At 33.9% G+C, this 63,263-nt stretch overlaps 5 protein-coding genes across 12 annotated transcripts in view; 3 read left to right on the plus strand and 2 right to left on the minus strand.

The window, feature by feature from the left end:
* Window positions 1-1,225, plus strand: part of LOC112026617 (uncharacterized) — a 4,612-nt gene extending 3,387 nt beyond the window's left edge. For all 3 annotated transcript variants that reach the window (XM_024059307.2, XM_024059315.2, XM_065760357.1), the window contains one exon: window positions 504-1,225. In XM_024059307.2, the coding sequence (XP_023915075.1) occupies window positions 504-993 (490 nt within the window). In that variant the 3' untranslated portion in view covers window positions 994-1,225. The remainder of the gene's footprint in view (window positions 1-503) is intronic.
* Window positions 1,226-4,138: 2,913 nt separating this feature from the next.
* On the minus strand, window positions 4,139-17,039 carry LOC112026691 (MOB kinase activator-like 1B). Its single transcript, XM_024059384.2, has 7 exons — window positions 16,735-17,039; window positions 13,252-13,300; window positions 11,075-11,183; window positions 10,660-10,753; window positions 6,583-6,716; window positions 6,325-6,488; window positions 4,139-4,555 (listed from the first exon to the last, which is right to left on the minus strand). Exons 1-7 carry the CDS (start codon window positions 16,755-16,757, stop codon window positions 4,481-4,483), a joined length of 648 nt encoding a protein of 215 aa, XP_023915152.1. The 5' UTR covers window positions 16,758-17,039; the 3' UTR covers window positions 4,139-4,480.
* Window positions 17,040-27,030: 9,991 nt separating this feature from the next.
* LOC112026761 (NDR1/HIN1-like protein 2) lies at window positions 27,031-27,744 on the plus strand. Its single transcript, XM_024059439.1, has one exon. It carries the CDS (start codon window positions 27,031-27,033, stop codon window positions 27,742-27,744), a length of 714 nt encoding a protein of 237 aa, XP_023915207.1.
* Window positions 27,745-29,825: 2,081 nt separating this feature from the next.
* LOC112026633 (cadmium-induced protein AS8) lies at window positions 29,826-36,896 on the minus strand. 5 transcript variants are annotated; one of them, XR_010623768.1, is made up of 5 exons: window positions 36,784-36,896; window positions 35,922-36,168; window positions 35,397-35,669; window positions 34,692-34,752; window positions 29,826-30,077 (listed from the first exon to the last, which is right to left on the minus strand). XR_010623768.1 is itself a non-coding variant. In XM_024059325.2 (4 exons), exons 2-4 carry the CDS (start codon window positions 36,160-36,162, stop codon window positions 32,079-32,081), a joined length of 552 nt encoding a protein of 183 aa, XP_023915093.2. In that variant the 5' UTR covers window positions 36,163-36,168; window positions 36,784-36,896; the 3' UTR covers window positions 31,776-32,078. The 5 variants fall into 5 exon arrangements, 2 of the variants coding, with proteins under 2 accessions (XP_023915093.2, XP_065616432.1); XR_002884390.2 differs by lacking the exon at window positions 29,826-30,077 and adding an exon at window positions 31,776-32,116; XR_002884391.2 differs by lacking the exon at window positions 29,826-30,077 and adding an exon at window positions 32,196-32,350.
* A 12,934-nt stretch (window positions 36,897-49,830) lies between these two features.
* LOC112026679 (protein BREVIS RADIX) lies at window positions 49,831-59,122 on the plus strand. 2 transcript variants are annotated; one of them, XM_024059372.2, is made up of 6 exons: window positions 49,831-50,155; window positions 51,699-51,867; window positions 56,102-56,505; window positions 56,924-57,053; window positions 57,854-58,218; window positions 58,737-59,122. In XM_024059372.2, the coding sequence occupies exons 2-6, from the start codon at window positions 51,754-51,756 to the stop codon at window positions 58,813-58,815; spliced, it is 1,092 nt and encodes a 363-aa protein (XP_023915140.1). In that variant the 5' UTR covers window positions 49,831-50,155; window positions 51,699-51,753; the 3' UTR covers window positions 58,816-59,122. The 2 variants fall into 2 exon arrangements, with proteins under 2 accessions (XP_023915140.1, XP_023915147.1); XM_024059379.2 differs by having other exon boundaries at window positions 51,712-51,867.
* The last annotated feature ends 4,141 nt before the right edge of the window (window positions 59,123-63,263 follow it).

Consider the following 63,263-nt stretch of genomic DNA (forward strand, 5'->3'; position numbering starts at 1 on the left):
TTGTTTTGATGTGCTCCAAAACATTTTGGAAAATTAAATGTTTTTCTTAGCAATTCTTGCTAGATATTTATAGGAAACCTTTTTAATATTAGTGACTGAATGATTATTAAATTTGGCAATCCTTTGATTAATGAGCCCTGTAACATTATTGTTGCATGCTGTATGTTTGGTTAGAGTCGTTAGGTCAAGATAGTTTTGTCTGAAGCATTGCCTCAATAAGCTTGAAGATGATAATCACATCTTTTATTTTTCAATTTTCTGTAAGTTCAAATTGATTTTGATCAATATATTGCACACTTTGTCATTATAAAAATCCAGTGCTTCCTGTACTATTAACAGAATTCTGTCTGCTTGATAAAAAAAGGTTCACCACAGCATATCTTGTGTTTATTATGTAATTGCTAAATTTCACACAACAATCACTGTTCATAGTAAGATTTAAAACTGTAATTATGGATTTTTTTTCTTATTTCTCTTTTTTATTTCTACACTTCTTTGTTTAGGTTTCTTACCTTGCCAGAAGGAGCTCTTTGTTTGATTGTCTCCTCAGCATTCTGTGCTGAGTATCTCCTATTCTACTTTCACTCAACAACCCATAAAGGCCTTGAGGGGTACTACCACTTTCTCCTTGTTCTCCTGATAGGACTTTGTGTACTGTCCACTGTTGCTGGAACCCTCTTTCCAAGCAGCTTCCCAGTTGATTTATGCTGTGGCATTGCTATAACTCTCCAAGGTCTCTGGTTCTATCAGACTGCATTCACTCTCTATGGCCCCATGATGCCAGAAGGTTGCCAGCTAAAGAATAACCAGATCTCTTGTCACTTAAAAGACAGTGAGGTCCGAGGTGAGTTGCTTGCAAACTTCCAGCTCTTTGTACTGGTCCTTGGTGTCCTTGTTGCAGCTGTGGGATCATTTGGTTTTGTGGCTTCAAGATATGGGCATTCTGAACTAGGGAGTTTGCATGCAGTTCAGGGAGAAATTAATCAGGAATAGTGAGGTATTCAATATTGATTATTTTCCAGTCTTCTGAAGCGGGGTATATTTTTTATTTTTTTTTATAAGGAGGCATGTCGAGACATGAAATTGTTTTATTCTGTTAGCATACCATTTGAATGTACATCAACATCTTGTAGAATAGTTATAGTTAAAATAAGAACTTTTTGTAGGATGATCAAACTAAAACAGTAATTTTGTCAATGAAAATTACATGATACTTTTTGTACCATCTACCTCTATTATACAGTTTTACATTGCTTCTCTCGCTCTCTGTTTATATATATGTTGACAATTGAGTAAGCTTCATTCAAACTAACCAGAAACAATACAACTGTCCGCATCCTTCCTGATCACATGCTTAAACTAATCAGTTAAGGATAAAACATCAACAAAACCATTTCAGTTATTAAACAAACCCCACTTTGCTAAAACATGGGTAGGTCCATTAACCTCCCTTCTTGCTCACTTGAATCTAACTTGATCCAACTCCTTTGTCATTTCAAGCACATCTTCTAACACAGCTCTTAGCCTCCATGGTTTTGTATGATCATGCTCCTTGTCTGTGGCTTTGCTAAGTGAATCAAAACAAATCTGAGTCACCTTATACTTCCTCCTTTCTCAGATTTAGCAATTAAGCCATTAGCACTACCCCTCTTATACTTTTAGCCTCTGCCACACTTACTGAGTCTTTTAACTTCCGTTCTCATGCTTGCAGCAACAATGTTTCCTTCCCAATCTCTTGTAGCTACAGCAGCACAGAAGTGTATATTAGATATTTCAGAATCACAATTAATTCTAAAACAGCACAAGGGAGGTGCTTGCCAATGATTTATCTGCCTGACACTGCTATTTGTGTTCTGCTAATTTGAAACTGCTAGATGCTCCTGGAATTACTTGTCTGTAATTGCCAGCATGACATTAATATCGACTTCTGCCTTCTGAAAAAGAAAAGGAATTTTTTTGTTTTTGTTTTTATGCTCCATGTTTGCTTCCATATGATTGCTGCCATGGTTTGGATGAGCTTCAGGAATCTCCCTTGGAAGTAGAGCAGCAGGAGGATGCACCAGGTGGCAGGCCAGTTGCCTAGCCTCAAATTCCATTTTCCTCCAAACCAGAATGCTTTCACCACCATACAATCTTTAAAGATGTGTAGACACTTGTTCTCCTCCCATTTACATAGAAGCATCTGGCATCAAGCTATTATCCCAACTCTTGTAACCTGCATTTAGTAGGTTAAATTTTCTGTGCTATTCTCTATAGTATTTTCAAATTCCATAGCTTCTTCCAGACTGATCTCTCTGTTCTTGACATCACCCTCTGTTGCAAAAACTATGCTGACCTTACTGTAAACCTCCCTCGAGCATTTGTTATCCACATAATTTTATCTGGTGTATTCCTTTTTGAGAGAGGAATTATAACAATGGCACAGATTGAAGCTAACATCAAACAGGTCTTGTAACTTTGCCAAATCCCAGTCTCCTCTCACTGCATCAATTAGCTGACTAACCACCAGGGGCTGTTGAACCACTAAGCTGTCCTTAGCAATGGGTTTGAAATTATCTAACCATGGTAACCAGGAGTCTTCCCATATTCTAACTTCCTGCCCCATATATATATATATATATATTAAGAAGAAAGTTTTATTTCTGATCCCAGTTGAGCTCTTTAAGATACATGATGCACAAATTATTCTAAATAGTGTCTTATTTTGTCCAAATTGCTGTATTATGCAAGCCTAGATTGATAGTCAAAACAATTTTATGCAGCAGTGGCAGCCACTGCTGTTGTCTGGATTATATATTTTCTGTTTGGACAGAATAAATAATGGGCTTGTAACAAAGTTTTTCAAAGTGAACACGAATATAAAATGCAAAAACGGGTGCAATTTGTTTGAAACAATGGGCTTCACCACAATGATGTCATTAATCAAAGGAATACACACACTACCACATAAGTCACTAACACCGGTGGCAGTGGTCATGCCCCATTTAAAAAGAACCTAGATTTAAATGAACAATATTTTATTAAATTGTACACTTTGATTACAAATCCATAATAAGAAAAGTTCTATTGGAATATACAAATGAGTAACTTTTTCCACCGCATAATACATAATTCTCATAATACAAATAAGTAACTTCTTACACGTGCTTTGACAGTTTGACAAACTTAAGATACCGAACGCACTCGTCAATTTCGTATTTTGTATGTCTCCTACTTCTCGACCGCATACTCCATTTGAAGTCAGCAATTTTCAATCAACCCTACAAATAGTTATTATAACTAAGTTTTAAAAAATAAAATAAACCAGAATTTGTTTTGCACTTCCTTAATAATAACATTTAACATCAATCCAGGTTTAGGAAAATATCATAAAAAACATTTCTTTCTATTTGGAGTTTAAAAATAAGAAGAAAAAGTAAAATAGTTCAACTGTTTGGAGCTTCTTAAAAGTTAAAATTATTATCGAAAGTTCATGAACAAAAAAATGAATCTTAAAGTTGTTGAGAAGTGCCTTTTGCACCAAGAGAAAATTTTGCGTTTAAGTGAGATTTTATATATATATATATATATATTCGATTTTGTAAGTTAAAACAGAAAATAAGGCATTTGAGGATTTTGATTTCAATTTAGTGGGGGATTAACCGGCCTCCACAAGGCAACAAAATCTAAAGTTTAAAAAGAAATAAGGTTCTGGAATCTGGACGCAACACATATCCCAATCCCTTTTCTTCTCCTTCATACACAAAAGCTTCTGTCTTCCGAAGTTAGGGCTTTTGGACCGCACCAAAATATTCCAAAGCAATTTATATACATAATTTATGATATGATTTAAACTCTACAGGCATCATTTAGATTTTGGTACACACCTCTTGCCTAGGGCTTTCGTCTTTCGTCTAGGCATAGCCATGTCAAAAAGTCTGCTATAACAAGAAGCATTTTGAATTTGCTACTCTTTAAAGAAAATAGCAGACCAACAGCACTGAAGACGCGGAAGTTGAAACCAAGCCAACACTGAATAATGGATTCAAAACATGTTCTGCCATTTTTGCAAATAGTCACACCCCCCAATGGTTGCTCGGCTGCTTCACTTTCTTGGTCCACAAGGTGAAAAGAAGGCAGAGAAAATTTGAGAAATCAATGAATATAGCAAACGCACAGGATTTCAACTTAAAATGTTTTTCAAGCTACGCACACATCAGCTGATGGCCTTCAGCCATTTTCACAACCGCAGTCTTGACACCAATGACTGCTCATGCGCTCTTAGCATTTTCTTGATCCACAAAGAGAAAAAATAAAATTAAAAAAGTGAGAATTGCTGGCATAGAAACACTTATACAGCACATTCACAGGAATTTGTAATATAAAGCAATTTAAGATAAACTCTACAGTCAGGACCAGTGTTTTTTTTTTTTTTTTTTTCCTTAATTTATTTATTTAACTGTGTTTCCCTTGTATACAATCTTCTGCCAGGTAGACCCCTTTAGTAAGGAACAATAATGGATTCTATAAGCTCTTGAAGTGGAGCCAGCTCCTTTCTGTCAATTAGCACAAATTCCTGCACAAAACCAGTGTGACAAGTTTAACTAAAAGCTTCATAATTAACTGATAAATTCTTACATGAAACAAAAGGTGCACTTTACATCAGGCATACTTGTAGTAGAAATGAAAATATTGGGATTGGACTTGTCAATCGATTTATAACATGTTTCAAAATTGCACATTTGGGATGTCAAAACACATTTTGACACCTAAATAGAGAAATCAATGGGACGGCTTTTCCACTATCTATGTCGAAGATTAATGAGGGCGTTAAGGTATTCCATGACCTAAGGTTCCAAACAAATTGCTCCACAGAACCATGATCCAAGGAAAAAAAGCTTTCAGTATCTTAAAAGAACTTAATGCTCGATTATTTTTAACTGTTCCCCAATTGCAAATCCTAGTGTAAAATGAACAAGCACAAAAATGGAAGAGATCCATTTTGACGTTGGTGCCAACCTTTGCAAATAATGCTAGCTTTGATTTGTTACAGTGGGATGTTACCCAATGCTAGCTTTGATTTGATCTTTTTGAACACTTGTGCAGACTATTACTAAATAGGAAGTTGCATCAATCAATGATAATGCAACAAATTGTTGACTTCTTAATTATTTACATCCCACTATGACAAATTTAGACTTCTGATGGTAGCAAGGCATCACCTAGGGTCAGTATTACTAGAATTTATCTCAAGACATAGTAATATTTGTTGTAGTGCCAACTACAGAGGTCCAAAACAAGCATAAAGGAATGAGAGGAGTGAATTTTTTTTTTTTTTAATAAATTTTTTTATAACTCGATAGTGATAATGTGAGGGAGAGATTTGAACCCTGGTTGTCTCTGTTGGAAACACCAGAATGTGCCAATTGAGCTACAAGGCTCTTGGCGAGAGAATTGATTTTTAAAACCAAATCCATCTCCTACAATTGAGTTGTTACAAAAGATTAAAGAATTGTTGCAAAATATTGAAATCACAACACCCAAGATTAAGAAATGTAATTCTCTCAACAAAAATAAAGAGTACAATATTTATGCATAACTTAAAATACACATATTATATACCATTTTATTTTAGGGCAAGACTTAGATACAGTACTTAGGTGATATTCCTTATATTCTTCTCTTAAGATTTTGTCCTGTGACTTTTTTCTCATAAGATGAAAATGTATTTTTTAGTTAAGTGGCCATATAGCAATATCTTAAGAAGAGAACCTAAGGAACAACACCTAAGGTACTGCATATAAATTTTGTCCTTTATTTTATTGGTAAGTTATGCACCAAGTCGGTCATGAACCCATGACCTCACATGCAATGCCAAACACAAAAGTACTGGTGATCCACAAGTATCATATGGTAAATTTAATCACATGTTTTAATAATGCTATATAATTTTTATAATTTAGCCTGGTCTTATCAAAATATATTATCTAAAAGATTCTGGTGTAACTTAGAAATATTGTCTTTCACAAACTTTTTTTTTTTTTGATAGGTTTCAAAAGCATGATTAGGGGAAGAAAAAGGCAGGCTTTTGGATCATCAAATGATCATGGATCAAGGTTCAATAGATAGATTAGTAGTGATGTCTTACGGTTAATTAGTTTCACTTCTTTGATATTACGCAGACTGAGTACAAATATTATATAGAGAATAAATTATGGTATCTCTTTCAAGATCATGCTGATGATCAATAGATACTAGTTCTGTAAATGAAACCACCATGGAACAGAGAACTCAAACAAAAGAATAGTAAAAAATCATTAAGTCATTGAGATATGGAAGACTTACACAAGTAAATAGTATAAAATGCTTGAAGCAAGTATTTAGATGGGCCTCCTCCTTGAGGCTTACAATTTTCTGAAAGTGTGAGTGATAGATGTGGGCGTATACACGGAACAATCTCTTGAATATTGTCTTCACAACATCCTTGAAGTTTGGAGGAAAGGGTGCCCCTATGAAAGTTTTACCAGACATATAAATATTTAAAAAAAAAAAAAATGATAGAGAAATAATTGAGATAAGGTACAAATAGTCAATGGATGTTACCAAGCTTTTGAGGAAAAATAGATTCATTATCAAGCTGGCCTTCAATCCAGTCCATTAAGAGTTCAACATATCTTGGAGCAGAGACCTCAATAGGTTTCTTGATTTTTTCACCATCTGCCCATCGATACTCATATCTGTAAAATTAATATGCATATCAGGAACAGTAAATCTATACTTACAATCATGCATCTATCGATCTAGAGTTAACACTTTTTTTTTTGCTTTCTTAGTTTATTTTATTTGTGGAGGAGATTAAAATACTACAGTCTCCCTTAAATTTAGGAGAAAAATCACAAACCTCCCATGAATTTTCAGAAATTAGCCAGTGTAACCTCCTCCCCTTGTAAGAGCAAGATGGAGAGTGAGATCATGAGTTCAAGACCCACTTAGTTAACTAATTATCAATAATAATAAAAATTCAGCAATTAGTGCATAAATTGAGAAATGGTCCAAATTTTTTACTTATCCAAAAAAACAAAATCAGTAATTAGTACAAAAGAGACAATTATTTCAACAGAAAATATAAATTGACAATCCTGCCCTCATCATTTTTTTTTTTAAATAAACAATAAAACTCAGGATTATGCTTCTTTTTTTAAAAAGCATAAATAAAAATGTATAACGTGTGCGTGGGGAATAGAGGTAGACATTAGAGATATTGGGTTAAAGAAAAAGGTCCCAAAAAAAAAAAAAAAAAAAGAGGAGGAACTGGACTAGAGTGTATGGAAAGCATAAATTATAGGGGAGGTTTGAGTATCCATGTATTTTAGATAAATTTAAGCTATTCCTTTTTTAACAAAGGATAGAATAACCCTTAACCCAACAACTCCTATAACCAAGGTGGGTTGAACCCCAAACCTACTTGAATGAGAGGAGAAGTACCACTAAGTAATAAGATTGTTGGTATGTATTTTAAGAATTGGGATTAACTGAAATGAATTAGATAAAGCTGAAAGGCTGATACATCCACCCAACCCTCATAATATGACTCTGAAAAATAAAATGCTTCATATGAAGACCATAACTAAGGCCAATTTTACAGCATCTCTAAGGGGAAAATGGTATAAATACATGAATAAAATCCCAAACCAGCACACTATAAAAGTATCTAGTTCAAAACTAACCTCCATTCTGTGCAAGGGCAGAAACTAAATACCATTGTTGACAATAATTATTCTTGTTAGTTGTCAATTATTAACAAAAATTATAAAAAGAATACCTGTCAAAATCAATTATTAAAAAAAAAAATCAATAACATGTTTAAAAGCAACATTGCATGAATCTATTCTACCCTGTGATTTGCAAAAATAGACATAAGGGTCTTGCTTCAATACAGGGACTAGAGTCAAACACAGCAACTCCCAAAAATATGGAGAGAGTCATATGACTACAAGTGTGCTATTTGAGTCCACATAAGATAAAACAAATATATTATTTATATTTAGGTGTTTGTATGCATAACAACTATAGATGGTAAAACAATAATGAAACTTGTTAGTTTTCCATAAGATGCACTATGCCCTCATAAGTCAGTTCTTTCAGTTCCTAAAGATCAAGTTTTTATACATGTCTAAACGAGTGTCATCTCCTCAAGTGTCCGATGTGACAAACTCTCAATAGGAGTAGTGTCATACAAATCATAGCTGTATGCTTTAATGTATCAGATACATTAAATATACTACTGCAAGATAAGTAGGTGTAGGAAGTCATGTTGCCTAAATCTATAAAGTTTTAAATATCCTTGAAATTCATCCACTTAAAATTAGATTTTAACCAGGGATAGGGGATTTCTTTTGGATTATTAAATGACACACAGTACAACAGAGTCAAAACATGATATTCTAGTAAGAAAAGAATAGATAGATACCCTGTAAACAAATAAGACCTATCAACAGACTCTTTAACCTCTCTTTTTCCATGTAAGGTAATTAGCTTATGTTCATTATTGTGTACGCCCACATTATCTCAAAATTTTAACAATAATTTATTTCAAGAGATTTATATAAACATTTCATTCCATATCACAATTTAATCAGTTTATGTCATTCTAGGAGGCAGGTTACTCAAAACATTGATTAGTTTGTAGTTTAAATCTATAGGCTTAAAATATGTCAGATTGGAAAAAGAAAAAAATTATTTAAAAAAAAAAAATTCCAATGTCAAATATTCTGGTAAATGAATATAGGTCAACTGGTCAAGTGCACTTCCCCTCTGAACTATGGTGCAATTGCAATCCTAAAACTAAGCAATGATTAAGCGGGGTGTAATTATTTTGGAATGGTGCTTCATGTGTAAAACTGCGTGTGAATCACCCATTTCTACACCGTGCCATGGCTAGGGAATTGTGGTCTATGATCTTTTTCTTGTTTGGTGTTTCCTGAGCCATGCCTCACTCTATGCAGGAGATGTCTTCTTTTGGGGGGGGGGGGGGGGGGGGGGGGGGGAACTTGGGAAGGAATCCCCTTCTGTCTCATGTGGTCTTTATGTAGTTATGGAGAGAAAGGAATGCTAATTGCTTTGACATGTAGGAGTTAAGAGTGGCAAAGTTGAAATATTATTAGTTGTACACTATATACAAATGGACTTCGATGTCTCCCATGTCCTCTATCACAAGGCTCCTAGAGTATCTGGATTCTCTCTTCTTTTTTTTTTTTTTAATTATAAGTCAGTGTCTGGATTCTCTTGAGTCTTCACTAATCCTTTGTAGTAGTTTCTATTTCTTATTTATTTTCACACTGTTTGTAGCTTTGCCCTATGTACACTTCTCATGTACTCGGGGGTAGTTTCACATTCATACTTTTTAATGAATTATTTTCTTAACCCAAAAAAAAAAAAAAAAAAAAAATCAGTTAAAGCACTTTGCCCCTAATGTTAGAGTTTCCATCAAATTTAACGGAAAATTCAAATTTTTGTTAGACATGATTTAGAAAATTTGACTTTTCTGTCAAAATTGACGGAAATTATAACTGCAAGGAGTAAAATGCTCATTACCAATAATCATGAGAGGGGAGGGGGGGCATTACTCACTTTTGAATTTTAAGGGGACACAGCAACTGCACATTAATGGGGGGTGGGAGGTACAATTAACTCAAAAATATATACACAACACATCTAGATATCACATCTTCTTTTTTTTTTTTTATAGGTAATCAGAGAACTGTTATTAATGAGAAAAATGAAAAGTACAAGTTGTTCATGATGATGAACAACAAGAAACAGATGAAACAAACAGCAAAAAAAAGATAGGGAAATCAGAAAGATAATCTAAGGGAAAACATAAACTCTGAAAGAGACGAAGAATCAGTAAAGCCCAACAACGAGACCACTCAAAAAGACTGCACTGGCATTGAACTAGATATCACATCTAGAACCACGTCGTCAACAAAATGATCAGAAAAATAATCCATACCCTTATTAGTTACAACAAGTTTTATAGTAGAGGTCATGTTAGATGAGGAAATCAGTAATGTGGTAATTTCCTGGGAAGCACAAGTAACATTGCTACACTGGTTGGAAACATGTGCAAGATGACTAAGGCAATGTGAGGTTGAAAGGACTTCAATTATATATATTTTTTGATAAGTAAAAGTTTATTGATATCAAAAAAGGGACACCCTAGTACACAGGGAGTGTACAGGGGTCAACAATCTAGTACAAAAATTACAAGAATCAAGAAAAACAAGAAGAGAAGAGAATGATTGGTTTCGCAAAGCAGACAACCAACCCAATAAAGTTCTAAAGAAAAATAGCTTGAGGTTGGGTATGGATATTTAAACCCGTGTAACTAACATGAAGACCAAAAGCTATTAATTTAGTTGGAATTTAAAACTTTTTGACACAAACAATTTAAGTGGGTGGGAGAGACCAATTTCTCTTTATGTTATATGTTACTGTAGATGGATATGAATCCACCAATGGAATTATCCCAATTACTAGATGGAAAAGCTCCCAAAAAAATATCCTAATTGGAGGCAAGCTGAAAAAATCAATGGAAATTCACATTATTGAATTTCTATAAACTAAATACCATTAAAGAAGATGGGGAAAAAAACTAAAAGGTTCAATATTATTACATACTTGGGGCCTGCAGTCATTGTTGGACAATTCTCATTAGTACAGAATTCTGTGAGGGTACCATAGAGCAAATTCACTTGGTTGAAGAAATCCACAGCTGAAATTGAAAAAAAAAAAAAAAAAAAAAAAAAAAAAAAAAAAAAAAAAAAAAAACGTTTCAGATTTGAATCTCATGCAAGAGCTGCAGTAAAGCAAAAATTGATTTGGAAATGTCTTTTTACATTTAAGCATCAGCTAAATTATTAAAAAAAAAAAAGCTACACAAATTAGAAAATACAGCAGAGTAACTCATGAATATACTAAACCTAACAGATTGACAGGCATAAAATGAAGGGAAAACTCAGATACATTAAACAGGCTACATATTCTGAAAATGTAAGTGCACACATGCATGCAGAGAGAGAGATAGAAAGAGTACTGTTGACAGCAAGCCACTCATTCAAGTCCTCCCCAGTAGGAAGTTTTACAGCCTCCCTTAGGTTTCCACTTCCTAGGGTGGCATCAATGTGCTTTCTAAGTTGTGCCCCCTGCATTAGAACAGGACAAGTATTGGTGCTTTCAGTTATACTAATAAAATAACAATCAGAGAATTGTTAATAAAGAGGCCATATATTACAATTAACAGCAATAAGACAGATCTAAAGAACTAGACCAGAAGCTCTGGAAATGGAAACTTGATTATCATAACAAAAAGAATATCAAATAAATGTTCTACATAGTCATCAATGCATTAAATATGCATTTATTCAATGCATTAAATATGCATTTGAAAAGGTACCATTGCATTGACTCAACCTTGCTTCTCTCTCCATTTTTTCCACTCAATTGTTTCTCAGCACATTTCCCAAAGTTAACTATTGGCAGCTGTATTTCAAGCACTTGATTTAGTCCAAAGAAGGCCCTGATGAACTGATATGGACCAAAGGGGCTTAGTAGGCAGAAGGATAGTCCTTAATGAAAAACATGCTCAAGCTGCAGGCCCAAGTGGCTGATATTCCCATAACAAAAGGACCTGATTTCAGCTAATTCCTGGGATGTTTCCAGCATAAAAATTGGGCCATGGTCCCCTAACTCTGGAAATTGATTTGGCAGCAGAGAGGACTCTTTTGTAAAGGTTTAGGTCTTAAAATTTTATTCAAATGGTAATGTGACTGCTGATAGAAGCAATATGATGCAGATGCATATGGATAAACCTGCTCTCCTACACCAAGAATGATTTTTCAGCCATTCAAAAAGAAAAATATGCTCTCTATGTAGATATATGTTCCCCAAGAATAAAACCCAGTGATGCATATCTGATTCGTCGAGGAGAGTTTTTTTTTTTTTTTTTTTTTTAATTTTTTAAGTAATAATGAATTTCATTAAAAGAACTCTGAAATGGTTTCCAAAAGAATTACAATCTAAGATTTACAAGATCCATGAAAACTACCAAAGAATTTACAAGATATCCCACCAATTATAATACAACATTCAAATCAAGAAGGAAAAAATATAGATTTCATCTAAACAATAGATCTCTCTACCCCTCAAGCATTCAAATATTCCTTTCTCTCCAAATTGTGTGCATAACTCACTCAGGATTAGCATTCAAAATATGAATATAAGTATGTCAACCATAAAGCCCTTTACAACAAGCATAGACATTTATCATATTCTCTAGCATCAACCAATAGATTTCTAATACAGAACATACAAAGAACCACATCTTATAGGAAAATGAACAGTGTGTAGCAACAAGCGATCCACAGACTCGCAGCTATATGATTAAGTTTTATGTATAATTTTCATTTATGAAATGAAAGATGTTTCTTTCATGCTTTATCATTATTGTTTGTGTAGCTGTAATTTTTATTTATTTTATTTTATTTTATATAAATACGATAGAATTTCAACCTACAGCGTCAGCTCTATAATGACCGCTCTTTATCATTAGGCCAAAACATTAATCGGTTTTTGGTGTAGGCGGGGTTCGAACCCCAGATCTCTTATTCAACAAAAGAATTTACCAATTAAACCAACAAAAACCCACTGTGTAGCTGTTTTTTCTTAATAATTGGAGATTTACTCTTTATTAGTTGTAAATAATTATTACACTTTTGCTTATTTGGAAACGAAGATCCAACAATTAAAACCTATTTCCAAAAGTGAATTTGTTCTTACATATTTTGAGCCTAAAATCAAGCAAAAGTATGGATCACCAATAACTCAGATGACCCACATAAGTCTCCCATATATATATCATGAAACTTTCCCCTGAATTAAGAAGCCCTAAACAACATGCAACAACAGCCCACATATAGGTATGAACACAAGAAACTCATTATCAAATTATATAGATGGAATCATGGAAGCGTCATTCATGTACATCACTAGTTTGTACATATATAACAGTGTAGTGTAAAAGATAATACATAAATACATACATACATACATGCGTGTGTGTGTGTGTGTGTGTGTGTGTCTGTTTGTATTAATTTTTTCCCCCTTGAATGGGAGGTGAACAAGGAATTCTGGATTTTCCAAAGGGGGTTTTTATTTCCTGTAAAACCATAACCAGCAAGAAAGAGATGTGACTAGACAACAAAGTGGCTTAACCTTACTCCCTGAGGGTGCACTCTTCTTTGGGCGGAATGTCCTTTGGTTTCTGTTTGCAGAAGAATTACAAATAGAATATATATCAGCAAAAGAGGTGAAACACTTGGTTTTATAAGGCATCAATAATAAAATTAAGTTTAATGTATTAAGCAACATTTATGAACAGCACAAAACCATGATCTTCACAACTACAAGAACACACACAGAGACTAGAGGAGCAAGAGAACTACATATGGAAACTTTGGCTGGCATCAAGTCAGGTAGAAATTTGAATAGATACTCATGCCCAGCAACAATAATAATTTCAAATTAAAAAAATAAATATGTACAAATAGTCTGAACAAAACTTCCCAATGCATTCTTGACACACTCTATCCTAAATTGACTAGCTTTGGGACAATACATTTGTATGCAACTTCACCATGCTTCTCATAATGAGAGGCCCCTGTTCTAGATTATACAAGGACCCACTACTAATTTATTAAATAGAAACCATTACACACACAGCTTACCTGTCCAAAGTGTACCATCTAATTATTATAAAGCAAAAGCCTACTTCCTTTTAGTTTAGAACCAATCATTGAACATATGTATATCTCCCCTATATGTCCAAGAAATACATAAAGTCATCCATATAACACTGCCGTCACTATGCAATCAAACTCTCTCCGAGGATCTCATAATAAATTCTTAAATAGTAGTGATGTCCTTCTCCCTTTACATTCATACCCAATCATTGATTTTAATTATTTTTAAATTTACACACACCCCCAGTGCGTTTTGAACCCAAAATCTTACCCTCCAACCTTTATTATGGGGAGAGAAGGTGCCCTCTGAGCTAAAGCTCATTGGCCGATCTTTTTTTTCTCTCTTTTTTTAATGATTACATTTAAACCTAACCGCAAAAGAGATTTTCTCTACCAGGGTGTGTTGCATTGTTGGATTTTGTAAGAAGTAACCACTAAAGCTTAGCAAAGGCGGATGAAGTGTTTCATGACAAAGTCACTATTCTTAAATTCCCCGGCATCCCTTTTCCATTGTAAAATAAATAATAAATAAAAAAAGGACGCATCCTACAATAGCTAGGCTATTACGTGGATCACAGAGAATCGTTCCTATACTAGAAAGGAGCAGCCAGAAGGGCTTCTTTATTAAAGACAAGGAACAGAAAGAGAAGCCAAATGAGAGGCCTAGCCAACTACACATGTTTATCTCTTCTAAGTAGGATATGTAAGCACAACATATTATCCAAAGACATTTAACTGACTAAAAATGGAACTTTTTTATGTGTCAATATCAGATAGTTTCCCATGACAGATTTGATGCAACTTACAATGCACAAGTTTTTCATTTGTACTATTATATTTAAACTTTACAGAGGTGCCGCCAGAGGAAGCAAGCCCTGTCCTTGGTGCCATATCTTTCAGGAAGTTACATTCTGAAAAAAGCAATAGCCAACTAGCTCACCAATTGAGCTGTCATTTATTTATATCTAGTGGAAATGCACCTACTGCGTATACTATTTATTTTTCTGCTAAGCAAGATTGTAATTGCACAACATAAAATTACTTTTAAAAGAAGTAATTGGGATATAAAAGAATGAGGCTACACATCTAGTTCACCAAGTCAAACTATCATTTACTACATCTAGTGCAAAATGCCCCTACAGCTTAAAAATAATCAGCATTATCTATTAAAAATACATCATTTAAAAATGCACTTTGAACAGTCAATTTTAAGATGCAGACAAGAGATGTCTACCAGCAGAATGGATCTTCATAAACAGCCAAATGCATCTGAATCCATAGATGTGAACAAGTAAATTAATTTTTGAAGGAGCATATCTACCAATTAGAAGATAGTTTTATTTGTTCCATGTTAAAAAACCAAGTCTGCATACATAGTAATCTAAAGGATCGAAACTTCTAGAAAGCGAATACTATTACCATAATCAGCGCTTTCTTTTTCAGTATTTGAAACTTTTGGTCATTGTGAAGACAACAAAAGATTCCAAACACACACTTTCCCTTTCTTCTATGTTAGAGTGAAACCATCACATCTGTTCCTTTCTAATAAAGGAAAGATTCTCCATCATACATGCAACATGTTGACATAACTATTATCAGGCATGTTTTTTTAGTTTTTATTAATGGAAAACGGGTGAATGGAAAGATTTTTCATGAAGAGCAAACCTATTATGCAACATTTTGTTCATTTTTTGCAAATATTCAGCATTGACTTCATATGAAATCCAACAGCACAATGCACTCATGACGTCAAGGGGAACTCCCCTCTTTAGTGTCGTCTTTGAATACCCAAAATAACCTTAGATAAAATTACCTATTTAATAGAAGATCAAAGACCAACAACTAAGACTGAAATAGTGAAAGAGAAATTCAAGAACCCCAATTTAAAAAACTACCATCACTCAAATTCTGACCCATATTCCGGTCAATGGCCACTTTCCCTTTGGTTTCTCTTTCCTCCTTTCTTTATTTCCAGTCTCTCTTTCTTTTTCTTTTTTTCTTTTTTAATAAGTATTTCCAGTCTCTTTCTTATAACTAACTAACTTCCCACATCTAGCAAGAGCCTTGTAACTCAACTGGTTGGAACCTCTTGGTGTATCCATGACATCCAAGGTTCAAATTCCTCCCCCGTTGCATCTATCGTATTACCCAAAAAAAAAAAAAAAAACTTCACACATCTATACACACAGCTTCTTTTATATCCCATGCATGTAAGTGCCAAAAGCCTTGTAACTCAATTGGCTGGCACCTATTGGTGTTTTCAACAAAGACATTTAGAGTTCAAATCCCCCCTCCTCTAACTATCAAATTATCACCCAAAAAAAAAAAAAACACCACAAGCATCTCATGCTCGATTTAATGCAAAAACAACTATATAATGCCAAAATGGAATGTTGATTTGGATTTTGGACTCATTCAAGAAACTATGTATGAAATCAATGCAAGTGAGCCTGCAAGAAATGTAACATAACCAATAGAAAAATGCCTAACAATTATTCAAATGGAAAACTAAGAAGCTTCTATTTTTTGTTAGTGTTTTTGCCACCCAAAAAAAAAAAAAAATCCATGTACACAATCTTGATGGTCGATACTAATAATTAAACTTTTTTTTTTTTTTTTTTTAAAAAGAATGCAAATCCAATGAAATATTGTAGATGTGCATATGGCATAATATGAACTAAGAAATTGACCAAACAATCAAAGATCATAGCTTTTTGAACCCATTTGCAATTGCATACACATACACATGCCTTATAAAAATAAAAGTAAATAAAAGCCGAAAGGGTATCTAAAAAAATCTTCAAATAAAGTAACCCAATAAAAAACAGATCTGCCATAGCTAAAAGCAAAATTAAATAAAAAAATAAAAAAAAAAGAATAATAATTTTGAGCAAAATAAACAGATAAGAATTAAAATATTATATTCTAAAAAGAAAAAGAAAATTAAATTATATACCTGCCCAGACCAAAGAGACTCATAGCTAGTGCGAGAGATTAGAGTTGTTGTTGAGGCTTGATTGAAAAACGAATATGATTGCACAGTCACTGACACTACCCTTCTTTCTGGTTTCTGCTCTGGTAAAATTTGGGTGATATTTCAAACTGGTCCCTCAATATATTCTTATTTTACGTGGAGGGCCCCAGAGCAGAGATTGTGACGCTGCGATATCATGCAATGGTTGACCACCTGACTCCTTGTACTGTTTGTCTTTGTCCTACTGTGCTGAAAGCAAAAGGATGTACACGTTCTGCAACAATGAAAAGAGTAAGCCCCGTTTTCCAAAAAAAAAAAAGAGTAAGCCCGTTTTGTAGAACATTTTAAATAAATATTTTCAGTTACATTACATATATTTTTATATATATTTTTACTCATATATTTTAAAAAATATAAATAATATTACTCAAACCCTTTTAATAGACGGGCCCCAAAAAAAAAAAATTTTGCACAAAAGTATTTGCATTTTTTTTTTTGGCCTTCAAAACTAAATAGGGAAATCATGGCAAGCAGGTTGGTTGAGTTCTAATCGGGTTTGGATAAAAAATTGGTGATCCTAAACGGGTGGGGCTACGACTTGACTAGTATTTTTCACATTCAAAAAAAAAAAAAAAATTAAGGGTCTTTTTAGATATTACTTATTGCTCAAAACTAAAAATACTATAACAAAATAATTTTTAAATATGTGAATAGTGCTGTGAAATTCAGTTTTAAAGTTGTTTTTACTAAAAAAAGTACTTGTAGGTTCTATGAATAGTGCACAAGACCCACAAACTAAAAATGTAACTGCTGGAAAACGCACAAAACACACTTCCCAAACAGTCTCTAATGTGGCATTTGGTACAGGGTAATGTTTTAGGATTCTTAGGAATATTTAAAGATTCTCATGTTTGGTTGTAAATCATGCTAGGGAATCAAATGCCAGGAGAATCTGGATTCCCCCCTTAAATCTCTCTCAGTAGGAATGTGAATTCTCTTTAAAACAGGTGGGAATCTAGATTCCCAAGCTTAAAGGAAAATGTATTTTTTATAAATTGACAATTTTAACCCTTTTTTTTAAATGACTTGGTAGTTCACATTCAAAGCTAATGATAGAATGGGAAAAATAAATAATTCATTTAAGATTCCTGAAAATAAACCAAATATAGGAATAACTACATTCTTAGGAATGTGATTCCTAGGAATCACATTCCTAGGAATTTGGATGTCATGAGTAATGTGGATTCCTCCATACCAAATGCCACATAAATATGCGTTTGGATAGTAAATGCGTCTAGTGTTTGTGTCTAAACTTCGGTCCCGTGCACTGTGACCCACAAACCTCTTTTTTCAGTAAAATTTTCATTAAAAATGGGTCCTATGGCTTATTCACACATTTAAAATTTATTTTGCTACAGTGTTTTCAGTAATAAACGGTATCCAAACAGACCTTAAAAGTGTCTGTTTAACATCAACTTATAAGTTTAGCTTTTAGTTTTTAGTTTTTATTTTTTATTTTTTATGTACAGTTTTTTAAAATCTCACTTTTTCCCACTTTTTCTCACTTAAAAAAAAAAAAAAAAAAAACATTTCAAGTTACAAATATACTTTACCACACTTTTGGCAAAATAACTAAATAAGATATTCCCAAAATATTGAAAATAACAACATGATAGATAATATATAGATTTTTAGCTTTACAAAATTCATCGAATGATATCATCATCGTAAAAGTTAGGTGATTTTCCATTAAATGCCTCAAAGAATGTAGTTTTGGGTTTTTTTTTTTTTAATACATTTGAAAAAAATTTGTGAATTTTTTATTATTAAAAATTAAATAAATAAATAAAACAAAATTTTTAAAGAAAATAATAAGTCTCCATAATTCTAGTATCATTATATGGCGACAACGGTGCATTCCTTCAACTCATATTCTCTTAGATATAGATTTTGTTCCTCTTTCAGACAATAAAAGAGATTAGCTCACTTGCAGTGAATGAGACTAACAATGGCAATTATCTTGTGATTTTAATTGCAAAAAAAAAAAAAAAAATTAAACCAATATTTTGAACCTTTTAGCACACCAAATGATATAAAGATGTTTCAACCTAAATTACTTGATGCAATCAAATTTATATTGCAAACTCAATTTCTATAATCTTATTACTTTGTGGTCAAAGTCAAACAATAAAGAAACTTTTTTGTGGCTACTATTTGGTTTGCCGTAGTCATTATCTTTGATGGATGACATTATATTATCTTTACATGATTTAGCATTTGTAGGTATTTGCTTGATTATATGATATGATTTTTTTTTTTTTTAATTTAAAGGGCCAGGTCATGGGTCACAAGGGTTGACCCAACTTGACTTGGAAAAAAAAAAAAAAAAACCTTGTCAAGATACTGGTCAACTCATTTTTACTCCAGGTTTAAACCAACCCGGCTAGTCAGATCAATAACTCAGTGAATTGGTACCTAAACTAGTCTAGTTATCTAATTGAACCACTTATACATTTGATTCGGTAAAACCCAATAAAAAGTGTAAAATTAAATGAGTTTTTCTAGGGATGGCAAAAAGTATCCGACCTACAGGTACTCGACCCTAATGGGACGAGTTTTACTCGATATGTGAAACAGTATAGTCAGGTTTGGGTTTTTAAAATCAAACCCAAAGTGGGTTCAGGTCGGGTGCGGGTTTTAGTAATACCCACTGCGAACCCAAACTTGACTCGAATACAATAAAATTACTAAAATACCCTAGCTATATATGTGTGTGCGCATGTGTGTATATACATATCACCAACTTCTTAGAGCAATTGCATCAGTTGATGCAAAATTGAGCAAAATAGAAAAATGTGCCTATTTTACACATTTTGAGTAAAAAAATACCCATATCAGTGAGTGTAAAATTGTGTATTTATGCCCAATTGCTACAATAACCGTGTATATATGCATGGTTACTGTAAGTGTGTATTTTATTTTTTTAATACTTTTTTCTGTCACTTCTCAAGTTACATTTTCTCTCTTCTTCATCAATTTCCTCTCTTCTCCACCAGACTCTCTTCCATCTCTATCTCCTCCATACAAATCATAAAATCCAAACAAATCATCAAAAAAATCCTAGATCTAGATCTTAACTCATCAAACCCATATAGTTTTCTTAAATCTAAATCTCAAACTCCTCAAACCCATTTACACAACCTTATCATCAAACCCATATACAAATCTATGTTAATCATCAAAGAAGAAGAAGAAGAAGCAGCGGCTATAGCAGTAGCAGAAAAGAAAAGAAAAAAAACAAAACAAAAAAGAAAACAAACAAACACAATGAAGCCTGGAACCTTGGAGGAACAGAGCAACACCAACGCTGCTCCAAATCCAGACCCAAACATGAGAGCCGTTGAGGAAGAAGAAGATGATGAGCTTGAAGAGGGAGAGATCGTTGTTGAGGAATTGTGTGTGTGTGTGTGTGTGTGTGTGTTGAGGAATTATGTGTTTGATAGGAATGAATTAGCTGAAGATTTATGGGATGATGATGGTGGTTGGGTGGGTTGTTGATGGTGGGTGTAGATGAATATTTTATTTGAATAAAAATGTATAATAGACAAACTGATCTGGGTGTTTTGTAAAAATAGAAGTGTAAATTAGAAAAAAGTATGTTTTAGATGTGTAAATTTCTAAAATTTTTGCATCCACTGATGCAGATGCTCTTACAAACCCTAAACCTGATAAATCTCAAATTCACAATTCTTAACTGCCGCCCCTCAAGATCTCACTCTCACCGACCAATCCCCACTCTTACTCTCTAAGTCCGCTACCAACCACCCCCCTCAAGCCCTCCCTCCACCTCGTTGTCAATGCCAACTCGACCAACTCACCTTTTACCCTCACCCTCACTCTCACTCTCATTATGTTTTAATTGATTTCTATTCCCCTGCCAACATGCTATCATCCCACCACATAACTCACTTAAATCACCATCGCCACAACTAAGCCCAGAAAACAAGATCCAAGAAAAAAAAAAATCTTCACCAATGGATCATCCCAAATCCTTGCCCTCGACAAGTCAAAACTTTCATCAATCACGAAAATCTCCATAACCACCATGAACAACCCCTTACCCGTTACAAACCCACAACTAGTTAACTAAAAATACTAACTGCCACCTAGGAACCAATCGTCAATCCCACACTACTTCGCCAACAACCACCGACAGAAGCTCGTGACATCCATTGCCAGTTGTGGACTCACATCACACAAAGCTGTTGTTACGCCAAAAGCTTTATTTTCTCTCTCTATAAAGTGAGGGGAATTTGTCATGTGGTTAGCTGGGTTTGCCATTATTGTGAGTAGGGTTGTTCACGGGTTGGTCTTGGTCAGGTTTGTGCCCAACCTGAAACCGACCAGACGGAATTAGGTTTTGGAAAAACTCACCTATCGCCGACCGTCAGAGTAAACAGGTAGGGTGGATCAGATTTCAACAGGTGGCGGACGGGTCGGTTGATGTCAAAGATCTGAGAAAACGGTGAGAAAAATTGCTAGAAAAGGTGAGAAAAACCCATATCCGGCGAAAATCTCATTAGAATCTATGAGATTTCGCTAGATCTGGCAGTAATCTCACCGAATTCAATGAGATTTCACTAGATTCTGTCAAAATCTCGTCGGATCTACGTGAAATAGCGCTTGAATCCGGATTTTTTCGTCGAGATTTGGGTTTTTTATCGCCAAAATCTGGGTTTTTATCGCCGGAATCTAGAATTTTCTCACTGAAATCTGGGTTTTTCGCCGGATTATGGGTTTTTCGCCAGTCAGTTCGGGGTTTTCGGGTTTTTGGGGGAGAGAAACCGAAATCGACCTGCCGAAGTCGGTTACTAGTGGAGAGAATCTACCGCTATCCACCAGAGTAGGTCGAGTCGGTCGGTTTCAAATTGGTTTCGGTCGAGTCTTTGGGTGGGTCAGGTTATTAGATATGTTTGGACAGCCCTAATTGTGAGCCAAATTTGTTGGGGTTTTTTTTTTTGTGTTTTGTTGGTGGGATTTTCAGATTTGCTAATTTTCCTTCTGGGTTTGTAAAATTTTTGGGATTTGTTGGATTTTTGGTATGGATTGGTTTGTTAGATCTTAGCATCCGTTTGGATGGCAAGAAAATAGCCAGGAAAATGCTGTGATTTTTTTAATTCATTTTTGGGTTCACTACATGTATATTCAATGATTTCTATGACTTTTGTGTTTATGATTTCTGTGTTTGTGATTTTGGGTCGAGCATGACTGGACAGGGCCTGCGGGGGCCTGATGGAGCAGGTGTTAGGGGTTAAAAAAAAAAAAAAAAACGACAAGTCAAAACTTTCATCAATCACGAAAATCTCCATAACCACCATGAACAACCCCTTACCCGTTACAAACCCACAACTAGTTAACTAAAAATACTAACTGCCACCTAGGAACCAATCGCCAATCCCACACTACTTCGCCAACAACCACCGACAGAAGCTCGTGACATCCATTGCCAGTTGTGGACTCACATCACACAAAGCTGTTGTTACGCCAAAAGCTTTATTTTCTCTCTCTATAAAGTGAGGGGAATTTGTCATGTGGTTAGCTGGGTTTGCCATTATTGTGAGTAGGGTTGTTCACGGGTTGGTCTGGGTCAGGTTTGTGCCCAACCTGAAACCGACCAGACGGAATTAGGTTTTGGAAAAACTCACCTATCGCCGACCGTCAGAGTAAACAGGTAGGGTGGATCAGATTTCAACAGGTGGCGGACGGGTCGGTTGATGTCAAAGATCTGAGAAAACGGTGAGAAAAATTGCTAGAAAAGGTGAGAAAAACCCATATCCGGAGAAAATCTCATTAGAATCTATGAGATTTCGCTAGATCTGGCGGTAATCTCACCGAATTCAATGAGATTTCACTAGATTCTGTCAAAATCTCGTCGGATCTACGTGAAATAGCACTTGAATCCGGATTTTTTCGTCGAGATTTGGGTTTTTTATCGCCAAAATCTGGGTTTTTATCGCCGGAATCTAGAATTTTCTCATTGAAATCTGGGTTTTTCGCCGGATTATGGGTTTTTCGCCAGTCAGTTCAGGTTTTTCGGGTTTTTGGGGGAGAGAAACCGAAATCGACCTGCCGAAGTCGGTTACTAGTGGAGAGAATCTACCGCTATCCACCAGAGTAGGTCGAGTCGGTCGGTTTCAAATTGGTTTCGGTCGAGTCTTTGGGTGGGTCAGGTTATTAGATATGTTTGGACAGCCCTAATTGTGAGCCAAATTTGTTGGGGTTTTTTTTTTTTGTGTTTTGTTGGTGGGATTTTCAGATTTGCTAATTTTCCTTCTGGGTTTGTAAAATTTTTGGGATTTGTTGGATTTTTGGTATGGATTGGTTTGTTAGATCTTAGCATCCGTTTGGATGGCAAGAAAATAGCCAGGAAAATGCTGTGATTTTTTTAATTCATTTTTGGGTTCACTACATGTATATTCAATGACCTAGTTCTCTCGTGACTCAATCAAAAAATCAAACAAATCCATATTTATTTTATTTACAGCCATGCTTAGGATATTAAGATGAGATGGGTTTTTTTTATAAATTTTTTTACACTTCGTTTTAGATCGGAAACAGGTCAAAAGTGTAATATTTTTCTTAATTTTGTCACATGTCTAATAAGTTTGATTACCACCTTATTGTTATACATATATTAATTTATAAAATACTTTATTTGCATGTTGAAAATGTTTATAATTTTTTACATTATATTATTATTATTATTATTATTATAATTATTATTTTCTTTTGTTAATGTCAGTGTCCAAAGCTATTTGAGGTTTTGACTATTTTCCAAAGAATGTGTAGTCCCCCTACTCCACACACATTTTATAATTATATAGAGTAATCATTTAGGAAAAAAAATGTTGGTTAGGCATTTTGAACTCTAAACCTCATGGATTTATGAGGTCTTGACTCTTGAAAACCACTAGACACACCTTCTTTTTTTTTTTTCTTTTTTTTTTTTTTTCCCACTACTATATATAACATAATATATGGTACATAAATGATTGAAAAAAGAGTCTCCCAAAAAAAAAAAAAAAAAAAGTCTCCCAATATAAATTCCTTACTCCACCATTGGTTCCCATCATATTCCAAGTCTAATAGATGATAGAAAAAAGAGTCCTAAATGACAATAAGAGGTTGTCCAGTTTCTCATTCGTTTGCTTGATAATCTACTTGTTGTGGAAGTAGTCATGTAAGGGACAAATGAGGTAATATTTCTTAAAACTTAAAAATAATTAAAAAAATAATAATTATGTGGTTTATTGGTCGATATGGTTCAATCATATAAATTATGTACATAGTATTAGTCAATTTACTTTCTTATGTATTATTACAACTTTAAAAGTGCTCTTTTTTCTTAAAAAATTATTGATAAAATTAAAAATATAGTATTTAAAGGACTATTTCGAAGTACTCCTATGTAAATATATATATATATATATAATTTATTTATGATAAAATGCAAATTTCACCCTCTAACTTTAGCTTAAATTTATTTTAGTCATTTAACTTTACTTTTGTTCAATTGAATCCTCTAATTTATTCAATTTAAGTCTTCTGTCAAATTTTGCTAAAAAAAATTCCATTTTAAAAATATTATTTTCACATAAAAAAATCTATAAAATTAGTAAAAATATTTTATAGATTTTTTTTGATAAAAATTTGTCAATTTTTATTATTATTTAATTACATAATGGCCTTTGAAAAGTAAATAAAATAATAATTTGTTGTTATACCTTTGAGCTACAATGCCCTGTAGCTCAAGTGGTAAAATTTTTACCAATAGCTCCACTGATGTAACCTTATTTTTGTTATATTGATTGTTAAAAATAGCAATTTGGCAATTTAGCACCACCAATACTAATCATCTAAGTCAAATTTAAAATTGAAATACAATTCTAGTTTAGAATTTAAAAATAAACAAAAGAAAATCTAAAATGATTTTGCTATTGTTTCTTGCATCAATAGCTTTGAAGCCACATAAATTGTATAAGAAAATATGGAGAGAGAATGTGGAATTAACGCGGTTTGACTTTAGAGAACTACCATGAGATGAATTATTATCTCTAAGTCAAATTTAAAATTGAAATACAATTCTAGTTTAGAATTTAAAAATAAACAAAAGAAAATCTAAAATGATTTTGCTATTGTTTCTTGCATCAATAGCTTTGAAGCCACATAAATTGTATAAGAAAATATGGAGAGAGAATGTGAAATTAACGCGGCTTGACTTTAGAGAACTACCATGAGATGGATTATTATCTCTATATATATTAAGAGGATTCAGAAATTTAGTTATGACTTCAAAAAATGTCAAAAAATACCTATAATCTAATTGGATAATCCTTATTCTTAAAAAATAAAAAATGAGGCTAAAATTATTGTAGGGACCGGGTTTGAGCATTTCTACTGTTGAGAGAGTAGGCTCAAGCCCAGTTAGCCCAGTACAATGAATTTGTAGAGAGCGAGTTCAAGAACTAGGCCCTAGCAAACGGACAACGCCCAACGTAGAATTCTTCTCCGTTAAAGGCTGGCGCACCAGGGTTACCCTCCAAGGTCGCTCCTTGGCACCAATCTGGGGAGCTTGACAGTGGTCTCTCTCCTTCTCCCTGCCCATCGTCCTCCTTCATGTTCATCTGTTTCTTCCCCTTATATAGCCCATTTTCTTACAATCTCTCTCTTCCACTTATTAATCATCCATGCCCCTCTCTTCTGATCGTCTGTCCCATCAACTACTTTACCAGTACTCATGTGAGTTGCAGCAACCAAGGCTGCCCTGTCCAAAAGTTACATCTTCATTAATGCGACCAGAGGGTTAGGTGAGCGTATTTAGTGTGGAGGTGACAACCTATCTTGGGCTTGCTCCTCCACTTAGTGTTGGTCTCGGTCCTCCGAGGACAGGGTCATCCTCGGCGAGGCTCCTAGCAACTCAGACTTTCATACTTCGTCCTCGGACGCTCCTTCCTCCTTGGCATGGGCCCTGGGCCGAATGTAAAGTGGGCCGAGGTTACCAAGTTCTCAGGCCCCACAATTATAATTCAACAAAATTCAAAAAAAAATAAAAACTACCAGAGAAACTTTTTTTCCTAAAAATTAGCACACTCTCTATTTAAACATGTTTAAATGTGAGAAATGCTACGTTCACAATAATTTTTCCACATTTTCACAACATTGCATTTCTCATTTAAATATATCTCAAGCGAGTTTGATAAAAATTTTTCCCTAAAAACTAGCACACACTAAATTTAGCAGTTTATTCACTTTCAAATCCTAAATTTTAGTTCCTTAAATATTCATTCCTATGTAACCTTAGTAACAAAAGATAAATTTAAATTGAAAAATTACATTAAACTAAAAAAAAAAAAAAAAAAAAAAAAAACTCAGGCCCCACAATTATAATTCAACAAAATTAAAAAAAAAAAAAAAAAAAAACTACCAGAGAAACTTTTTTTCCTAAAAATTAGCACACTCTCTATTTAAACATGTTTAAATGTGAGAAATGCTACGTTCACAATAATTTTTTCACATTTTCACAACATTGCATTTCTCATTTAAATATATCTCAAGCGAGTTTGATAAAAAATTTTCCCTAAAAACTAGCACACACTAAATTTAGCAGTTTATTCACTTTCAAATCCTAAATTTTAGTTCTTTAAATATTCATTCCTATGTAACCTTAGTAACAAAAGATAAATTTAAATTGAAAAATTACATTAAACTAAAAAAAAAAAAACTATCATTGCACATGCAAAGCGCGTGTGATTGCTTTCTTTATACTTTATACTCTTTACAAATTATAAGGTTATAACTACTTTCTTTGTACTCCAAGTAAGATTAGAAACAATGATCTCGGCTAAAGTTATATAACAGACTTAGACCTTAACTAAAAGATTAAACATTCAAATCTTTAACGCTCTTTCTAACAAAATGTAGTTGCTGTTGCAGCATTTTCTAGAACAAGAAATGCCCCCACAAGGCAAACGGACGTACGTGAATCTTGTTTGACCCTAATCATTTTGATATAATTCAAAACATTTGCTAACAAAAATTTTTAATCTCTAACAAATATATATATATATATATATGTACACACACACACACACGTAACAGTTGCATTGCATGAACAGCCTTTTGTTAAATGTTCAGAGATATTCATGGAATACCAATGGACAAGAACATATTTTGCAAAATCTCTCTATCTTTTGCTTCTCTCTGAGTGTTTTAAAAAAAATGGCAGCTTTGGGTCCCAGAAAAGTTACAGAAATAGCAAAAGTTCACCCTTACAACATTGATGATGATGACCCTCACCTCCATGAAACGCGACCAAACGAAGCTCCAGCTGGAAGGATATATAGAGTTGGTTTCATTTTAGCTGCCGTATTGGGTGTATTAACCAGTTTTGGCTGCTTGATCCTCACCATTATGTGGTTCGTGCTGAGACCACAAAGCCCTACGCTTTGGCTTAACTCTCTATCCATACCCACCTTCTTCGTCTCCTCCAACTCTACGTTAACAGCCAAATATGATGTGGGTTTCACCTTCAAGAACCCAAACCAGATTTGGACCATTGTGTTAGGAGGGATTGAGGTCATCATATTCTACAAAAAGCCATATACTCTTGCGACCACAACTGTTAATAAGGCCATCCATTTGGGGATGGAGAAAGAGAAATTGGTGGAAGCAAAGTTTGAGGAGGGAGAGCAATGGTACTGGGGAGAGTCGATACTTGAAGAGATAAGGAGGGATTTTAAGGATGGGAATGTGAGTTTCCATCTCAACATAAGAGCTTCGGTTGCATGCCATGGTTCAAGGTGGGCGTTGTCGTCGTGGAGAGAAAATGGAGCTGTTTTATACTCTTGTGTGCATCTCAAAGTTGCCTTCAATGCCACCACTGGTGATGGAAACTTACTAGGTTTTCTGCCTAGGCAATGCTATTTACGTTGATGGTAATCTTATATTACATTTTTTTTTTTTTTTTTTTTTTTTTTTTTCACGAAAAATCATGGAGAAACAAAAATTTGAAAATATCTTAATTTTCTATGTGTGGGATTTTTTTTTTCCATTTTTTTTGAGTATTAAGTCTTACACAATAAGGAAATTATGAAGGGAAATATTATTCTCTATTTTATTTTAGAAAAACATTTTACTATAGACATAAATAAGAACGGATTGAGTTTGTAGTTTGAGATTGCATTGATCGTATTCAACTCAACATAAGATTTCCGGCTTACTCTAGTACTCTACTCTCTTTTAATCCAAACTAACCATTACTTGTGCGGCACTTCACCCAACCAAGGTGTAATACAAAGAGTAATATTTATTTTACACTGGTTGTTTTTTGAATTGAAATCGTGACTTGAAATTACAATTTTAATGCAAAAAATATGTGTGTACGATTGTTTGCAACAACCGCTATGTACTAGTATTTACCCTTATATAAATATTTAGCTAGCTCTTGTGATAATTAGTGACAACCCTAAACTTTATATTTTTAAGAGAGAATTATTTTGGTGTATTTGCGGCTAAGGTTTTAGTAGTGTTTTTGTACTATTTTCGTAATCTCCCTAAATTCTTAGTGAAATTTTCTTTTCATTGTCACCTATGGACATAGATCCATGGCAAACCACATAAATCCTTAGATTTCTATCGTTTGTATGTGGTTGTGTCCATTTTACTTCTTAATTTTCTTCAATCATATTATTTGTTTGTGAGAACTTTCTTAAAAACCCGTAATAGTTTTTACGATTCAGCTTAAGTGGGGGAGTTTTTCTAGTGATCCTCTGGTGCAATAAAAGGAACTAAAAAAAATGTTGTATCTTTTTAATACAGTATTCTTTCTTAGAATGTTTACGTCCCATAAAGTGAAAATATATCTTGAAAGTAATTTTTTCATATATAGAGTGAACATGCATAGTTAGAGAAAACGTTTTTTATCCATGCTTTTATATCTGGGTCCATCCAAGAGTGAAGAAAACTTATTATCTTTTAAACTCCAATAAGTATATAATTGTTGTTTCATTTAATATTAAATAAAAAATATACTTGATAACAATATTTCATAAAATGAAATTCATCTATTATGATCTGCGTGGTAAAGATTTTTTAAAAATTCATTTGCAATATATCCAAATTATCTACCAACTTAAATAAGAAAATCTAATAGAACCAATAAAGTCTTCCTAGCCATAAATGATCCAAAAAATTTAACCAACACAACTACAAGAGCAATTTCTACTATAAAATATGAAATCAAATAAACAAAAAGGTACATTATCTTTATAACAATTGCCCTCAGCTAGCCAATTCAGGGGGGCGGGGTTGGCCGCTTGGGGGTACATGTCTATTCAATGAACGATTAAACTGTGTGAAAAGTTTTGTTTAGAAAATGCAAGTCTAAATCTCTAAGATCCTGTTTGAGACTCCACACCAAAGTTTGAGTAATTCCTCCTCCTCGAATATGAAAGTTTGTGAGTAATTCCCCCTCCTCGAATATGAATTTCACAATGATGTTTTGCTAATTAAAATGTGACATGGACAAGGATTAAAGAGCCATTGGGTAGGATGCAACTGCTCTTGTTGATGCTTAAGTACTCCCAAAGTACAATGGTGCTACCTCCTTTAACGTAAATGATAGGTTCTACTAATATAATTCATGATGGGATTCATAATGCATGTAAGAGGGGGAGACTACCACGTTAAGTACCGAGTAGAAAGCTGGGACATCTACAAAGCCATTGGAATTGGCTATATTTCCGCATCATGACTTACTCATCACAGTCCATTAGTCCTAACATACAGAGCTTCCCTAAATTTAAGGCCGCATGTCATATTTGTGGCTGGTTGTTGAATTCCTTGGAAGTCTCGTCTCAACACCACCTGAGTTATCCCCAGTATTGCCACCTAGAAACTAATGTTTTCCTGTTGTGGAAGCTGCAATATAAAACAGGGAGGGGAAAGAAAGGATGGGTAGGGAGTTTTAGATAATGCAACTAAAAATTGAACCAATGAACGTGAGGCCTTGAACATCACAGAATAATGAACCTGAGTGAGATTTTTACTCACATTTTATTATAGTTACAGGGTCATCCAACATACTAATATCACAATTATGAGACATTCTGCTGAATTGTCCACTTAGACTATATAAAGGGCCTTCATTCCTCCTTTTCTATAACAATTCCTGTACAGACTTCGTGTGAAGAATGCACAGCAATGGTATCCTTGACAATCAACTACCAAGCTTGCTCTTCACAATCAGCCACTTCCTGTCAAAAACCCTGTAACTTGGCTAGTTAACACATGTACGCTTAGGAGAATCTAATAAATCTTATTTGCCTTAAAATTTCTATCACTCTAGAGGGCATAAGCAGATTTGGAAGTTGTATTATCTGGACCACTAGTCATGATTACTCTGTTACTATTCTTGATGTGTGCCTGCCAATTGATAATAAGCAGTTGATCAGTTTGTTTTTTAAGTATGTGGTTACAGGTAAGCCTCTCTCTCACATATATAAAAGTAGTAAGGTCTATCGCCTATTGTTACTATCTTGTGTATTGAATTCATATTACTTCTACAGCATTTTGTATATTAATGGTGCTTCTTGGCTCTCGTTTAAATTTTTTTTTAAAAAATAGGACACAAGCATTTGAACTCATTTTATCACAGTAATTTATGTTCATTATCCAACCCTCTTAATCCTGCATTGGTTTTCAAAACAAACAAAATTTTCCACCAAACTAGGTTTGAGAAATTTCCTCCAAACTGTGGGTGGCATCCTCTAAAATAACCACGTGTCATTATGTGATTCTGACATGACTTTTTTATAACTCAAACAAAGTAGCCTTAGTTAACCTCCAAACTGTAGATGAGACAGCCTCCTCAACCCAGGGTGAAACCACCGTGCTTAAGTATCCATTTGCCTCAGCTTAATTTCTCCTACAAAGGGCATGTATAGCTTTTTAAAGCATCAACTTTCTCAAGGTACAACTGTAATTTATTAATTTTCAAGGTACAACTAAATAAGATGATGAAAATGAGCTCATCCAAGCACAAACTTAGAATAAATCCCACTACCCAAACCATCCTAAATGACATCTCATCATCATCACAACCATCACCTCAAAACCTCTGAGAGTCTTTCTTTTCCTCACATGTTTGATAGGAGAGATGAGACTTTCTTAACTCATGCCCAAATTGGTTTTCAGCTCTAATCCATTCCACACCAGCATCTGTTCTTACCAATACCATCACATTTCCTTTTTAAGTCTTGAGCACGTGCATTCCCCAATCAAACATTAAATAAAAACTTTCTTAACTCGTGCCCAAATCAGTTTTCAGCTCTAATCCAATCCACGCCAGCATCCATTCTTACCAATACCATCAGATTTCCTTTTTAAGTCTTGAGCACATGCATTCCCCAATCAAACATTAAATAAAGACTTTTGGTCTATTTGGGTTGAGGGGGAGAGAGGAGGAGTAGAGTAAAGTAGAGTTGGCCCAAAATTAGCCTATTTTCAGCCAACTCTACTCTACTCCCCCGCCACTCCCTCTCCCTCCCAACCACTGACACACCTTTTAGCAGAGGAAATTGGTTGAGGAGATAATCATCAAAATCAATGCATAAAGTTATCCATAGAAATGGAGAACATGAATCAAAGGTTTTCCCAAGAACATGGTAGGCATAGAAGGTCCGGGTTTAATGGAGCAAGTCTTGACCATGTCTTTTTAATTCTGGTTTATAACTTGCAGCGAAGAATGCAGCTCACACCCTGAAGATTCTAACTGGGTTTAATAGAGCCGTTGGGGGTCAGTTCCAGGCATCAGATAAAGCATTTTGTTGATAATCTACACGGTTACCTTGGAGAGAGAGAGGAGATCTTGTTTATGGGCAGATTGGTTAAATTTAAATTGTAATAATCTTATATTGTGACATTCAAAATGTGAATTGTGAATTGTTGGGTGAATGAATTAAGTCTGATCTGAATTTTGCTATGCTAGTTTACTGATTGAGAATTTACCTATGTGATATGTTTAAAATACAAATACAACTAAGAATATGAGTCACACAAATAAATAAATACAAAGGAATCCAATCCACAACTGGTGGCTGTAATCGATGTATGGATCTTTGTCATATCACTTTCACTTTCACTTGGTTCATAGAATCCAACATATAGTGAAAGAATTGATAGTAGGCATTAGATTTGGGGCGATAACAACTGATTTGTCAAACGTCCCTTTGACACCACCACACTGTCGTCACCTCTATCATAATTCATTAACCATCACCACCACCATTATGGTAATGACAACCACCTACAATCAGTTCCAACCCCAATCACATCATAGGAATAATAAATCACTATGAATACAATCTGATAAAAAGAAAAAGTCATCAAAATCAACCCATAACTTCTTTCAAAATGTCACCAACTGTAACTCATTCTTATTATCAAAATCACAAACCACTGCCTCCAAGAATTTTGAAGTTCAATTGGTCAGAGCACCGCCCTATCCAGGCATAAGCTGCGGGTTCGAGCCCCCTCAGTACTGACGGATCCAAATCCAATAAAAAAGAAAATACATCAATTCATTATCACCATAATTACCATCATCACCACCATGACTGCCACCTATTCATGTCATGTTCAGCGTGATCACTGTACAACAAAGCAGTGTTTGCATAAAGGGTGGAAATAAGATAAACCCATATATCAGCAGCTAGGTCTGCTTGGAATCGGTACCAAGCAGGCAACATAGAAAACCTAAGAATGAACACCTAGGGTCAACTGGAATCAGCACTAAGCTGTTGGAAATTTTTTTTTTTTTTATAAGTAAGCTGTTGGAAAATTTTCAACTGAAGTTTGATTCATCATACAGTCTCCATACAATTACAATAGCATGCTTATATAGACTACTAGGACTAAACTCTAATCCTAACTAACTTGGGTCAAAGCCAATTATTTACTAATGAAAACAACCTTAACTCTAGGAAATTAAATACAACAACCAAGCATAGTCCCAAAACTCTTAAGAAATTATATAAAATGCTAAAAACTTAATTAGATAAGAAGACCTAGAATAACCGTGAACAAACCAAGAGAAAAATATATTTGACTCTAAAATTATATAAACCAAATTAAAATAAAATTGTCTTTGCGCTCGAATCACTTCAAATCTAAAAGTAGATTATTTTGGCTAAGTAAGAAGTTTCCTACTTTTCTAATGCATTTTCCAGGTATAGTTGTACTCAATACTCAAAACCATTAGCTAAAAATGTCTTCGGTAAACTAATTGGTGGGACCAAATTATAAGAACCTTTTAACAAACAACCACACTGTTCTTAACTCATCAAGTCACTTTATTTTTAAAATTTTTTTCTCAAAGATATCAACTAAAAGAGGCCTAGTTTCAAACCAACTTAAGGAAGATCCTNAAACCTCTGAGAGTCTTTCTTTTCCTCACATGTTTGATAGGAGAGATGAGACTTTCTTAACTCATGCCCAAATTGGTTTTCAGCTCTAATCCATTCCACACCAGCATCTGTTCTTACCAATACCATCACATTTCCTTTTTAAGTCTTGAGCACGTGCATTCCCCAATCAAACATTAAATAAAAACTTTCTTAACTCGTGCCCAAATCAGTTTTCAGCTCTAATCCAATCCACGCCAGCATCCATTCTTACCAATACCATCAGATTTCCTTTTTAAGTCTTGAGCACATGCATTCCCCAATCAAACATTAAATAAAGACTTTTGGTCTATTTGGGTTGAGGGGGAGAGAGGAGGAGTAGAGTAAAGTAGAGTTGGCCCAAAATTAGCCTATTTTCAGCCAACTCTACTCTACTCCCCCGCCACTCCCTCTCCCTCCCCCCTCAATCCAAACGAGCCCTTTCTTAACAATTTCAAAAGATATCTATCCAGCACATCTTCTAAAAGTTTAAGTGGACTGATGGGTGGGTCATAGTAATGACTATAATGATCCTTTTTTTTCCTTTTTTTGGTAGTCTTTTCAATTCTTAGACGTTTGGAGGGTCTGAGACACCAAATTTGATTAACTCTAGGAAATTAAATACAACAACCAAGCATAGTCCCAAAACTCTTAAGAAATTATATAAAATGCTAAAAACTTAATTAGATAAGAAGACCTAGAATAACAGTGAACAAACCAAGAGAAAAATATATTTGACTCTAAAATTATATAAACCAAATTAAAATAAAATTGTCTTTGCGCTTGAATCACTTCAAATCTAAAAGTAGATTATTTTGGCTAAGTAAGAAGTTTCCTACTTTTCTAATGCATTTTCCAGGTATAGTTGTACTCAATACTCAAAACCATTAGCTAAAAATGTCTTCGGTAAACTAATTGGTGGGACCAAATTATAAGAACCTTTTAACAAACAACCACACTGTTCTTAACTCATCAAGTCACTTTATTTTTAAAATTTTTTTCTCAAAGATATCAACTAAAAGAGGCCTAGTTTCAAACCAACTTAAGGAAGATCCTGAAGGGAGTAAAAAATGATAACCATAGAATTTCATTTTCTTTTCATCTTAGCTTCTTCAAAACTATCATGGTAAAAATTATGGAAGTCAATATTGCCAAAAACTACAAGCAAGCGTATAAACACAAGAAACATTCACATCAATAGCACTGTAACAATATCTACAAAACAAGGAGGAATTAATAGTTGAAAAACTCTGAAACGAGTGTAAGACAGTTCCAAGACACCCCCACCCCTTCCCAACCAAAAAAAAGAAAGAAAAAAAAAAATATAAGAATCGTATGATAAATCAACCTAAACCACTTAGTAGCACCAATGCTATATTCAGAAGAAAATATTAATACTTTCAAAATTACAACAAACTCAATTTGCATTTGTTAGCTAACCTTTGCGAGGGTGGAAGAAGCGACCCCCAAATGTCTTTGCGCTCCTTGAATCACTTCAAATCTAAAAGAAGATTATTTTGGCTAAGTAAGTAAGAAGTTTCCTACTTTTCTAATGCATTTGCCAGGTATAGTTGTACTCAATACTCAAAACCATTAGCTAAAAATGTCTTCGGTAAACTAATTGGTGGGACCAAAATATAAGAACATTTTAACAAACAACCACACTGTTCTTAACTCATCAAATCACTTTATTTTTTAAATTTTTTTCTCAAAGATATCAACTAAAAGAGGCCTAGTTTCAAACCAACTTAAGGAAGATCCTGAAGGGAGTAAAAAATGACAACCATAGAATTTCATTTTCTTTTCATCTTAGCTTCTTCAAAACTATCAAGGTAAAAATTATGGAAGTCAATATTGCCAAAAACTACAAGCAAGCGTATAAACAAAAGAAACATTCACATCGATAGCACTGTAACAATATCTACAAAACAAGGAGGAATTAATAGTTGAAAAACTCTAAAAAGAGCGTAAGACAGTTCCAAGACACCCCCAACCCTCCCCAACCAAAAAAAGGAAAGAAAAAAATATATATAAGAATCGTACGATAAATCAACCTAAACCACTAAGTAGCACCAATGTTATATTCAGAAGAAAATATTAATATTTTCAAAATTACAACAAACTCAATTGCATTTGTTAGCTAACCTTTGCGAGGGTGGAAGAAGCGACCCCCAAATGTTCCTAAACTTTCTGAAATAGACCTAGTAAAGACTTGCAGCTTGCTCTTCCTGTCAAATAAATCAAACTCTTTGTCCGAGCAACATTTTTGCTTAAAGCTAGAGAATCTTCTATATGCTTCTGTTTGCAGACCAGAGATGCGAGGTGCAATGTTATTCCAGCCATCCCCTACAATATCTTTCGTGACAAGACCACTAGAACGGGCTAATTCCACTGCACCACTTCCTGTAGCCATAACAGCTAAGAAAAGAATGTATTGATCAAGCTTTTGCACTCAAGAATCAATACTACAATCCTTCACTCAGACAGACACATGCAAACATTAACATCAACAAGGTACACATTCACAACTGAAAGAATCCAGGCAGATTAAACATGAAGTGTTTATGTTTCCCAAAATGCATAAGAACCGCGTGAATCATCCTTATATGCAAAGCAACTGATAGAAAATGTAGCATAAGAAATGGTTAAATTACAAAATGAATACCATACCATTGTAAGGAACTTCATAGAGGTAATTTGCAGGTATGCCAATGCCAAAACCAACCAGAGTTATACCAACGCTAAATCCAACACCACAGCCTGCGCCAACATAACCGACTGCCTCAGGGCCAAAACCAGGGCCCCATCCAACACCACAACCAATGCCTATTCCCATGCCCCAAAAGGTTCCAGATGTTGGATGCACAGGGTTCCATCTTTCATATCTCCTGAATACCCCTTTAATAATCATTGGGACCTGAGATGGAAGATGACAAGGGGATGTGGTTCAAAAGAATTTTTCAAAGAACCATAACCGTGTATTCGATAATATAAAAATCAGTGTTACATCAATCCCACATCTATTACGCAGTCATATGAAGTAATCATGTGGTTATTTTTAAGGTCCTAGAATCAAATGAAAAAAGTGTCTAAAAGGGTGGCTTAACTTTCATTTTGTAAAGCAAAATGAAATAAAAATCAATTGCAATTTATAGAAATTGCACTTATTTCCTTTTTGATAAGCAAGCAAAAAAAAAAATATATGCATTGCTCAAATTGTACTAACAAAATTGACAAATTCTCTACTGACTTAGCTCTTGATATAAGTGGGCATATTAAAGCAACAATGACACCCATCAACTAATTTTTCAACCCATTTTTCACACTTCCATTCAAAAAATTTAGTGCAATTTGATGCATGAGCTACAAACTTTCCATTACTTTTGCTCCACTTAAACTGTACTAGCAAAACGTAAAGTAAAAAAAAAAATGAAAACTGAGCTAAGAATAAAGAATAAACAAACAAAGCACATAATACCCAGAAACAGAAAAAAGAAATAAGTTAAAATTAGAGTTCGTAGTCGTAGATTACCGTAAAATTGTGGTTCTGCAGATTTTGTCTTCCTCCTGGTCCGGCTCTGCAGATTTTGTTGCTGAGGCTGTAAACAATTGTACACAGTGACCCAAATTTTCAGCGGTAGTGATATATGGGCTTTCCACAAAAGGCCGACTTCTGTTGCCTTATCTACCCACAACCACAAGCCCAACCTAGTATTGCATTGCACTGGTATTATTGCTCTCGACCCAAACAAAAAGAAGTTCAAGCCCAACTTTACTTAAGCTTTTTGATGGGATTCGGCGGATAAGACCGACTCTTCCTCGCTCAAAACCGAGATTACAAAAGAAATAGTAATCTTTATTACACTCTTTGTTTTGCGTAAAAATCATGACTTGAGGCTGTGAAATTTTCACATGTCATAAGACCGACTCCTTTTTGCACAAAAGCTTTCCCTCAAGTGTTTTAGGCATCAAAGACTTCAACTGAACTCTTTTTTCTGCAAAAATTTCGACCTCTTATTTTGCGTGAAAATCATGACCCCGAGCATCATGAATTTTTTGTACTAAATGAGATAGACTCCTTAAGTCCTTTTCGCTCGAAGACTATGCCTCATATGTTTTGGGTATCAAAGACTTCCACCGAGTTCTCTCTTTTTTTTTTTCGCAATTAATTTGCGCTAAAATCATGACCCAAGTGTCAGGAATTTTCGAGCATAATAAGACTTACCACTTTTCACTCGAAAGCTATGCCTTAGTGTTTTGGGCATGAAAAACTTCCACCGTGCTCTTTTATTTTTTTTTGGCAAAAATTCATGCCTCTTATATTTGCGCAAAAATCATGATGAGATTGCGCCCGTCCACCCCCAAACTTCCAAATCAGAGTTTTGGCACTTAATCCATGTGAGTGAGTGGAGTTGTGTTGGTGTCTCTCAAGAGATATTAGGGGTACTACCATTGTTATCATCTCTTCTACGTTAAGAATTAGTCACTACTTATTTAATGGAAAAAATAAGAAAATCAAATTGAAAAGTGTTGTTTTATTGATAAATTGAAAAAAGTACATCTCATTGATAATAACCATTGGTCCTAGATACAATCTAAAACAAAAAAACAAAATTTTGATTCTTAGGTACAATCTAAAAGGAGAAGATTACAAAATAAAAGCCTAATCTACCAATCCTTGATTTAAGTTTGAAGGCTAGGTTATAGGATTAGGATGGTGTTAGGCAACTAATCTGCCTAGTAATACTAGTTTTCTAGACTGTGATAACCAATAATTATATCATACCATTCAAGAGTTTACATGATCTAAAACACTAAGGCATAGCTTTCGAGTGAAACCTTATTATAAGCATGCATAGATTGATATTGAAAAGAGACGGTGAGTATGTGTTTTCCTTTTTAGATCAATGTCTATCTTGTTTATTTTTGTTGTGGGTAGAGTGTATATCTTGGCTTTTCATAATTATATGCATTGGCTTTAGTAGGTACTATGTTTACTTATGGGCAAACAAACAGTATGCATGGCTTGTTTACTAAGTAAGGGTTTTATAATCTTTTAAGATGTGTTTGGTAAAATGGATTTTAGGGAGGATGGAAAAAAACAAGGAGAGAAAACTTTTTGGAGAGTGTTTGGTTGAGAGAGAGAAAGAAATAAGAAAATGATGGTAGGGTCCATGTGTTTTCTTGCACATAAGCTTATTAGTTCAATACGTTGCTCTTTTTTTTTTTTTTTTTGGGGGCCTGGATGTTGGCTTCTTCTTTCTTTTATTTTTATTTTCTTTTTCTTTTTTTTTCTTAGACATTTTTTTTTTCTTGGGGCAGGCTTTGTCCAATGTTGCTCTTCCTCTCTTTCTTTTTTTCTTTTGCTTTCTTTTGTGCTTTTTTTGGTTTTTTGTTTTTTGTTTTTATTTTTTTGTGTAGACATGATTTTTTTTTAGATGTGATTTTTATTTTTTAATAAATTTGGGTGATTACATTTTTTTTTTCGTTTTTTTTATTTGTCATTTTTTTTTAATTGGACATCATTTTTTAATAAGGGTATATGAGTAAATTTACATAAACTCACCTTTTCCATTTCTCCACTTTTCCACTCCCAACCAAACAAAAATAAGAGAAATTAAAATCTTTTATATTCTCTCACTTTTCCACCTTCTCATCATTTTCTATGTAAATAAATTTTATAATTCATTATTCTACATTAGGATGTGGATCAAGCTCTTTGCATGCAAATCAGTCCTACATGGAGATCTATAAAGATGTAATAAATGATTTAGCTAGTTGGAATTTTGGTTATTTGCTGAAGAAAAAAAAAAAAAGTTTCTCTCCAAACTAATTTGGAGAGAAATTCTTCAAACTTATCATATATTTTTATATTAAATGTGAATTTTGAAAATCTAACTATTGGATTGCAAGTTCTTATTATATCATTCGTGCTTGTAAAATTTCAAGAAAATCAAAAATTAATTGCTATGTCATCAAACAAATGTTAAAATTTTAAGTTTTTGTATTCTAAAATTGTGTATAAAAAATAAGTTAATTGATCAAATAGCATATAACATCGGATTTGAACAGAATTTGATATGCATGCTAAGAACATAAGAAACATGAAATCAACAGTTAGATTTTCAAAATTCACACCCGAAACTTTGTTCTTTGCTGAACTATCAAGCTCACCCATTCTTTTTATATTTCATATTTTGAGTAGTAGGTTTGGGCTACTGTTGAGGTGGTGTGTGTAAAAAGTGTATTTAAATTTGATACTAGTGTTTAGTGACTGATAAAAGATTCGAAATTTGTAAACTTTCATGTTAGTTGTAGTCATCTAGGATTTTTTTTTCCTATTGATTTGTTGAAAATTAGCTAATAATGAAGTTTTAGTGTTTGTCTACGAGAGAATATTTAATTCAATTCATATTTGATATTTACTTTTTTTTTAGAATAATTATTAAACTTTGGTGGGAGGTTTTGCAACGGGTGAAGCTTTTTGGGTGTGTGACCAATATCACGTGTCTAACCAGTAATAGAATTCTCCCTATTTCAAAAATTGTTCATTTTGTCCATTTTATGATTCAAATTTTTATTTTTTGAATTTTACAGCTTACACATAGATTGCCACGTGGTTTAGAATTTCAAATGATATAGCAAATGATATACTTTTAGAGTTGTAAAATTTAATATAGACCATATTATATATCTTATATTTTAAAGTTACTATCAATTTGGTCCATGTTATTTTTAATTTACAGTCAATTTAATTCTTGCTGTTAAGTGATTAACGAAAATTAATTGTAAGTTAAAAATAACATAGATCAAATTGATGCCGATGCAATTTAGTCAATGTTATTTTTAATTTACAGTCAATTTAATTCTTACTGTTAAGTGATTAATGAAAATTGATTGTAAATTAAAAATAACATAGATCAAATTGATGTTGATGCATGCATTTGAGTATTTAGAAAATTCTGTTTCCTTTTACATGAAAAAAAAAAAAAAAAAAGGCCTTTGATATTTACTTGGCCATTAATCAATCAATCAAATTCCTGCCTTGGCCTGTAGTGCTTGTATCTGCACCTTTGGTAGCCCTGGAATCAAGTCAAGCATAACGAAAAGGATTCCTGCAGTGATTAACATATCGATTAGTAAGTCTAAAATAGTACATAAATTTTTGTTTTTTTTTTGGCAAGTAGAAAGCTAAGTGAAAACACGTATCTACAGTAGCTTCATGCAAACATAAGTAGGGTGTACGGAAAATGCTTAAAAGCTCATATATTTGTATGACAGTCCATTTGGTCTCTTCTTTTAACAGGGCGGGGGGGTTAGTATGTTTTTATCTGAAACACAAAATCAAAAGATTTTAATAACCAAAGTAATCAATCAAACATTGGAAATAGGTAAAGACTTGGGGATTGAGATGAAGATCTACTTTAGAGAGATCGGTGCTTGTCTTTATAATCACTTTTCAAAGTACATTATTATAAACTTGAAAACCGAACATTCCTAACGTTAAAAGTAGTCTAATCTCCAACATGTCCTTCGTGTTTTCTAGGGCCTCTTATAAATTTGTTTGTTTGTTTGTCTTTTGTTTTACTATATTTTCTGTTCCCCTTGAAAAAGAAAGAGATTCAGGGTTTTTTTTTTTTAATTGTTTTGAAAACTTCATCATTATGCTTACCTTGTCAACTACAAGCACAGCTTAATTAATCATCAATATAAAAGGCCCTAACTGAAAGGTTTGCAATATCCCAAATATTAAGATAAGCCCCACTCCAAAAAAGAAAAAGAATTAAGATGAACAATAAGCTTAATTAAGAACTACAAATTTTAAATGATTTGAATTAAAATACTTTCAATCAAACAAACATCATTGGAAATGTTCTAGTAAGTAAGCACATGAAAAAATGATACTAGTCCCTGATTCTTACAAGTCACATGGACGGATGGGATGGGATGGGATGTGTGTTCCATTTTAATGAAATAGTAAATTACTTTCATATCACTGTTGTTTCTTTTACATACATACATAGAGAGGAGATAAAGAGAGATGAAAAAAATAGCAAAGTGGCATTTAAAGTAATGATTTTTTTGAATTTGCCTCGTAAGCAAACTAATTGGACTCATTGGAGTGAGGAGGGAAGTGGCTTTGGACCTTGACTATGCTTTTCTTGCTTAAGAAGATCTTGTAAGAGAACCCTCTTTATCTAAAGCTTGGCCCTCTATATATTGACACGTGGCAGAGACCCAGTTAAGAGAAAGAGAGAGAGAGACAAAGAGAGATATCAGTGTCAAAAGAACACTGTTGGTGGCAGTCAGAGAGAGAGAGAAGTATATAGGATATATTAGTTGGTTTGGTTGTCCCTCTATTCCAAGCATTCTTTGCTTAAAGAGAGGTTAGCCCCAGGAATAAAGCTAAGGACAAGGGCAGTAGTGGGTTAAAGTTAAAGCCACCTCTATCTCTCTCTCTCTTTCACTTGCCCACATTGCCAAAGCACCCTCCACAGTCCCACACTGCATACTCAACCATTGCTGACAACCGACAATAGCCAGTAATAATCTCGATCTCTCTCCGGTTTTTTTTTTTTTTAATTTACCTACATACTCTCTTCCCAAGAGAGACACAACCCCAACCGTTTAGTCACCGGTCACAGCCGGTAGTCAGTGGCCAAGTGTCTGCTTACCGTACTATTTTTCTTCTGACTCTGACGGTCTGACCACATTAAGGAGGTCTGGTTTTACTCTGACCATGCTTACTCAGGTTATAGTAAAAATTGGATAATAAATTTACACACTTCTCGGGAACCAAATTCCTTTGAATAGTAATCAAAGCAGAGTCTTAAAATTAACCATTTTATAAATATAAGTGTTTGTAAAGTGTAGAAAGAAAAATTGTAGTTCAAGTATTTAAGAGAAAGTTTTATACTCATATACATTAATTTAAGGTATAATTTTTATCTTGAATAAAAAAATGTATTTAAATAATATATTGTTACATTTCAAACGACAATTTTATAACAAAAATTAAGTGACAAAATATTATTAGTTTTTATTTAAATTTTTACCCATATCATCAATTGAAGTTATTGAAAAAAATGTTCCGATAACTTTTAGAATCTCTTTTTGTTATTTACTGGATAAACATTGAAGATTTTGCTACATTCCAATTTGGATTTTTGAATAGTGTTGATTCCTTGACCAGCGGCGGATCTAAGTAAGCTCACCCGTGCAATCTGATTGGACCATACGGTTTACGGATTGTACCTGGTGCAGTTGAGATGATCAGATGACTTTGGCAGTAACTTTGGCTAAAGAAAGAACTACTCGTACCTAATTAGTCACGGTTGGTTGGTTCCTCCTATATCTTCATGCTCTTTACGGTGAATAGTTCTGGCTATGTCCATTAGTACACATGTAACATGCATATGTCATAATCTGTGCACAGTAAAACCTTTAAAGTTGTAATAATAGTGCCTGATGGAGATGGAGTACACACGATCAATATAATTCGAGCACAGCAAAATTGTTTATATAAATTCAAAGACTGCCCTCTAGCTCAGCAAATTTAAAGACTCCTCTTTTTTCTTTTTCTTTTTTTCTTTTTTTTTTTTTTTTTTTTTTTTTTTTTTTTTTTAACACATAACCTACTTATAGTTTAGGTGAAAATCATTTTACTTACCTGAAGTTTAAAAAGTATCATTTAACTCACCTATGGTATGTTTCCGTCAATCTCCGTAACCCACCTCAAGTCAGCTGTTACAAAAACACCTCTTAAAATCAAAACACAACATAACATAAATCATAACACCCAAAACTTAGCAACTTTTCAAGAGAGAGACCTATGGTGAGATCAACATGTTCTTCGTGGTTTCGAGTGTCTAGAGGGGGAGAAAACACTAGTTTTGCAATATCAAAGTTAGGGAAGGTAGTTTCGATAAAGAAAATCAAGGTATTTGTGTCTGTTCTCGATTTAGGGTTTCAGATTTTGTTCAAGTGCGAGCTTACTTTGTGAAACTCTAAATTTGTACTTCAAGTGGAGCTGTTTGCTTGTAGAAGCCATTGCAAGGCTTGCACTGTAGCCCAATCAACTCACTACTAGTATCAAAAATGCCTAGGATTTGGACTGGTGGTGTACTAACAGAGTATTTCAAGAGGTATCCACCTCCATTTGAGATATATCTGATTGAGTTGCATTGGTAAAGAGTGAAGAAGTTGGCTTAAAATGATTAACATGGTTAATGGACCGACGCAAAGCCTTGGCTATGTGTTGTGAAGGAGCTTCTAAAGGGTCATAAAAGGGAGAGTTTGGAGAGTCACGGTGGATTAGATCTGGGTAGGTAGATTTGCGTTATTTGGAGATAGTATTAAAAAAAAAATTAACCCAAAAAAGGAATAAAAAATGTTATTTGGTTCCATAAATTGCAGATGTTGAAAGGCTGTGGGGGTTTCCACTAGCCCTTGAAGTGATTGGTGGATCATTCCATGGGCAAAGTGTAGAGGTTCAACTCAGTAGATTGAGGAAATGGTCTATTGACAACATTATTTTCAATATTAATCTGCATAAATGTCTCCAAAGAAGCCTAGAATTGCAGGTCCTGAGATCAAATTCAAAAAGTTTTTCATGGATTTAGGTTCATTTCCTGAAGATCGAGGACCTACACTGCTACCCTCATTGATATGTGGGTAGAATTATATAATCTAGGTGAAGATGGCATTGATGCTATAGCCACTTTATAGGAACTCAACATTCGGCATTTGGCTAGTCTTGTGATGACAAAGTATGGTGACTTTTTATTTCAATAATCTGATTTTTCATACCATTGATGTGGTTGGTGATTATGACAAAGAGCTTGAAAGAAGGAAAGTTGTACAAAGCTAGAAACAATGAGGGATTTCAACTACTCTACCAAGGGAAAGAAGGGGTTTCCAACTTCTATTTGTTTGGGGAAAAAAAATTGTTGCTTGTCTTGTAGATGTTTGAATTCAATTATTGTAGATGGAAACTAATAGTATTTATTTTCCTTAGCTATCATTTCCTTTTTTGGGTATCCATTTTTGGGTTTAAAAATGGATTAGATCTGGGTAGGTAGATTTGGCTCCCTTCGAATCAACAAATGTTACATCCTATCATAAAGCTTTAAACTCTTATCCTTATTCACCGAAGAGGAAAACTGGGAGGAGTTTGTACGGCTCGCTATTGCGGATGTGGAGGAAGAAAGATAGGGAACTTTCGGCAATTTTCTCCATGTCGCCTAGGTAGCAACGAAGGCCATCGGATCTGCCGTGGTTGAGGAGATTGGCGGCGAAGACGGCATAGCCATAGGAGATTTGGGTAGGTAGGTCTGGGTTTTATTTTTTTGGGTATGTTATTCATGTTCAGAATTTATGTGAATTGAGAGAGAGACCAATACCACTTTTTGATATTGTTTCTCTTGCATTTTGTGCTTTTTTTTTTTTTTTTTTTTTTTTTTTTTTTTTTTGGTTTTGGGAGGAGAGAAACATAAAATTTGAGCAAAAATACCTATTTACCAATGATTTTAACATAGGTGGATTACGGAAAATAAATGGAATATACTTCAGGTGGGTTAAGTGACACTTTTTAAACCACGGGTAGGTAAAGTGATTTCGGGCCAAACCATAGATGAGTTTAGTGTGATTACCCCCTTTTTTTTGTTTTTGGTAACCAGGGAATGACCTCCTTCAGTTGAACATAATAAAATACCACATGAATGAAGGTTGATACAGTTTATTAAGGTGTATATTATATTAGCTAGGGTTTTGTAAACATATATGCGAGGATGAGGATCCCTAATCCGATTTATATGGGCAGCCAATATTATTTTCGAGGATACATCTCGGACCTCGAGGACGAGCATTAACTGTGTAAGGATACATCACAAATGGAAGAAAACAATCTCATCACAAAATACAAGAAGGATGAAGGAAGAGGGGTGTAGAAGCCATTCCCTCCTCATTAAATACAAGACAACCACTCCCCTGACCGCATTAATGAGGAAATGCCCATGAATAGTGGTGACACGGCTAAGATTGCAGGGTAAAAGCTTACTAGTATGTTCGGAATGAGAGAGAAGTCCTAGGAATGCAATCTCTGCCCTCCATGTGTTGGATTAGGATGATTTGTGTTTAAATATAAAAAGAAAATTAAGATCCATATAGGGGAATCGAGAAAAAGAAAGAGGAGAAGACTTTGTAACCAAGAACTGAAATATTTGTATAAGTGAAAAAGAAACACACATGTATAAATAGACATTCCTCGGACCTGACTGAGGAGCCTCTTTTCTTCATAATTTGTTGCCCTGGTCATTTCATTTGCTTCTTATCTCATTGTGATTAACTTTAACTTATTGAGTGATCAATATCCAACCTATTCTCTAACCAATCTATTGTGGTAGGCTTATTGGGCCACTATCCGAGTCATTTTTTGTCAATGGATCAAATTGCACCCTTACAATATATATAATAGTTGCATTAACAATAAAATACAAACATTTAACATTATCTTTTCTAAACACAAAAATTGTAATACAATTATCTATATAAATCTACTCTTAAAACGACAAAGAAAAAAAAAATGCTGTTGGTGTGTTCCCTCTCAGATCTATTTTTAATTTCCAGCCAAAGGCCATGGAGTAAATTTATTGAAGCCAATGTTGGTAACTTCTGGTAACGAATCATTTGTGGCATTAACTTCATTATGCAATGTTGACATTGATGTTCTCTCGTTAATTAGTTTGGAAATTATTGATGGCCATAAAAAGGCTATTGTACGTCAGAGATCATAGATGGATGTTTCAAGGGGCTACTTTAAATTGCATTGTAATCAACCTGAAAGGATGGAGTAAATATTTTATTAATCCCATGTATAGCTGTTGCTGTAAAGGTTTTGCATACAACTATTAATGGCTTTCTGCCCAATCATCTGCGTGGCTAGTTCGGGAAAGAGAGAGAGAGAGAGAGAGATATCTCCATGGCAAAGAATTGGGATGGTATTTTAGCTTTAGGCTACAGGAATTTCAAGTATTGGTCAAGACAATGAGGACCTTTTTGAAAAAAAAGCAATGCCAAAAAGTTTACAAATCATCAAGTTTAGAATGAGTTTCAGTTTGAATAATCTACTAGGTTTCATTTGCTAGTTGCACATGTGATGCGAGACCTTTAAGCACTTCTTTATTTTTAAATTTATTTATTTATCTTTACTTTGCAAGCTTGGCTACGCTAATACATGCACATTTATTTTAAATGGGAAGAATAGAGATGAGGCTAGATTCTAATATAGAAACCCTAGTACTCTAAATTTTATTTTTATAGTAACTCTAGCACTCTATTATTATTATTATTTTTTAATTATAGACACAATAGAATTTCAATATATGACGTTTGTTTTATGATGATTACTTTTTTATTATCAGGCCAAAATACCAATTAATTTTTTGTATAACTGAGATTCAAACCCTTAAATATCTTATTCGGATAAATAAATAAAAAACTATCGCCTCAAAAGGTTAAATGAACAAAAGGAGAAAATAAAAATGTGAGAACCTAGAACACTGGTGTGATATATGACTATCTGATGTTTAAATTAGACTTCTCTCTTTTTTGTTATAGATATTTTATTAGTTAAACGAAAGTTTAGTATTTTTTTTTTCTTAGTGTTATAATTTATAAAAAAATATCAAACAATGTCTTTTTAAGGAGAACTTCACAACAAAAATAAAACTTTAAATATGAAATTGATAAAATTTAAAATTTAGAGATTAACATGATAATTACACCAAATTTAAATGTTATAAAATAGATTTTAACTATTTTTTTTTTATAGTAGTATGCACTAGCCTCTTTTCACTATGCATATGTTTAAACTTGTTTTTTTTTTTTTAATATACATTATTTTAAAGTTGAAACTTGTGTTTAGCGATTTTAATTTTTAATTAAACTAGTAACATTTTGAATTTGAAACCACAAGTAATTATAGTTTAAATATAAATGCGTTCTAATTTACAGAATCAAGCAATGTAGTTTTTTTCACAACAACAATAAAAATTTTAACATGAAATCATTAAAATTTAGGGATTAATAACCATCTTTTTATGGTATGCATGTAATTATAATTTAAACATGGAAATACAAAAAAGAAAAAGAAAAAAAGAGGTCATTATAGGTTAGGATTTGAACATTTGTCAAGTGCTTATAATGATTACTCTTTATTATTTGACCAAGACACTAATAAATAAAGTTGTCCAACCTAAAACTAGACCCAACAAATCCTTTTAACCTTAAGTCACCCAAGCCTAAGATCATCACTCAATACAAATGCTAGGTTGATGGCGGGTCCTCACCGTCAAAACCCAACAATCTCAGGTGAAGTGACAAGTTTTTCCCATTTGAGAACCTATGAAACTAACTTGTTGAACTCTATAGATACCACCGTTCTTCATTGGACTTCAATACCACCATAAGTTGTTTGAGCTTCGTTTAAGAGATGTAAAGAGATCTCTACTAGATTTGGTGAGATATTTTTTATAATTGGCGAGATTCCCACCAAATCAGGTGAGATCTCTCCTAGATTTGGCAACTAGGTCTAGTGGCACCAACAACGTTTGCATTTCGTAAACCCACCATTTTTGGGTTAGTTGTCAAGTTCATATCAAACCTTTTTTGGGGTTGGATATCCCTAGTATTAATGTTTTTATGGTGTAGGTAGGATTTGGACCCATATTTAATGATAATAGACTTTACTAATATATATATATATATAGTTCACTGTACATTTGATGTAACTCCATGATATTTCACAAGCTTATAATTTTGTTTATAGGATTAATGTTCTGGAAGTCTAATTGATGGATTACACATTTTTGTTACTCTTAATATGTAAGACAAAAATATTGATATTACTTACTATTTAATCCAAAAAATTGTGTTATGTAAATGATTTTAAGGTTAAAAAGCTTGAAATTTAAACATTTTATGATGAGATTGTTATTGATCTCCAATCATTCTAATATTTTGCAAGCACATAGATGATGTAATCTAATAATTGATTTGTGAAAATAATTTTTCAATCAAAAGTTATGGATTGGTGTAACTTCACGAAGAGTTCCACCTGGTGTAACTATATATACATATACACAGACCAATGTTTTAAAATCTAGACTCAACAGGCTAGTCCAATCAGTTCAAGTGTAAATTGAGTCCTAAATCAACTCGGTCCACTTAAGAGACGAAGAAAGAAAGAGTCACAAGCTAAGTGAAAGAGACAAATAAAATTTAAAAAAAAAAAGCTTCTTTTTTTTTTAGCGTTGTTGATGAAAAATATCTCATGAGTATATTGAGGTATTGTTCATTTGTTAGTACTGTGCAATACATTATTAAGTCTGCCGAGGGCTTCTTTTTTTTTTTTTTTTTGGTGGGTTGGTTATGTAAATTTTTTACATAATATAATATATGGTGAGCCTAGTAGGAATGCTCTAAGCAAGGGGAACGATAGTAGTAGTTGGATGTCTTATATGTTTAAAATAGGGGGTAAAATTTCGGTACAATTACCTTAGGTGGAGTACATTACATTAGGTTTCTTAAATGAATTCAAAAACTTGATTATTTTGAATTTAATTGCTATTGAAAAGATAACACTAGTTGTTTCATATTAATCAAAACAAATAATCCTCCTTTTGTTTCAAAGTTAAAATCAAGCATAAACCTCCAAAACCTTTGACTTAGCAATCGGATTGCCAGTGCCGTTGGTTTTGGTGGCCGGAATGTCTGCACCCGCCATTGGAACAATGGCATTGATAGCCAGAATGACAACTTTTACAATTAGAATTGTGGTTTCGGTGGTTGGATCGCTGGCACATGTCATTGAAGCGACGACACCAGCGACCAAGTTACCAAATAAGAGAGGAGAGGGTCATTTTGCATTTTTGTAAAATGTTTTACCAAATTTTTTAAGATAAAACGTTTTACAATTTTTTTCAAAAGATTTTATAGTTAATAGAAAATATTTTATAAGTTTGACTATATTTTACATGGATGTAATATGTTCTTATGGACATAAATAATGTTGTTGTTGTTGATTTATTAGCATCCTAATAATATTCACGATGATATATTAAAAAAAAAAAATGTAAACAAACACTTAGAAATGAAAAAAAAAAAATTCAAAAGACACAGAACTTATTTAAATTCAAATAAAAAATATAATTTACATTTTACAACATCAAATATACAATACTAAAGTTGCACCTAAACCAAGTATCAGTCCTGCATATCTCAGTGCCTTTACGTTGCCTAGACATGTGGACCCTTACTGTCCTCCTCCCCTCCTCTGCTTAAGACCATTTGTTATGTTTTTTTCTCAAAAAAACAGAAAAGAAAAGAAAAGAAGACCATTTGTTGTTCAACTCTTAAAAATACTCTTCACTCTCTCTCAACGGTTTCCCACTAACGGACACACAGGATTTACCGTTACTTTTTAAATTTTTTTGCTCAACAAGCTCAAACGAGAAATGGAAACGCCGTGAAGGGTCAGTGTCTATATAAATACCCAAACCCCAACTGGTCTCTCTTCTCTCTTTCAATTCGTAACGTAAAACCCGGAGCTAGCTCCTTGTCCGATACTTTCCCTTTTTGTTTCGTGTTACATTTCGGATCCCAAACCCGATATTTCTATATATTTCCTCCCTTCTTCGATTTCTCCGCTCCATATTTATCTCCCTTTCCTTCTTTTTTTAATCCCATTTTCTTTGATTCTTCACTAGAATCTATATATTTTGACGGTGGGTGATGATATTATTAGCTGCAAAACACACAAGAGTTTGGTTTCAGTTACTTTTTTGAACCAAAGCAAGCTCAACAGACAACAGAGTTCTCACTCTATTGCCTTCTAATCAGACAAGGTGAGAGAATATCTCAATTCCTTTTTTATTACATATATGCACTCTCTTAAAAATAACCAAACACAATGTTATTATTATTTTTAAAGATTTTTTTGGGTTTGCTTTTGATATGCTTGTTCTTCATTTCAATATAGCATCATTCAATAAATCATGGGTCACATTTATTTTTTATATTTAATGTTATTTTGAAAATTTTAGTTTATTTTACAGTGGAAAATAAAAAAGAAGTGGGTGTGGGCTAAAGAGTGAAAGAAAGACAAAGAAGGGGGAACAGTTGAGTTGGGTTGGGTTGGGGTTGGGGTTGGGGGGGGATTGGGTTTTGGGTAAGTCGCTTTCAAATAATAATGGTTGCAATTTAATAATAGAGGGACTCTCTTGGTCTAAAGGCCAGTGTCATCCTTATTCTCATGTCTCTTTGTCCACTCATGTACCGCTTTCATTTCTCGACCACCTAAACAAAAACAAAAGAGACACTCTGAGAGATTTTTCCGTTTTGTTTTTTGTTTTATTTTATTTTACTGTTATGTTATGTTTTTTTGTTTTTTTTTTTTTGGTGGTTCTCTGACTAAGTTGCTTTTGGAATTCTTGAAAACCGAGGAGTAATGTGCTTTGCTTTACACAGCAGATAAAAGTAGTAACCGGGTTTTTATTGGGTTATAATTTGTTGGGTTTTAAATTTTTAATAGAAAAATAAAAAAATTATTGTCAGAAACTTCGGCTTGCACAATCTTTGATTCTTTTTATTTGGGTGAAAAAGCACACACATGTAAATCACAGTCGGTCGCTATAATGAGACCACTTTCAAATAGTGTGCAGTAATGTATGGCTGCCCACATTTTGTTTCCTTTTCTTTCTTTTTCAATTATTGACTCACTATTATATATCTCAACTCTTCTCTGATCCCGAGCGACCCTCTTTGCTTTTGCTTCACTTTACTCTTTCTCTCCGGGACCAACTTGTTTCTTGGAAAACAAATGCATAAATTAAAATGAGAAAATATAAACCATATTATAGAATAGAACAGAATAGAATATATAGATACCTCCAAATTTCCATTTTTCTATTAGATTAAGATTGGTCACGTCAGTGCCTTTTTTTTTAAAGAGATAAAAATGTCCCATTTAACGATGTGTCCTCCTCCTCCTGAACCAAATAGAATATAGAGAATGTTCTCTCATTTCCTGTCTATTGGCCAAATTTACCCCTAGAAAATTCGTTCCACCATGGACAATACAGTAATTTCTTAAAAGAAAACATAACACTTTAACTCCAAGAAAGAGAAAATTTGTAGAGTCCCCTCCAACTCTAATAATAAAGGCATAAGTTGTGTGCTCTACTTTTTTATTTTTATGGTTCGATAATCAATATATGATGATGATGTACGTCTGTAAAGCCGTAAATAGCTTCTTCTACAATGCTGACTGACTAAATTACGTAAATTTCTCTACTTTATAAATAATAGTTGTATTGTATTGTACAATTATTATTTTATAAATTTGAACTTATTATTATGTGATGGTATATTGAAATGAAAAATATATAGTTGTTGATTGCAGGGGTAAAAAGGTAAAGAGAGAAGAATAAAAAAATAAAAAAAAATGTTTACATGCATAGCATGCTCAAAACCAGAGGATGGGGGGGATGATGAAGGAGGAGTGCGTGGCAGTGGCACCCCAAGTACAAAAGAAGCCGTCAAAAGCCTGACTGCGCAGGTTCCTAATCCTACACCCTCTCTCTCTCTCTCTCTATATTGCTTGTGCCAGAAGTTAAGTCTAGGGTTCTAATGCACCGGTCCCCATATGATGTGTCTCAAATTTTAAACAAATGTCTATATCATGTCAATTTTTATATTATATTAAGAAAATTACAAATTTTTATATAATGTTTTGAAATTGATTGCTGCTCATATGATGAAAAATATTTTTGACATTCATTTGGATATCAATCAAGTGACATTTATTATCAATCAGTTATAAAGATTAGTAGTAAAATTAGTTACATCTTCCCAGAAAATAATAATTTATTATAATATCTTTGGCTTTTTTTTATTTTGATATATGAATATATGATGATTTTCCTTCGTCTACAATCAATGCTTATGCTTTTTGAGAATCTTTTTTCCATCTTTGTGAAAACGAACAAAATGATAACCCCATAAGGAGGGTCTGATATTGTGGGGACCATTTATTCTCTAACTTTGGCATCTTTCACGCCTATAGAGAGATCGATGATGTACGTACGATTGCTATACTTACTGTAAAACTATATAAAGCCAATATAGGGTAGTAGTACTAATTAATATATACTATCATTAGGTCCCAATATAAATATATAAAATTAAAATAATTATTATATATTAGGTGGTACTGTTGCGTGTTTGTGTTATATGCATTATAATAGAATCTCTTTTTTGTCCACCCCCAGCATAGCTGAGCTATTTTATTCATTTTATATATGGATCCGGTTAATGTATGTCATACATTAACAAATTCGTTTTTGGAAAAATTTTATCGGAAATTGAAAAAGCTGTCAAAACTTTTTCAATTCCCGAAAATTTTTTTTTAAAAAATGATATACTATTGTGTGCACTTAGAGCACACGTTAGTAAAATTCTTTATATATATATATATAGCTAATAATAATAATAATAATAATATTTAATATCTGTCACGTGCCACCTTTTACAACTTTTACCCCTAGCTAAGCCCATAGCCCTGTACACATAATTCTATGTGCTTTCTTTCTTCTTCACCTCCTAGAAAAGATTGCCTGCCAAGAAAACCTTCCTATTCTTATTCTTTTTTATTGCCTCAAATCTCAATGCCTTCTTATGCAGTGATGATGAGTGAACAAATTAATTGGCTTATCTTAAGCATGTAATCCTTAGCTGGATTAAAAAATCCATGAGTCTAGTAACACAACAAATTTCACGGTCATTGAAGTGGCAAATTTGTGATTAGTGTACACGAAAATTTTTTTTTAAAAAATGATATACTATTGTGTGCACTTAGAGCACACGTTAGTAAAATTCTTTATATATATATATATAGCTAATAATAATAATAATAATAATATTTAATATCTGTCACGTGCCACCTTTTACAACTTTTACCCCTAGCTAAGCCCATAGCCCTGTACACATAATTCTATGTGCTTTCTTTCTTCTTCACCTCCTAGAAAAGATTGCCTGCCAAGAAAACCTTCCTATTCTTATTCTTTTTTATTGCCTCAAATCTCAATGCCTTCTTATGCAGTGATGATGAGTGAACAAATTAATTGGCTTATCTTAAGCATGTAATCCTTAGCTGGATTAAAAAATCCATGAGTCTAGTAACACAACAAATTTCACGGTCATTGAAGTGGCAAATTTGTGATTAGTGTACAACAACGGATATTGCACTAATCACAATCTTGTCATCTCAATTGGTTGAGATTAAAGTTGTGAAATTTTTCATATTTGGCGGGAAATATCTGTTTGGATTCCTTTGTTAAGTTTGGTTCTTGGGTTTTTGTCGTCTCTGTTACTAAAAAATGAATATTACATAATAAGTCAAATTCCAGTTATTCCGGGTTGAACCGTACACCAAAATTATTACTCAACTTCTGTAAAAGATAAATATACACACAGTCTCGAAGTTATACGTTTGGTGGACATGATGATAGTGTTGGTGTTTTGGTCAAGTCTTCCTAGGTAATAGCAGAAACGTAAGAATGGCAAACGCAATCCAGCTTAAAGCAGTAGTGGGGATCTAGGCGAAAAGATAAGAGACACACTAGGAAAAAGACTGCCAAATAAATATTCTTGGTGTGACCCACCATTGAATTCTTGTCGATTCTCTGTATAAGTAGAACTGCTATGTGCTATCTTATGGCATAGAAAAGGAGATTTTGTGAATGACACCCCAACCAAAGATCAGCCCATAGCAGATAAAGCACTTATTCATTTCAGATTGTGTCTTTTTTTTTTTTGCTAAATCATTTCAGATTGTGTCAAGACTGAACACTATATCAGCCTTGACTATACCAGTATACATGATGGCTCTTTGTTGTTCAGTCACATATAGAAAGTGCCCCTTATATTTTTGTACCCTTTGCTTCTCAGAAGTTTATACCATATAGACAACAACTGTGGCCTTCTGGTAGAGGCAATTTTTAATGCCCTATTCTCAGCATTTCAAGCCAAAACTTTTTGTAAATCAATATAACACTTAGACATGTGATTACTCAGATCACTTGGATTGATTTATGTGACTGCATGGAGGCGTTGCACAAGTTTCTATTGATTCTCACGTTGGGCATATATTAGGTTGAAATTGAAATATAAGCTCTAATTTTAACTAGCCCTTTTGTAAGGTTGACTAACTGGACCCTAGTGATGTTAGCTTTCTTAAGGGTTGGCTGTCCTACTTATAATTGTCAGTATTGTACGATACGTATTATGTACAAAAAGTTTCATGTCGTAAGGGCGTATCGTTAATGCTCATGAATCAGCCAATACATAGGTGCGTATCATATGAATTGTATCATATCGGAAAATCGTATGTATCGTACGATACATTGACATGTGGGTTCAAAATGGGTTTTTTTTTTTGTTAAAATTTGTGGTTTTATTTGATTTAAACAAGTTGTTAGAGTTTTTTAACACAAAATTATTGGGAAACTTAATTGAGTTTAATAAAATAGCAAGTCCATGAGTTTTTTTCCTTCCTTCTCTTTCTCCTACAAAATTTAGACTATACTCATAACACTTGCTTTCATATGTGAATTTATTTTCTATGCTATTAATAATGTATGAAATGAAAATATAATTATCTTTTGTTTTGTTATTATTATTTTGAGTCTAAAAAGCTAGAATGCCAAGAAAAAATATAAAGAATAAAAATGTTAGAATAAAAAAACCAAATAAATAAATAAATAAATAAATGTTGGTAATAAAGAAGAAAATGTCCATAAAAAAATAATTTTGCAAAATACTAAACATGATGATAACATTGACTTAAATGGAGTTAATTAGCCAAGATGATGAAAAGATATTATTATTTTGATTCATATATCATGTATAACTTCTGAGTTTAATCAATTTGAATGTGCATGTTATAAATGTAAGTTAATTTGATTTATTTAGTTAGCTTTGTTAAATTTTATAACAAAAGTAATGATTAAATTGGTCATTAGTTGAATATATTTCAAATTTATAATTAATATACCTTTTATATATGTATATCTATTATTATTTTATAATTTTATTAGGTGTTTTTGTATCTTATGATACACGATACGATACGATACACGATACAGAAAAATCAAAAATCGATTCATTATACGATTCACGATTTGACAACTATGGTCCTACTTACTATGCTTCCCATGCCATGTGCTTCCTTCAATACTGAAATTATAGTGTAGATGTAACTAGCTCTTACTCAAGTTATGCCATTACATAATTTAGTAGAATATTTTGGGAAATTATAATTTATTGGGAAATACAATTTTTTTAATATTAAAATATATGCTTCTACTGAAGTGAAGTCGATTTCAATAAACAATTTTATCCTTATCAGTAGAACATTTAACATGTATAAATGGACTGTCACCAGTGGAACACCAGGCATAAATGGGAGTCTACTTTTATAGATTAGAGACATAAACTGCAAATGGATCAAAGTTCTTTCTCGTCAACCAACATTGGCATTATACCTTATAATGAAGTGGTGCAAATTTATCATGCCATTGATGTGTATAGATAAAAATCTGCTATATGCACCTCTATTTTAGCATCCAGTCTAACTAACCAAGCTAAATGTTCAGCAATATCCTCCATTTTTCAATGTTCAGCAATATGTCTGTAACATTGAATTGTTAATCATATGATTATAAAGTTTTCTAATGAAAACATACATAGCTTTACTGAACATTCTATTAACCATGGATTTTAATAATGTACAGATAAAGGATATGGCATTGAAATTTTCTGGTGCTTATAAGCAATGCAAGCCCTGCACTGGCTCCAGCAGCTACAAGAGAGGCCAGCGCCCTTACCCAGACTTTGATACTGCTTCAGAAGGGGTTCCATACCCCTATCTTGGAGCAGCAAGCTCGAGTTCCACACCTGCATGGGATTTTACAAGTTCTAGTCACCATCCTACTACAAGATCTGACTCAAGATTTACTGGGGTATTTAGAGGTGACCAGACCCCTGGAGGGATGTCTATATCTGCGCAGTCTTGTGATGTGGTGCTTGAGGATGAGGATGAGCCTAAGGAGTGGATGGCACAGGTGGAGCCTGGTGTTCACATTACTTTCGTGTCTCTACCTAATGGTGGAAATGATCTTAAACGAATTCGTTTCAGGTACTATATCATGGAAATTAAACTCTGGCAATTGCCTACTGCTTGAATTCCAAATAACTGGTTGAAGTAAAAGTATTTTCTCCACACCCCCAAAAAAAATTAACCTGTGGAGGACGTTAACTGGGGACTTATTTATTGTCAGTCCTAGCATGGCCTACTGCTGCACTGCCAGCTATGGGCCAAAGTCTTGTAGCTCTCTCATGTTGGAGATAACTATTGCATCAATTAGTCCTATCTCCATCCATTCTAATGAATGAGGTGGTTAGTATAACCTTCGGGCCTACTTGAAAGTATTGTTAGCTTTCCAGTTCAGATAAAATATGAAATGGACCTCAAATTTATCATCCAGATTTTAGTTGCTAAAGCTTAGTTGCCCTGTACAGCTGTAAACTGACATTACTTTGCATTAAATTTGAAGCCGAGAGATGTTTAATAAATGGCAAGCTCAGCGATGGTGGGGTGAGAATTATGATCGGATCATGGAGCTCTACAATGTCCAGAGATTCAACCGGCAAGCTCTTCACACTCCTCCAAGGGCGGATGATGAGGTGAACTGCTTCTTATGTCTTTTTACTTGATTAGCATATTAAGTCTAGCATAAATAGCATCATAGAATAATTCATTCCATAATCTAGAGTAAGAACAATGCTTTTCCTCTAGTCATGTTAAATCCTTGTCTATATAAGAAAACTTTGAAGTTCGGGTCTTTATAAAACTTCTCTTAAATGCCTACAAGTGAGCTCTTTATTTTCCTTAATTGTGAACATGGACCAAATAGTCAATAAAGCCAGTGAATCTCCTTGGGCTGGGACGAATGGCTTTATTCATCTATTTTGAATGATAAGAGCAGCATTCCTCAGACTCATAACTCTGGCAGAACAGGTTGTTGGGGAAAAGAAGATAAAACAGGACAAATCTTGGGTTTCGCCACCTAGAATCTGCATGAAAACCCTTTAGTTTCACCACCTAAGGGTGCTTAGAATCATCACCAATCTTAGAGAGATGTCTCTAAATTCAAGATTTAAAAAGAAATCTAGTTTAAAGTTAAAAAAATAAAAAATAAATAAAAAATTCTTGAAAAATAATAAGTTATGAAATAAAATTGACTGAACTCCTTACATCAATAACTTTCTGGTAGATCATTTGATATAACAACTTGCATTAGACAGATATTTGGCAATGGTTTAAATTGAAATGTTTTTGAATGTGGAGTGATTAATTTGAAAACCATCCCTAAACTATGCGGTTTACATTTAAAATGTAATTTGCCCTTAAATATTTCTTTCTCTAGTTCGATTAAAGATAGCTAATTTATAATGTACTAACAGATGCTTGTACTCTTCAACAGCCTAGAGATTCTACATACACAAAGCTGGGATCAGCAAGGGGGAGCCCTGTTGCTTCATCATTCAACAAGGAGTGGACACCAAGGAACCACTATAGACCGTCTGGAAGTAAAGGGTATTACCCATCTGACCCTATGGATCAAGGTGGTGGACACAATTACAATGCAGGATCGAGTGTGTATGGTATGGGGACATCATCTATGGATGCATCACGGACGACAACCTCATCTAGGGATGATGCTTCAGTTTCCATTAGCAATGCCGGTGACCTGGAGACAGAATGGGTTGAGCAAGATGAGCCTGGGGTGTACATTACCATCAGGCAGTTAGCTGATGGCACTAGGGAGCTTCGGCGTGTCAGGTTCAGGTAATGAAATCTTCTTTTACATCATGTTCCTTGTAGCGTCATTTGGTGGCCAAGAAGGCTGAGGATGAAAAAGATTAATGAACTTAGAGGACTCGGTTCTTTAATTTTTAAACTCTGAACTCGTAATTTTCTTTTCCTCAGATTCCTCGGCTGCCTAAGAGAGCATATTAATTTAATTAATAGTTTTCAGAAACCACATGAAAATGGAATTAGGATTGAGTAAAATTTTCCCAACTTCAAAACACCATTCCCAGGATTTATAAACTGATATGATATGTTGGCTTGGAATCAATTTCTGTTGCCTAATTTACTGAACTTTAGATTTTAGATTAACTGGAGAAAAATGAGATAATTTCATGTAATGTCATCAATGTATTACCTTCTTTTTAAATACTCACCAACTTTAAAGGTAATGGCAGATACACATTAAAATTCATGAATAGTTTTTGGCATTTAATGAAATCTTTTGTTTATAGGGGAGGTAGGTGTTTTGACAATTTTCATTTTCATTTGCACAGCCGTGAACAGTTTGGGGAGATGCATGCAAAGCAGTGGTGGGAAGAGAACAGAGAAAGAATACAAGCTCAGTACCTTTAAAATTTTGATTTAAATGACATACATTACTACAGATGAGAGTAAAGAAGTCAGGGAGCATGTGGATGTCTCAAACAGGTGGAATCATTAAACTTTGTTTCTTGGAATGTGCCAGTATGAATCCATATGCTGTAATAGAGCCTTTATAGAGAATTGTACCAAACCACCACAAGTGGTGGTTAAAAGTTAAAACTGAGTTAACATTACTTCATCAAACACGTAGCATATGAGCTATCATCACTAGTGGTGATGGCTCCATTTTGTGTAAAGGCTCTTTTCACTGAGGTGTCCAAATGAGTCCTTTTTTGTCCCTGTATTTGTTCTTATGATTATTATCACCTATTAGTGATTTTTTTAGGGCCTCCTTTTCCCCACTTAAGACTTTCAAGTCTTTGGGCATCATGGCCTTATTTGGCTCTCCAATTATATACCAGAGTTTGTTATTTGTTATACAAATTTGAGAAATTGAATTGAAATCATTCCTGGTCTTATATAGAGAACTCTATTGCTGCGGATTGTGTTCTTTAGGAGGCTGGTGTTAAAATTCTGTATTTGTTCAGCAAAAAGGTTAACTTTATCACAAAAATTGCTTAAAGAAAAAAACCCCATCATTTTTTGTACGTTTTTAGATCCCTTAACACAAGTTGTTTAACCTAATTATTTAGCCAAATGATTACTTAGATAAATTATTCTGTCTTAGGTTAACACAATAAAATCATATAATGTAAATAATGCGGAAATATAAAGAACACAACGATACAATAACTTAAGAAAACCTAACCGGTAAAAAACTTTAGAATGATTTAACTTAGTTATTCTCAAGGTAAAATAGATTCACTATGAAATAATTGAAGTTTGTACAATAAGACTTAAATCATTAACATCCTATTGCTACCTTGAGTAAAAAACTTACTATAACGATCACATGACAGCTCCGAGTCCACAAACTACTTCTTTCTTTGATTTATTGTAACCACAAGTTCTTTTATTTGTGATTTTGAGACTCCACTCAAAGGTTTCAGATCTTCTTTAAAGTTCTTTATGCAGCAACTAAAAAGATTATCAAGCTCTTGACATGAATCTTGATCTTGATAACTCTAAGTGTGTATAAAGGTAAACACCTCTAGATCTTATAAAAGATTTAACACACAACCATCAAAAAGACTTCTAAAATGTAGTTAGAGTTTTTCCTTTTATACTTCTTTTATACTTGGAGTAAAACACAAAATCCTACACTTCAAACGGACTTAGGCTTAATTGGAAATTCTATAGAAAAATAAATTTGCACGTGGTTCGATCAATCAAAAAGATTCAACACATAACCATAAAAAAAACTTCTAAAATGTAGTTAGAGTTTTTTCTTTTATACTTGGAGTAAAATATAAAATCCTACACATCAAATGGGCTTGGGCTGAATTGGAAATTCTACAGAATAATAAATTTGCACGTGATTTGATCGATAAAGTCTAATTTTCGATCGATCGAGCCTTACAGATTAAGTCCAATGATTTCTGTAATCATTCAATTCCAATTTTACAAATAGACACACTTTGAGCAAGCCTAAACCTAGACTCTATGTTTGATCATGATTTGCCAACATAATACAAATTGAAATTCTAATATATTAGTTACTAAAGTCTTAGAACTTAACAAACTCATTCTTTGGCAATCCATGACAAAACACATCACACAAATTGAAATGCTCAAAGTAAAAGCAGCCTATTCAAATTAAAATACTCTAAATACAATTCAACCTAACTACTATCTATCAGTTGTCAATGTAGACAACAGCCATGACTGAATTAACCAGTAAATTCCTGAAACACTCAACAAACACATAAATGCATATGTGGAAAATACAAGTAAACCAAAATAAATTTTTGATTTCACAAAACATAAACTAAAAGGCATATATCATGAATAACCTCATAATATAAATCAATAACCAAATGTACCATATGTGAAACAAGAAACAAAGAAAGAAATAAAAACATAAAGCATAATGTCTCCCCCTAACATATACAACCCATAAAAAAGAAATACATCATAAGCCAAAAAATGAAATACATCAAAAAGCTCCTAGATACAATATATAAACTCCAAAACTCCCCATATCTCCATGCATGTACTCTCTCTTTTCGTGATGAATTGCCAAAGAGCAATCAAGAATCATCATCAAAAGGTGGAGGCGGTGGAGTAGAACCTCTAGCACCTACCAAATTTGCTCATAAAGCCTGAAGTTCAATGAGCACATCCAAGAAAATCTGTCCATGCACCGCCTGAATAGTCATAATTGTATCCAGCATGCTCTGCACGGACTAGTCGCTCAATGAAGAAGGTGGAGGATCCATAGCAGTGGTAGGGTCTACATACTCCTCAGCAGTAGGGTCACCATAAGTAAAAGGCCTAGATGTATCACTTGTAGAAAACTCAACTCTAGGGTGTTTAGAGCTAGTTTTCAACTAAACCGCTCTTTGCTTAAGAAAGGTGGCACCTATAGGAGTTATGATATGGACAGGCTCGAAAGTAGGAAAATCCTCTATACCTAAATCTAAAAGAATCCTATGGATAAAAATTGGAAAGAAAAGACCATGAGATTTTGCACTACTCCTATGAACCTCAACAAGTGATCTAATAAAAAGAGAAGGAAAATTCATAGGAGCATCGGTAACAAGAGCATACAAAAATGCACATCTTTCAATGGGTATAGTATGTAAATGAGAGATAGGCCAAATGGAGTGACAAGAAATCCGGAAAAACAGATAATTGAACTCAATAAGCTCATGAAAAGTAACACAAGGATTAGTTCCCCAACTAATGGAAGTACCAGTGATGAATACATGATGTCATCAAGAGGAGAGGTCTCAATGTAAAGGTACACGGGCTGCCGTACCAAAGGTACACCAAGAGCAGAGGCCACTACAGCAGGAGTAATGACATACTCTTCACCCCTTATCCAACTCTTCACATACTGAATGTTGGAATCATCGGAGTGGACAGAGAGATTTGAGTAGAACTCTCTAATCAAAGCAGTTGGAGGAGGATACTCAACCTCTAAAAGTGGTAACCTGTCCCTACGCTCAAAATTCTTACATATCTCCTTATTAAGCTCATCTAAAATGACCTTATGCTCAGCCCACACTGATCTAAAGATATTCAGCTTTTCATAGGTTTCTTGGTTTTTCTCGGTTCTAAACCTATCACTCTAGAACACAGGGGTAGAAGGGGTGGTGGTTTTCTTGGCTCTAGTCTTCCTAACCATGATGCTAAGGGTTTAAAGAAAGGAAAGACGGAAACAAAAGAAGAAAATCAAAGGGCAAACTGCATTAGAGTGGGTTAGAGCAGAAAAATTTCAATAAATAACAATCTATATGATGCATGTAATGAATGCATATATGATGCTTACTCTAATGCATTGAAATTTGTTCAATTTTACTTCATAAACCATCAATTGACTTGAACATAGAGTTTTAGTCCAAAAACCTCAAATTTTGAAAAAACTAATTTCAAAAATTCAACCAAATTGATCAATTAATCACCATACTAGTTAGGAAACATCATATAATGATTAAATGTAACTGTACGGTGCGCCTCCTCCAAGGCCATCTAGACATCCGGGCTCGAACTGCGCGAATGGGCCCGTGGTTGCTGTACAGACTTGTGACTCCCAAGCACGTTTGAGCCCTAAACTCTGACATGACAATAAGGCCCATGGTCCCCATCTCCCTTTGCCTAGGGTTCCAGCTTAGGCCCACGCAGATTGCAATCCCAAGCTTCATCACTTAACCTTAGCTCTGGGGACCTTAACCGGGCAATGAGGGGATGATAACGTCCGAGCATCCCATCCCAAATGTGCCTGGCAGAACTTAGCAGCGTCACAGCTGGACATTTCTGCGGGAGTGGGAACCAAGTTCCAAGGCCATTCCCATTGCGTTTCACTCCCACCTAACCACTCACTTGTCATCAAGGGTATTGGACCTCCATTTGCACTAACCATAGGAGTGATCATGTCCTCTCCACTAACTTTGAACTATAAATATGAGAAGTTGGAGTAAAAATGGGGGTTGGAAGAAACTCGCCAGAAGTAGGGAAAAAAGAGCAATAGAAAAGGAGAATGAGAGAAAGCAGAGATAGAATCTAATAGTCTTTGTGCCGAGGACCACCCATTGTGGGAAACCCTAAACCCACTTATCAAATAAGTTGTGAGCCTAAGTGAGGCCCAGCCCATTTGCTTCTCTTTTGGCGTGCACAATTGGCACCGTCTGTGGGAATCTCCTACAAAGCCGTGGTTCTGCCAAGAATTACGCGAGAGAATGTCCAGGAGACGTTTTGGGAGTGATGCTGAAAGTGGTTCAATGGGATCTTCTCGGGGATCCTTCTGGCGAGAACGGAGGCAGAAAAGGCGCGAAGATAGGGATCACGAGTGGGAGGAAGAGAGGTTTGGCCTCGGC

Source organism: Quercus suber, unplaced genomic scaffold (assembly GCF_002906115.3).
Source record: "Quercus suber isolate HL8 unplaced genomic scaffold, Cork oak 2.0 scaffold_363, whole genome shotgun sequence".
In the NCBI taxonomy this organism is placed as follows: domain Eukaryota; kingdom Viridiplantae; phylum Streptophyta; class Magnoliopsida; order Fagales; family Fagaceae; genus Quercus; species Quercus suber.

Coding starts and splice junctions, on each gene's coding strand:
- LOC112026691 (XM_024059384.2), bottom strand. CDS start 16,757: ATGAGTCTCTTTGGTCTGGGCAG. Junction 10,754..11,074: donor TGAGTGGCTTGCTGTCAACA/GTACTCTTTCTA, acceptor TTTCAATTTCAG/CTGTGGATTTCTTCAACCAA. Junction 4,556..6,324: donor ATTTTATACTATTTACTTGT/GTAAGTCTTCCA, acceptor GGTTTTGTGCAG/GAATTTGTGCTAATTGACAG.
- LOC112026761 (XM_024059439.1), top strand. CDS start 27,031: ATGGCAGCTTTGGGTCCCAGAAAAGTTACAGAAATAGCAAAAGTTCAC.
- LOC112026633 (XM_024059325.2), bottom strand. CDS start 36,162: ATGATTATTAAAGGGGTATTCAGGAGATATGAAAGATGGAACCCTGTG. Junction 35,670..35,921: donor CTATGAAGTTCCTTACAATG/GTATGGTATTCA, acceptor TTCTTTTCTTAG/CTGTTATGGCTACAGGAAGT. Junction 32,117..35,396: donor CTTCTTCCACCCTCGCAAAG/GTTAGCTAACAA, acceptor AACTGATTGTAG/GTGGTTGTCATTACCATAAT.
- LOC112026679 (XM_024059372.2), top strand. CDS start 51,754: ATGTTTACATGCATAGCATGCTCAAAACCAGAGGATGGGGGGGATGAT. Junction 51,868..56,101: donor TCAAAAGCCTGACTGCGCAG/GTTCCTAATCCT, acceptor AATAATGTACAG/ATAAAGGATATGGCATTGAA. Junction 58,219..58,736: donor CTTCGGCGTGTCAGGTTCAG/GTAATGAAATCT, acceptor TCATTTGCACAG/CCGTGAACAGTTTGGGGAGA.